General features: G+C 49.9%; 3 protein-coding genes across 8 annotated transcripts in view; 2 read left to right on the top strand and 1 right to left on the bottom strand.

The window, feature by feature from the left end:
* The first annotated feature begins 17,815 nt into the window (after positions 1-17,815).
* ARHGEF15 (Rho guanine nucleotide exchange factor 15) lies at positions 17,816-33,466 on the top strand. 2 transcript variants are annotated; one of them, XM_058676198.1, is made up of 17 exons: positions 17,816-17,983; positions 18,086-18,462; positions 20,643-21,313; positions 21,583-21,918; positions 22,099-22,156; positions 23,838-23,896; positions 24,016-24,227; positions 24,331-24,491; positions 24,621-24,773; positions 25,427-25,556; positions 28,133-28,207; positions 28,305-28,397; positions 28,481-28,641; positions 28,742-28,894; positions 29,047-29,129; positions 29,215-29,319; positions 31,977-33,466. In XM_058676198.1, exons 3-17 carry the CDS (start codon positions 20,692-20,694, stop codon positions 32,126-32,128), a joined length of 2,553 nt encoding a protein of 850 aa, XP_058532181.1. In that variant the 5' UTR covers positions 17,816-17,983; positions 18,086-18,462; positions 20,643-20,691; the 3' UTR covers positions 32,129-33,466. The 2 variants fall into 2 exon arrangements, with proteins under 2 accessions (XP_058532181.1, XP_058532180.1); XM_058676197.1 differs by having other exon boundaries at positions 17,817-17,983; positions 18,086-18,244.
* Positions 33,467-34,969: 1,503 nt separating this feature from the next.
* Positions 34,970-47,097, top strand: ODF4 (outer dense fiber of sperm tails 4). 3 transcript variants are annotated; one of them, XM_058675920.1, is made up of 4 exons: positions 34,970-35,262; positions 45,872-46,045; positions 46,379-46,513; positions 46,717-47,097. In XM_058675920.1, exons 1-4 carry the CDS (start codon positions 35,157-35,159, stop codon positions 46,881-46,883), a joined length of 582 nt encoding a protein of 193 aa, XP_058531903.1. In that variant the 5' UTR covers positions 34,970-35,156; the 3' UTR covers positions 46,884-47,097. The 3 variants fall into 3 exon arrangements, with proteins under 3 accessions (XP_058531903.1, XP_058531902.1, XP_058531901.1); XM_058675919.1 differs by having other exon boundaries at positions 45,872-46,068; positions 46,717-47,096; XM_058675918.1 differs by lacking the exon at positions 34,970-35,262 and adding an exon at positions 41,148-41,820 and having other exon boundaries at positions 46,717-47,072.
* Positions 47,098-67,058: 19,961 nt separating this feature from the next.
* Positions 67,059-68,669, bottom strand: part of RPL26 (ribosomal protein L26) — a 2,730-nt gene continuing 1,119 nt past the window's right edge. For 2 of the 3 annotated variants that reach the window (XM_004594758.3, XM_058675460.1), the window contains 2 exons: positions 68,305-68,445; positions 67,059-67,230 (listed from right to left, as the gene is read on the bottom strand). In XM_004594758.3, the coding sequence (XP_004594815.1) occupies positions 67,102-67,230; positions 68,305-68,445 (270 nt within the window). In that variant the 3' untranslated portion in view covers positions 67,059-67,101. Of the gene's footprint in view, positions 67,231-68,124; positions 68,243-68,275; positions 68,446-68,669 lie in introns of those variants that run through there. The other variant, XM_058675459.1, reaches the window with a different exon arrangement.

Here is a 68,669-nt window from a genome sequence, read left to right as displayed (position 1 = left end):
AACAGGGAGAGAAAGAGCAGTTTAGGAGATTTTGGCGAGTCAGTTAGGTCAGGGTGCACGACCACCCCACCCCGAAGGCCAAGGGATGTGAGCAGAAGCCGCCGGGAGGTGACAGGTGGGATGCTTGGGGATGGCAGGCCAAACCTCGGGGGCCCAGGAGTAGAGCGAGGGGATAGAGTAAGGCGGCGCTGGGAGGTGGGGCAGCCAGACAAGAAAACAAGCCCAAGAAAAAAAAGGGGGGGGGGCGGACTCGGGAGAAGCTCCGGCGGCGACCCCGGCACAGAGTGAGAGGGCTGCCGGATCGGGGAAGGCGGCTGCAGGAGCCGGGAGCACCTTCACCCGGGGTAGCCTGCGGAGGCCGGGCCGCCACACTCCAGCCCCCGGCGCGCCACGCCAATGGGCGCCTTGCAGGGCCGCGGCTCAGAGCCGCGCCCAATCGGCGGCCAGCCGGCCCCGCGGCCAATGGGAGGTGCTCCCGGCGACCGGCCCCCCGGGTCCGCCCGCGGCTGTTGCGTTTAACTCCTCCCGCCCCGGGTGGGCGTCCCTGGAGCGGGACTGAGGGGCTGGGGCCCAGGGATCCGTCCGCTGGTCCTGCAGGCGGCGGAGCCTGGAAGGGGTTGTTTGAAGCTGCTGCCCTTTCCAGCGGGGGTGGGCTCGGATGCCCCTGGAGAGTCGGGGGACCCCCTCCCGGAAGCTGCGGCCCCACCGCGCGGGAGGTAGCGCGCACCTGCCAGGCCGAGCTTATCTCCTGAGGGCTGAGTTAAAAAGGTGTGTAGGTTCGGGCACCGCCGCCGGGGTGTGTCTGGCCGCGGGCAGGGGCGCGAAGAAGGAAGCAGGTGAGGCTTTAGGAGGACGTGGTCCGAGCTTGGTCAGGGTCCTTGAGCCCTTTTCATCTTCCCCAGCAGCTTGGAGGAGAGAGAAGCCAGGGAGGGCCAAGAAGCGAGGGATCTTGCTCCTTCTGTAGCGAGGCCTGGGTTTTTCACACAGTTAAAATTCTGGACTCTTGGTCCTTGCTCAGGAATGTAGTAATGTTTAATCACGGAAGGACGTTTGAGAAGAGACTGGGGAAGCTGTGGACAGAGCTGGAGGGGGTGAAGGCTGGAGAGGCGGCACTGGAGGTATCAGCTCCTGGACTTGGCTTACCCTTTGCATCTCCCTTGCTCACCAGCTGGAGGACCTCGGGCGAGTGGTTAAACATCTCAGAACCACCTGGCCATGTGACCTTAGCAATATCTCTTGCACACATCTCTGTGAGAAGGGGTGTTTGGCTCTGACAAGGTGCTCCGTATCCAGTTCTCGTGAGAGCTGGGCCTGGTACATCCTGCTCCCACCATCCGGAAAGCTCTGGCAGCCTTGCCCCACCCTGAGAATCACCTCTTGGCCCAGGGATCTTTCTCCTGGAGCCCCCACACACAGCCACTCCCACCTCACTTTTTTGTCTCAAACATTTGCTCGCTTTTGGTTAACTGTGTGTATCCCTTCCCGCAGTCCCTTCCCTGGGAGATTCTGGGGCGCCAGGTCTGAGTCTTGAACCTGAGGTGAAACGGGACAGGAGTGTGCTTACAGCCAGTGCTTGTTTTACCAGTTAATGACAGATACCCGCGAGAAGCTGCTTCTGAAGGAAGGCTTGTTTTGACTGATGGTTTGGAGGTTTCCAATCCAAGATTCAGTGACCCCACTGTCTGGAAACCCATGAGGGCAGAACCCCATGCAAAGGAAGCACCACATGGTGAGGAGGGAACAGAGAGAGGGGATGCTGTCTCCCTGTGCTTACACTCCTTATACAGGGTCCGTGATTCGCTGAGAGGGTCACTCTAACCACTCACTTCAATCCAATTCAATTCCAAAAGCTCCACCCTCGCACACCATTCATAGACAAACCCTCCACTCCAAGGGTAGATGCAGACCTCAAGGCGGAGCTGGGAAGCCAGCTGCTCTTCAAACTAGACCAGTTGCTACGACGGTTCTTAGAGCCCGTACATCCAATTTCCCCTACTATTGATCTTCATGACTGTGATATGTTGTTGTAATTAATGAGCCCATATTGATGTATTATTAACCAAAGTTCACGCTTCAGAGGTTGGCTTTATTTTTGCTTAAAGTTCTTCTGTTCCCGGGTCTCACATCACACTTGATTGCCTTTCTTCTTCAGGCTCCTCTGGACAGTTATGATAAACTTGACAGTTTTGTGAAGTGGTTTTGTAAATGCACAAGTTATTCTTACTTTATTTTTTAAAAATGTGTTTTGTTCTTACTAGGTTATTCTGTAAAGCTGCAGTCTTTCTTGTACCTGGACTGGGTCATGGGTTTGGGGCAGGAAGACCACCAGGGTAGACTGCCATTTTTGTTGCGTGTTATCAAAAGCATGGTACGTGGCACACCATCCAAGGACTGGTCACTGTTGGGGTTTGCCTTGATTGCCCACCGGTGGTCGTGTTGGTTTGCCTTTTTTTTTTTCTGTTGTAAAGTTACTCTTCCTTCTCCCTGTTTTCATACCATGGACTTCAGAAGGAAGTCCCTCTGCACAGCCCACCATGAAGGAAGAGTTATGCATCCTTGCTCTACATAAATTATGTGAAATTCTCTTATATAGGATGTTTGTCTCCCTTTCCCACTCATTTATCATTCACTCAGCCATTTACCTAAAACACTATGGACTTACGGATATTTGTTTTTAAAATTTAGGTTGTAATTCAATATACTGGCATGGCCATTGTGGTACAGCGGGCTAAAATGCTGTAGGGTGTGTGTTGGGGGAAGAGAAGCACATTTATCCCACACTGGAGTGTTTGCTTCCAGTTCTGGCTATTTTGCTTCTGACCCAGCTTCCTGCTAACGCGCAGCCTGGAAAGCGGCCGATGATGGCTCAAGGACCCCAGTCCCAGCCAGCCACGCGGGAGACCAGATAGAGCTGCAGGCTTCCGGCTTCAGTCTGACCCTGCCCTGGCATCTGGGAAGTGAACCAGCAGATAGAAAATATCTCTCTTGCTTGCTTGCTGTCTTGCTGTCACTCTCATTTTCACTCTCACTTTGACTCAAATAAATAAAACCAATATTTAAAAATAACTTCTTGCTCAAACAGTCATAACTTTGACCTTTGGGGGAGCTCTTTCAGCTGGCTCCTGTCTCTCATTGACAAAGTCTCATCCAAGGTATTTTTATTAGTTTATTTGTGTGTATCTGCTACCCTCATCCTATGATCAGCGATTTCTTTTTATTGGAGAGTGGTTTTGCCAATCAGAATGTGGGCACTAGGTGCCAGAGTCCAGCTCCAGCTGAGTTCAGAACTCGAGAAGGGTGCGTGGATGAGGCGTAAAGAGGAAGGAAATGGACCACCATGATTTCATGATCATAATGGACAATGCGGGAAAGCTGTCCGCTTTATTTATACAGAAACAAACTCTGGCTCAGACTTTTAACCTCATGGTCAAGTGGGTTTTCTAAGGATAATTCTGCCATTTGCTTAACCTAAAAACTCTAGAAGTTCCTGCTACAATTCTTATTCTACAACTTAATCTTGTATCACGAAGAAAAGGAAAACCTAAAGATCAAGGAAAGAATGAAACCCTAAATACAGGTCCCTTGATTAGCATAAGGCCAATGGGGACAGTCAAGACAGTATGAATAATAAAAGGCCCTTGACATTAACCTCCAAGCTCACATTGAGTAAAAGAGCCAACTCCACAGTAGCAAACAATGACTGAATGGATTAGAGTTCTTCGGCAGGGTGGTCCGGTGTCCATGCAAAGGAAGGTGGAGCTGCATTCAGGTGGTTGTAGAGACATCCTGGACCCTGCCATACAGCGGGAAGTTCCTTGAGGCCCTGCCTGCAGTGGAACAATACTCTTCACACCTTCGTGTCCCCCACATGCACTGCATGGACCCCAACAACTAGGTGTGCCTGTTATGACCAAGGTGTCCTTGCTTCTTGCCACTTGTTCCAGGGAGGGCAAGGAACGACGTGTGTGTGTGTAATTACTCATGTGCATATGCGAGGTCCTGTGTGTAACCACATGTATGCTGCATGTATTCTTGTTGATGCTGGTCTCTAAGCCATCACAACATGGATCATTCCAACCACTCTATAAATGAGCACTCCAAGAGCGAGGAAGGGGCTCTCATCATTTACCAATGTCCTCATCGCTCAGTCTCAGTCTACGTATGTAGGAGTAACACAATTGTTAACTCATCCCCTTGTGAGAAACCGCATGAAGCTTATCTACCTGGACTATATTTGCCTATGGTCTTTTTTTTTCTTTAAATATTTATTTATTTATTTTCATTAGAAATGCAGATTTTCAGAGAAGGAGAGACAGGGAGAAAAATTCTCCATCCATCCACTGGCTCACTCCCCAAACAGCCACAATGACTAGAACTGAGCTGATCCAAAACCAGGAGCCAGGAGCTTCTTCTGGGTCTCCCGTGTGGGTGCAGGGTTCCAAGGCTTTGGGCTGTCCTCGACTGCTTTCCTAGGCCACAAACAGGGAAGTGGAGCAGTCAGGACACGAACTGGTGCCCATATGAGATCCTGGAGCTTGAAGGGGGAGGATTAGCCAATTGAGTCACTGTGCTGGGCCCTGCCTGTGGCCTTAGAGACCTACTCAGTTTTAAATTTACTTAGGTTGGGCATGGCAGCGTGGCCTAGCAGCTAAAGTCCTCACCTTGAACGCGCAGGGATCCCATATGGGCGCTGGTTCTAATCCCGGCACCTCCACTTCCCATCCAACTCCCTGCTTGTGGCCTGGGAAAGCAGTCGAGGACGGCCACAAGACCAGCCCCTTTATTATTTTTTATTCACAGTTTTCGAAAGATTTTATGGATTTTTATTGGGATGTCAGATTTTATTTTAAGATTTATTTTATTTTTATTGGAAAATCAGATACACAGAGAAGGAGAGACAGAGAGGAAGATATTTGTTCTGTTGGTTCACTCCCAAAGTGAACGCAATAGCCAGAGCTGGACCGATTCAAAGCTAGGAGCCAGGAACTTCTTTCAAGTCTCCCACATGGGTACAGGGTCTGTAAGGCCCCCCAACAGGGAAAAACCTTACCAATTGTCTCGAGAGAGTGAGTTTCCCCAATGACCACCGAAGACGAGACTTGATGCAAAAGCAAGAGGCTTTATTCGATTACCAGCGCGCTGGGGCCGAGGCCAGTTCCTCACGCAGGAGGCTACGCATCGACCCTGAGTCATGGTATAGCATCCTTTTTTTTTTTTTTTAATTTTATTTTAAATTCATTAATTACATTGTTATTATGTGACACAGTTTTATAGGTACTGGGATTCTCCCCACCCCTCCCCAAGGTATAGCATCCTTTTTAAAGGCTAAACCAAGTCTAAAATCATAAAACCATAAAACCATAACCATGAACAAGGAAGGGGAACCATAAACATAAACAGGGAGGGGGAACCCTAAACATAAACAGAGAGGGGAACCCTAAACAAACCCTAAACATAAACAGGGAGGGGGAACCATAAACATAAACAGGGAGTGGGAATCATTAACATAAGCAGGGAGGGGGCCATGCAGTTAGGGGCGGATGCTAGTTGCAGGTGCCCCTTATCTCTCAGGCCCCCAGGTTCTATCATGAAATATTTCACTGCCTTTCACTGTCCTTCCAATCCCAAATGTTCCCTTTCAGGTCCCAAGGCTTTGGACCATCCTGACTGTTTTCCCAGGCCACAAGCAGGGATATCAGATTTACAGAGAGGAAACACAAAGAGAAAGATCTTCCATTCGCTGTTTCACTCCCCAAGTGACTGCGACATCCAGTGCTGAGCCTATCTGAAGCCAGCAGCCAGGAGCTTGTTCCAGGTCTCCCATGTGGGTGCAGGGTCCCAAGGCTTTAGGTGGTCCTCCACTACTTTCCTAGGCCATAAACAGAGAGCTGGAAGGGAAGTGGACCATCTGGGACACGAATTGGTGTCCATATGGGATCCTGGCACATGCAAGGCAAGGACTCTAGACACTAGGCTATCAGGGTCCCACATTTTTCAAAAATTTCAGAAATGGGGGTTTGGAGGTATGGGAGAAGAAACAAACACACAAAGCTTCCATCTGTGGCTCATTCCTCAAAAACTTGTAATGACTGAGCTGGGCCCAGTGCCAGAACTCCATATGGCCTCCTATGAGTGGCAGGGACCCACCATGGCCTCTCAGGGACTGCATTACCAGGAGTCAAACATGGATCCAGGACTTGAAGATCAACTCTAGCTGAGTTCGGTGCTCCAGAAGGATGTGTGGAGTCAGCGAGAAGGGAGACAAGAACCACTATGATTTGGTACTCACGATGGACAACTCAGAAAGGCTGCCATCTTTAGTTATAAAGAAATTATCACAAGTCTTTGCACAAACATTTAATTGTTACATTTTTTGCCTCATGAGGCAAAAAATTTTATGATTATTTCGAAGCAAGTCATTATTCAAACAGACCTGCAATCACTAGACAATGGCCAGGAACTCTGCAATCAACAGCACATATTAACAAAATATTTCTATAACATTTTACTTTTATACAAATCTATTTTGCTTTATAAAAGAAAATAAACGTAAAAGTGCAGGCATTGAAAAATTATTAAATCTTTTAATCAATCACACAATAATGTAAGCAAACTTCTTATAGTACTGGTTTAATCATTGTTTGCCTAGTATTCTCACCCTCTTGCCCAGAGGCAGTGGGAGAGACTGAAACAGCCCCTTCACTTTAAATTTTTAAATAAATAAATAAATAAATAAAAGACAAACAGCCCAGTTTCTCCAAGATCAAAAAGCTTTCATAACAATGGTATTACCCACTTTCCTGTAGTCCTTGACCCTTTGTACCCTAATCAACTAAGTAAGATTATTTAAAAAAAACTTTCATTAAGACTGCTTTTCTCATTTATTTAGACCATTTTTCTTTCTCTTAATATAAATGCCAGTGCAAGGCAAAAATAAATTAACCCTATCCGCCTTAAAGGAAACCACACATAGTCAAATGGCCACATCCATCCATGTACTGTAAGAGTCCAGAGAGCCTGGTATGATAGCCTAGCAGCTAAAGTCCTTGCCTTGAACACACCAGGATCCCATAGAGCCATGAGTCGTAATCCCATTGTCCCTTCCCATCCAGCTCTCTGCTTGTGGCCTGGGAAAGCAGTCGAGGATGGCCCAAAGCCTTGGTACCCTGCACCCACATGAGAGACCTGGAAGAGGTTCCTGGCTCCTGGCTTTGGATTGGCTCAGCTCCAGCCGTTGCAGCCACTTGGGAGTGAATCATCAGACTTCCTCTCTGTCTCTCCTCCTCTCTGACTTCCCAATAAAAATAAATGAATCTTAAGAAAAAAAAAAAAAGATCCCAGGGATGCATGGTGAGTTCCTTGTGCCTCCACCTGCTCCTAAGATATCATCAAGCCATTTCCCAAACGCACGTTGTGTATATAAACTCTGGGACAAAAGATGGGCACACAATCAGGCATTCAGAAACAGGGTGTGCTTAATTGTACTACTGTGTGCTTTTAGGAGTGTCTCATTGTGTTACGTTGCTAAAGACCTTTCCACATGCGCAGATAAACAGCATCCCCAAGAGGATTCCAGGAACTTTCAAAGGGATGGCTGAGAATCCATACAATGGGGCAAAGCAGCAATGAAGTGATTGGAGGGACATCCACCTGACCTTGCCACTTGGCTGGAAACTCCTTGAAGCCTTACTAACAGGGAAGCTGTTCTCTTTACACTGTTGTACCCTTTGCCTCAACTGTACAGCTCCCAGCACATTACTCTGATGCAGAATGGAGATTTCTCAACAATGTTGTCTTCCTTGGTAGGCCAAACATTCACCCCAAAGAAACACAAGAGCCTATTTGAAAGAACTTCCAAGGGTCAAAGATGAAATTGAGCAACAAAATAAATACTCATAGTTTGGGGCTATAAAATAACGATCCCTAAGTCCACACTGAATGACTGAACAGATTAAACATAGAGGGGAAAGGACAACTAAATATCGAAGAGTACTTTATCAGAGTTCCAGTGAAACATGAGTGATGTAGAAATTATCTTTTTGGCGGGGATGCAGGTGTGTTTTTTGTGAGGTTTATTTAAAATATGAAGAAATCAGGCCCAGCACAATGACCCAATTGGCTAATCCTCCCCTTTCAAGTGCCGGTATCCCATATGGGTCTTGCTGCTTCACTTCCCATCCAGCTCCCTGCTTGTGGCCTAGGAAGGCAGTCGAGGACGGCCCAAAACCTTGTGACCCTGCATCTGCATGGAGACCCAGGAGAAACTCCTGGCTCCTGGTTTTGGATCAGCTCAGTTCCAGTCAGTGTGGCTGTTTGGGGAGTGAACCAATGGACAGAAGAGTTCTCTGTCTCTCCTCCTCTGGAAATCTGTCTTTCCAATAAAAATAAATAAGTCTAAATCAATAAATAAAAAGGGAGGAAATCACAGGTAGATGTTGGCCAAATTCAGAGAGAAAGGATCTGTCATCACACGCAGGCTGCTCCCCATTCCACAAGTCAACAGCCAGGTTTCCAGAATTCAGTTCATGTGCCACACCAATATCTACTAATATTACATAGAGGACCTCACCAAGGAGCGCTACCTCTTCGACTAGGTTCCAGAGAGGACCAAGAGGATAGGGAGTAAAGAAACACATCTGCCTTAAAGTGCAGTGACCTTGATTGGAGAAAACAAGGGCCCCACTTACCTTCTTATCTTGTGAAGAGGCTTCCCGTGGTCCTCACCCAGTTCACAGGAGCAGGCTAACTCGTCATTCCTGTGCACACTGGCATGATCCTCTTCCCTGCACAGGAGTCAGCTCAGGAATAGGTGGCACAACATACCCTGTGAGTTCTGATGCCAAGACACATTCCCCCAGGCACTGGTTGTTAGATCAGAGATCCTGTTATGGTTGACACCAAGTGGATGTGAAAGCCCCAGCTCCTTGGTGACACTCCCTACCCATCAGCACCCCAGCCTCAGGCCTCTGCCCTAGTCCTGTGGTATGTCATGTGACCCTACATTTCACTTTTTTTTTTTAAGTCAGTTAACAAGATAGGCAATTGGTCTTACATGAGAACCAGTACAATCAGTCCTCTCCATTACCTGAACCAGTTCCCAGGTAGCTTAGACTTGTATCTTACTCAGTGTTCAGGTTTATTTCTCCGAAGTAATAGACCTTTTTTTTTTTTAAGTATTTACTTTTACTGTAATGGCAGATTTACAGAGAGAACGTGAAACAGAGAGAAAGATCTTCCATCCACTGATTCACTTCTCAAGTGGTTGGGACAGCCAGAACTGAGCCAATCTGAAGCCATGAACTAGAAGCTTTCTCCCGGTTCACTTGGGTGTAGGATCCCAAGGCTTTGGTTTGTTCTCAATTGCTTTCCCAGGCCACAAGCAGGGAAATGGATGGGAAGTGGAGCAGCAGGGACCAGTGCCATTTTTGCTATGACCCAAATCTTAGCATCTGTTTCTATTGTTCAGTTTCAAAATTAAGGCTCACTGAAAAAAAGATATGTAAGATTGTTTTACTATAATTATTACTGATTAAAGCAGTACTTAATGTATTTAGAGAATTTTACGTTTGTATTGCATCACCTTGACTGTTTGGAAAGTGTGGCAAGTGATTGTCCATCACAAAAATAAAGAAGCCTGGAGCTGGCATGATGGCTCACAGACTAATGCTCCACCCGCATACACCAGCACCCCATATGGACGCTGGTCCTCATCCCAAATGCTCCACTTTGCATCCAGCTTCCTGCCTGTGGCCTGTGAAATGGCCCAGAGCCTTGGCCCTGCACGCAAGTTGGAGACGGAGATGAAGCTCCCGGTCTTGGGTCAGTTCAACTTCAGCCATTGCGCGCCTCTAGGGGAGTGAACCAGCATATAAATCTCTCTGTCTCTCCTTCTCTCTAAATAGAATCTGCCTTTCAAACAAACATAAATCTTAAAAAAAACAAACAAAAAAAAAAAAAGTAAATAAGCCCAGGAAAGTAGATGCTAAACCAAAAAAAAAAAAAAAAGGTAGCATACTGGTTAGACAATAGATGCGGAGATTGATGGAACAAGAATAGAGAGCCAGAAATTGCTTCACACAAATGTAAGATATTTATTGGTTTATCTATTTATTTATTTATTTGAAAAGCAAAGAAAAAATGTGAGTTCACACTCTTTTTATTTCTTTTGTTTGTTTGTTTGTTTTGCTTTTTTTTTTCCAGTTCACAGACTCTTGACAAAGAACTAAAAGCAATTTGTTGTAAAAAAGAAAACATGTCAACAAACAGTGCTGGGACAATTAGAAGGCTACATTATGTACACGTGTGTGTATGTGTGTACATATGCACATATATATATATATGGTCTTACATTGTTTATAAAAATGTGAGACTATAAGAAGAAAACATAGGAGGAAATCTAGATCTCCTTGAATTTGATGATATATGTTCAACACTAAAAGCATGATCTAAGAAAGAAAAAGAATGCTGTGGCAGCCATTTGGCACAGCTAAGACACTGGTTAGAGCTTAGGTGGGGAACACCCCCCTCCCTTGAACTGTAGGAGGTCTTCAAAACCACCTGCAAAGGAAGTGCAGGGCTTGGAATTCAATATGCATGTGTAACAGGTTAATTTTAACATAACGATTTTGTATGGACTGTGAATGCTGATATAAACAGCCTAATGGTCTTTGGCAGAAAAGTTTCTCCACCCTCTCGGAGAATGGACACTGCAGTACAGCACATTAAGCCACCACTAGGGCTGCTTGCATTCCATATCAAAATGCCTGTTTGCAGTGCACTTCTTCTTTTTTTAAAGATTTATTATTATTGGAAAGCCGGATATACAGAGAGGAGGAGAAACAAAGAGGAAGATCTTCCGTCCGATGGTTCACTCCCCAAGTGAGCCGCAATGGGCCGGTGCGCGCCAATCTGATGCCGGGAACCAGGAACCTCTTCCGGGTCTCCCACGTGGGTGCAGGGTCCCAAAGCTTTGGGCCGTCCTGGACTGTTTTCCCAGGCCACAAGCAGGGAGCTGGATGGGAAGTGGAGCTGCCGGGATTAGAACCTGGAGGTGCCGGGATTAGAACCAGCGCCCATATGGGATCCCGGGGCGTTCAAGGTGAGGACTTTAGCTGCTAGGCCACGGCGCCAGGCCCTGCAGTGCATTTCTGATCCAGCCTCCTACTAGCATACCTGGAAGGCAGCAGAGGATGGTCCAAGTCCTTGGGTCCCTGTCACCCACGTGGGAGTCTGGATGGAGTTTCTGGCCCCTGACTTTACCCTGACCAAGCCTCCTCCATTGAAGAGCTCTCTCTCTCTCTGCCTTTTAAATAAGCTATTAAATTATTAAAGATGCAATGAAAACTAAATGCACATTTCTTGTCAAAAGAAAAGTAATCTGAAAAGTCTACATACTGAATGATTCCAACCATATGGTATTCAATAAAAGGCAAACTACAAAGACAGTAAGAGTGGTACCTGGGTAGGACTGAATAACTGGGCCCGACAGCATGGCCTAGCGGCTAAAGTCCTCGCCTTGAAAACCCCGGGATCCCATATGGGAACTGGATGGGAAACAGGCTGCTGGCGTTAGAACCGGTGCCCATATAGGATCCTGGTGTGTGCAAGACAATGACTTTAGCCACTAGCCTACCGCACCAGGCCCCCAAATAAAATTTGTAAGTATGCTTTTGATCTTTGAGAATTTTCCATTAGTGTTTTTATGTGTCTTTTAAAAAAGAGGTTTATTTGTTTTATTGGAAAGTCAGATTTACAGAGAGAAAGAGATAAAGAAATATCTTCTGTCTGTTAATTCACTCCCTCAGTGGCTGAAACTGCCAGAGCTAAGCCAATCTGAAGCCAGGAGCCAGGAGCTTCTTCTGGATCTCCCACGAAGGTAGCAGAGTCCCAGGGCTTTGGTCTGTCTTCCACTGCTTTACCAGGCTACAAACAGGGAGCTGGATGGGAAATGGAGCAGCCGTGATACGAAGCAGCACTCATATGAGATCCTGGCGCATGTAAGGCAAGGACTTTAGCCATTTGCTAACATGCCGGGCCCAAGAATAACTGTTTCAAAAGAAAAAAAAAAATGTCATAAAGTGAAATGCTTCATGATGTCTTCTCAGAAAAGAATTCAAGTATTGCAGAACCCTACACAACTTGGAGGATGAGTGGATGCTGAGCTAGCACAGGTCACAGCACTAAGGACCCTCTGGCGGGTGTAAGGAATGACGCTCTGGATGGAGGCAGGGTTCCAGGCGGAGGTGGGAGAAGGAGGAGGCCTGGGAGAGCAGGCATCGCATTCAGCTCTTGGGATTGCCTGGAGACTTTCTTCAAACCGTTAAGGCTGGCGAGCCAGCCAGACAATCCTCCAGGATGGGGGCGACCGGGGGTGGGGGGAGGGGAGGACAGTCATCTCGGCTTCTGCATAAAGGTTACTAGCAGAGTTCAAAGTGTTTGCTCCCACTCCTGCCAAGAAATCCGGTTCTCCTGGCTCTGTGGTGGAATTTGGTCCTGAAGCAGCTGCGTGCGCCCCTGCTGTAGCTGCCCTGGCTGAATCAACGCCTTTCGGGACACTTGTGCCTGCTGAGGCCCCAAGCAACCCCAAACTCCTCCTGCCTTGTTCCTCTTCTCCCTGGCTATTGCAGGGGGCCCTCAGCGCCCCCCCCCCCATCTCCCATCACGCTGGCTTGATTCTTGATCTGGTGTGACTGTCTTGAGACATAAAGGGCCATAAAAGGTCCCTGGCATTTGCCTATGAAGCCATAATGTTGGTGCCCGTGATCCAACTATTCACTCACGTAACAGAACTCTCCACATAGACTCCCTACATGGGTCTTGTTCTTAGGCCATCTCACCAGGAGTTACCAGTAGTGGCAACAATCTGCACCACCAGTTTAGTGTCCCCAGAGGAGAAGACCAATTGTTGGTCATCTGCTGCTGCACGTGTGCCATTCATGATAGGAAGGACTGCCAGACAAATCCTTGAAAATGCATGGAGTCCATTTTCTGGTCTCTTGAGCTGCCCTGCGTGGATGAGGCTTTGGGCTTGCTTGTGTTCCATGCTGTTTCCTGAAACAGTCTCTGCAGCCAGTGAAGAGAGGGGAATACGTTCACTGGCTGCTCCTGGCTTGTGCAGACCCCGTCAAGGGCCCTGTGGGTTTAGAGTGATGAGCAATATCCCAGACCTGCCATGCTGGCCTAGAAGCTAAATTCTTGCCTTGCAACCACTAAGATCCCATATGGGTACCAGTTTGTCTCCTGGCTGTTCCACTTCTCTTCCAGCTCCCTGTTTGTGGATCTGGGAGAGCAGTGCAGCATGTCCCAAGACCTTGGGACTCTGCACGTTTGCCAGGATACCTGGAAGAAGCTCCTGGCTTCTGGCTTCAGGTTAGCTTAGCTCCAGCCATTGTGGTCACTTGGGGAGTGAATCGGTGGACAGATCTTTGCCTCAACTTATCTCTGTGGATCTGCCTTTCCCATAAAAATAAATAAGTTTTAAAAAAAAGATTCTGGGGCCTGGCATGGTAGCCTAGCGACTAAAGTCCTCGCCTTGCACGCACCAGTATCCCATATGGGCACCAGATCTAATCTAGGTGGCCCCGTTTCCCATCCAGCTTCCTGCTTGTGGCCTGGGAAAGCAGTCAAGGACACACCAAAGCCTTGGGATGCTGCACCCACGTGGGAGACCTAGAAGAGGTTCCAAGCTCCTGGCTTTGGATTAGCTCAGCTCTAGTTGTTACAGCTGCTTGGGGAGTGAATCATTGGACAGAAGATATTCCTCTCTGTCTCTCCTCCTTTTTGTATATCTGCCTTTCTAATAAAAATAAATAAATCTTTAAGAAATGAAGGAAGAGATTGCTTCTCGGCGTTTTGGCTAAGATCAAATGTAGAAAAGAAGAAAGAATGATGTGGATACAAAGAGAGAGACATGGGCCCACTCTATCCTTCCAGAGAAGAATTTTCCAGCAAAGTCAAAAGCAATCACACGGCAATGTCTTCGGTCAACTCTGTTAATGCCACTGCCAGTTGACATAGAAGGTTGCCAAGTGTTTCTTAGCTTGGACAAGGATGTTCATTGCAGTGTTAATTGTAGCAGTAAAAGCTGTGAGCTTCCCAAGTGTCCTGCCTGGCTAAAAGCCTTTGAGCAGTGAAGAAATCCCAGCTCCAGCTGCTGTGGCACAGAAGGGAACAGAGTGGGGCTGGGACTCTCAAGTTCCGGAGGGCTCACAGGGTGCCATTGGGCTGCCTGCATCTTTCAGCTCTGCTTCCCTCAGGCTGGTGGCTCTCATCCACCTCCCTGCTACCTCCCTACCAGTTTTGTTCATGCCTGAGGGTTAGGGAAGTCAGGGTCCAGATGGTTCCAAGCTTAGAGGAGAGGTTCAGAAACTTCTGCTTCCCCATGGGGTTGTCATGATGTATCTATTCTTTAGCCAACCTCCATTAATGAAAGGAAGAGGGTAGATTTAAGCTGGGTCAGGGGTCAGGGACAGGCTGTTCCACTAGAACCTCCCAGGGAGGCTCTCAGAAGACCAGGACTGCTATCGGCAGACAGTCCATTCGAGCTGATGAAGAGCATGATCCGGGAGAGAGTACAGGCATATTACAAAATGAGAAACTGGCTGTAAAGCAAGGAAAGAAAGCAGCATCAGACTTGATGACTACAACAACTCTTTGGGAATATACTGGAAACTGGAAACCTTTTGTTATGTGGGGATGGTGGAAACATGGTTAGGGACAGCCAAACCCTTCAACTTCTTTATCAAAATGTTTATAAAAGAAATTAAATATGTTCACACAAAAGTTGGATTCTTTTTTGGGATGAGATGGGGACACACATAGATGGTGATTTTTTTTTTTTTTCCAGAGAGAGGCAGAAACAGAGAGATAATTTTCCAACTCCTGGTTACTCACCAAACAGCCACAACAGCCAAGACTGGGGAAGGCCGAAGTTAGGAGCTTCATTTCGGTCTTCCGCATGTGTCGGGGTCCTGGGACCCAGGCCATCTTCCACTGCCTTCCCAGGTGCACCAACAGGGAGCAGGATTGGGAGTGGAGCAGCTGGGACTTGAACCAGCACCCATTTGGAATGCTAGAATTGCAAGAGGTGTCTTAACTCACTATGCCACAACAATAGCCCCAGAAAGTGATTTTGATAGGTCTGAGAAGGCACAGTTTTCATCTTTGCAGTTGTTTTGAGTAGTGGACCCAATGGAACCTCCTCTTGATCAGAAATGTTAGAATTATCCTCAGGGAACTCCAGTTACAGAAAACACACTCTCTTGCCCTTGAGGGTGGGACATCTTGCCCCAACAGGTGAAAAGCTTCCAGATAGGTCTGTCTGTTGGGAGCTTAAGAGGAGAGGAGGCACAGCATATTAAGCTGTCACTTGTAACACTGGCATTCTATATCAGCACAGGTTTGAGTCCTGGTTGCTCTGCTACCTCTCTTACTTCCTGCTAATGCATCTAAGGAGGCAGTGGAAGATGGTGCATGCACTTGACTCTTGGCTTTGATCTGAACCAGCCCACATTGTTCAGCCTAGGCCTGGCCAAAGCCAGGAGCTGAGAACTTGTTCTGAGTCTCTCACATGAGTGGCAGGGACTCTTATACTTGAGCTGCCACCTGCTGCCTCCCAGGTACACAGGCAGCAGCTGAAATGAGAAGCAGAGCTGGGACTTAACCCTAGGCACTTCAGCATGGGTGTGGGCATCCCAAGTGGTGGTGTCTTAACAGCTGCACCAAACTCCGGCCCCTAGCTATCTTTATAAATATTATTTTAATAATAAGCTGTGGAAGTTTTTTTTTTTAAAACAATTCTTTAATTTTTATTTAAAAGGCAGATTTACAGGCCCGGCCGCGTGGCCTAGCGGCTTAAGTCCTCACCTTGAATGCCCCAGGATCCCATATGGGCGCCGGTTCTAATCCCTGCAGCTCCACTTCCCTTCCAGCTCCCTGCTTGTGGCCTGGGAAAGCAGTTGAGGACGGCCCAATGCATTGGGACACTGCACCGGCGTGGGAGACCCGGAAGAGGTTCCAGGTTCCCGGCTTCGGATCGGTGCAGCACCTGCCGTTGCGGCTCACTTGGGGAGTGAATCATTGGACGGAAGATCTTCCTCTCTGTCTCTCCTCCTCTCTGTATATCTGACTTTGTAATAAACTGAATAAATCTTTTAAAAAAAAAAAAAGGCAGATTTACAGAGAGAGATCTTCCATCTGCTGGTTCACTCCCCAGATGGCCACAATGGCTAGAGATGGGTTGGTGTGAAGCCAGGAGTCAGGAGCCTCTTTCGGGTCTCCCATGTGGGTACAGGGGCCCAAGCACTTGAACCATGCTCTGTTGTCTTCTCAGGCCATAAACAGGGGGCTGGATCAGAAGTGAAGTAGCCAGTATTCGAACCAGTGTCTATATGGTATGCTAGCATCACTGGTGGCGGCTTTACCTGCACAAGGCCGACCCCTTTAAATGTTATTTTTGATAAGCAGCAAAATTCATATACTCTCATTTCGGTAGAAACAAAGCAGGATTTGCTTTGCTACACAGGTGTAGCTGAAGCTCCTTGTTAGGGTCTTGAGGCTCTGGGAGCGGACACCCACCAAGATCTGGATGTGAGTCCTGGAAGAATGTGTCTTGGCCCTCACATGTATGTGAGATCAACAGTATCATGGAACCGGTCTGTAGGGAGGGGACATAAGAGGAATCATGAACCCACAGCAGAGGATGGAGGGCAGAACAAACTGGTCAACTACCCCAACCGAACGTTGACAGTAAATATCTGGGCAAGCCAAGTCTCTGGGTTGGATTGGTGGACTGTGTCAGCCAATGGACGTTGGAAGCACTTCCTCATCTTTGGATCAGCAAGAGAGACAGTATTTCAAAACTGCCAAAATCACTTGAGCAAGAACCCTAGGAGCATTCTCCACATGGAGGATACTGGAATGACATCAGGTGGCTGTCCCCATCTCCAGGGACTGAGGCTGGGTGTGGCTTCTACCCTTATCTCCCCTCTTCCCCCAGACTCAGGAACAAGAATAAGAAAATTTGGAAACAATGGTCTCACCCACTTTCCCCTAATCCTCGACCCTTCCCACCCTAATCAACAATGTAAACATCATCAAAAACAAAATTTAAGTGTAAAAAAGAGAAGTCATGGGCTGTAAGGCCTGAGAACAGATGCAAGGCTGTGGCTTCAAGGGGAAACCCTCATTGAGAAGCTGAATCTGAGGCACTCTAGTTTGGGGAGGGCGTACAGGCTTCTGAATAGGGGGTACAGCCAGTGCAAAGGCCCTGAAGCCAGAGAGAAGGACAGGAGGAGTGTGGATTGCCCAGGCCTGTGTTGATTGGAACATATTCTCAGGTCAGCTTCCTGGGTCTTGTCAGGAGTGTGTGTGAACATCTTATACGGGCAGAGGCCTCTGGGGTTCATGGCCAGCTCTCCCATCTGCCTCCCAACACACTACTTCTTCCCACGATGGGGTGTGACTCCATCTCCCTACTCTGCTGAGTATAGGACACACCCCCTGCCCTGGGGGACTCAGCTCCTCAACCACAGAAAAATAATTAGAGGGTGGGAGGGACCCTCCTGGCCACCTACCCCCAGGAGCAGGGACTGCTGACCAGTCAACATGAAAGCCAGCTCCATGGGACAGGGAGCCAGGTGCTGGCACCCAGCAAAGTGAGGGCTGAGAGACTAGCAGGGGTCCTGGCAAGTGTCAGACCCCCTGAAGGAGGCCAAGCTCTGGTTGCCCTGTGCCTGTCTCCCCCACACTGCCATCTCTTGTAAACACACACACACACACACACACACACACGCACTCCTGACACAATGGCCGGGTGGGGCGGAGGAACTGGCTTCCTCCGTAGAGATCTCAATCTGGGTCCTCTGTCCCGCCCCAAAAGGCCAGAACAGACACACTCGGAATCTTCGGCCCTGCCCGAGCTCCTTGCTCCCGAGGGGGCAGGCGGGACAGGCTGAAGACTGCAAGAACTTCCAAACAGATAAAGGTAAGCTCTTGGACAGCTACAGTGGGGCCAGGGAGGGGAGCCTGGCGGGGGGGAGTGTGCCCAGAGTATGACACAGCTTCTTGGCTCACACCCCAACGACAGGTTGTAAACTGAAGGAGAGATGGGTGATCGTGCCAATCATGGTCGAAATGGCCAGACACACCATGTGCGGACGCACACAGCATCCCCTAGCCAAGACAGAAGCACCTGAATTCCCAGGCCGCATGCAGCTCCATGCCACAGCCAACCTACCGTCACCCTGTGAGCCCCCTGCTTATATTGGCACCCACAGCGAGAACTGTACCCCAGGGTCTAGCTTTGCCCCACGCCCTGGGCGCTGGCCCCCAGTGTGCGCATGTGGAGAGCAGCGTGGGGAGGGGGAAGTGGGAGGGGTGGGTGTCCGGTCTGGAGGCGGATTCCTGTTTCCTGCCCTCCTCACTCAGCCCTGGGAGGTGACTGAGCGTGGAGGGGACTTCGGGGTGAGTACTTGGGGCCTGAGGACCTGGGTCCCTTCAAGAGGCTGGAGTGTGGGGGGTGAGGGAGGAAGTAGATCCAGGTACCTGGATATGGGGGTGTGGTGGGGCGTGGGGGGGGGGTGCTGGCTCCCTGGGAGTCGGGGCAGTTGTTGAGAAGGAGTTAGGCCAGTTGGCCAAGCTACTTAGCGGGCCACCTCTCTGAATGGCTTCCTGCCAGAGTGCAGGGGACCTGCAGCTACCCGGATCCCAGTCCCGCACCCTGAACCCACAGCTTTTTCCGGGACCCTGTCTGTGGCTCTGTCTCTCTTGCCCACTCCTGGAGGGCATCTGAGGCTGCCCTGCCCACAGGTCCTGACCCTCCTGCCTTCAGGAGAGGACAGCCTCCTGCCTGCGGGAGGTAGGGAAGCTTGGATCCTCTAGTCCCGGCCTTCTATATGGCTTTCTCCCAGCTCGGCTTTCTGTTCACCTTCCCAGACCTTCACTGGGGTCTCTCTCTGTCTCTTGATAGGTGACCAGGCCCTGGAACTGGGCAGGGATAAGAGGATTAAGGGCAAGAGAGACTGTGTCTGGGAGCCTCCTGGTCTCCCGGGGTCAGAGGCTCCAGGAATCTTCACGGCAGGAAAAGGAGACTAAAAATAATCCGGAAAGGGAGAGTCCGGAGAGAGGAACTGGGAAATGGGGGGCGGAGGACGCGGTGGAGCAGGGAAACAGTGAGGCATCCCTCGCAGCCCTGCCGGGGGGCGCGGGCTTGCGCGCACACACACTTCCCTGCCCTGCGACAGCACACACACAAACACACTGCCTCCTGTCTTGCACACTGCAGGACTTCAAAAAATTCGTGGACAATGGAATAAAAAAGATACATTAGTTTTGGAGCAAAAATATAATAGAAAGCCATGCGAATTTTTTATGCTATTCAGTCACCTGGGTTTTTTTTTTTTTTTTTTAAGATTTTTTTATTTGTATTGGAAAGGCAGATTTAGAATGAAGGAGAAATAGAGACATCTTCCATCTGCTGCTTTACTCCCCAGATGGCCACAACAGCTGGAGCTGGGCTGGTCTGAAGCCAGGAGTTTCTTCTGGGTCTCTCACATAGGTGTAGGGAGCTGGGTGGAAAGTGGAGCAGCCTGAACACGAATCAGCACCTATAGGGGATTCCTGTGCAAGGCGAGGCGAGGACTTTAGCCACTAGCTTTTGAAGAATGCTTGTATGCATGGCTTTCAAAACAATTTTTTTTTTTTTGTAGCAAGATACGCTTTTCTTTTAATTTTGTATTCCATAAACTTTTTTTTTTTTAATGAAATGCCTTGTACTATCTCTCTGTTTTAAATTTTTATTTACTTGAGGAGCAGAGAACATGACAGTTACTATCTGCTGGTTCAGGCATGCAATGACCCAGATTGGGCCAGACCCAACCCAAGAGCTGCAACTTCAATCCAGCTCTCCCACGAGGGTGATAGGAATCAAGTCATCTGAGCCCTCACTGCTGCCTTGCGCGCATTGGCAGGAAGCTGGAGTCAGAGCCAGGAGTCCAACCCAGGCACTCTGATGGGGGGGCATGAGTATTGTTCACGTGATCAAGGCAGATTCATGCAATGTAAATATCCTTACAGGTGATTTAACTGCCAGGTCAAAAGTCACCAATTACCTTCTATGCTTTCTTTTTTGTTGTTAAGATTTGTCTTTTTTTTATTTGAAAGGCAGAATGCCAGAGAGAGAGAGTTAGTTTCTCCATCCACTGATACACTCCCCAGCTAGTCACTATGAAGCCAGAAGCCTGAAATTCCTTCTGGGTTTCCTACGTAGGTGGCAGGGGCCCAAGCATCTTTCACTGCTTTCCCAGGCACATTGGCAAGGAGCTGGATTGAAAGTGGAACAGCTGGGACTTGAACCTGCTGCTCATTGGCAGGCCACACCCTACATGCTGCCCACCCCACACACCTGCTGCATACCTACCCTAAACACCAAAGGATTATGTGCTCACAACACACCATTCATGAACTCTGGTGCAGTACTGACTGTGGCACACACACACATACCACTGATACATCAGGCAGACATGCAACAGAATGAGGAGGAAGAGTGGGGTGGAGAAGGGAACAGGAAGGTGGAGCCAGCACCAGACTTCCCTGCTGGGGATGACACTAATGGGGGTCGGTGTCTTTTTCCCTCTCCTCCTCAGGGGATGACTCCAGCAGAGCACCCCAACCCTTTGAAGAGCTCAGAGGACAATGTCGGCCCAGTCCCTTCCTACAGCGACACCTCCTACCCAGAAGCCCCCTCGAATCATCCGCCCCCGGCCCCCTTCTCGTGCCCGGACTGCCCATTCCCCAGGACCTCCTCCCCAGAATGGCTCCTCTCCACAAACACCCCCTCCAAGAACCTCCAAAGATGCCCCAGGTCTCATGTGCACCCCCCTCTTCTGGGAACCCCCAGCCGCATCCCTCAAGCCTCCCGCCCTCCTGCCCCCCTCTGCTTCTAGAAGCAGCCTTGACTCCCAGACTTCCCCAGATTCACCTTCCCGCACCCCCAGCCCTGTATCCAGGCGCTCCATTTCCCCGGAACCTGCTCCCCGCTCCCCTGTCCCCCCACCCAAGCCCTCTACATTGCCCCGCACGCCTTTGCTCCCACTCCTCCCTACAGCTGAGGGCTTGGCCCAGGACAGCCCAGCCTCGTCGGTGCCTGGCACCGTGCGGAGACTGGCTGGCAGGTTTGAATGGGGCACTGAAGGCAGGACCCAGACTGTGGATGCTACGGAACGGGATTCCCCAGGAGGAGCTGATGTGAATGGGGAGAGAGAGGCTCCCCAGGGTGCCCCCACTGGAGGTGGGCCCCAGGAGAACGGTGCTGCAGGTAAGCACATGAGCAGGTGGCCTGACTTCCATCCCGTTCCTACTGTAACACTTTGCAACGGGAACCTTCAGGGGCTACTTTATCAAATCTGGATCCCACATCTGGGAAATCCGTTCTGCATTCTTCTGGGGATTGAAGGGAGGAGGTCTAGAGGCTTCTGGTACTGGACATGACCATTTTAGTTCCTGGACCAGGTTAAGACTCCCTGGACAGAGTGGGACCAGGTCCCTGAGGAGTGTTACCACAGGATCCCCCTGTCTCTTTTACAGATACTGCTCTGGCCTGCCCACCTCATTGCCCCTGTATCTGTCATGCCTCCCGGCCAGGCCTAGAACTCCGATGGGTGCCAGTGGGGGCCTCTGGGGATGGCCCCAGAGTCCCCTGCCGGGCCTCCCCTCTGCGGGCCTCTCGCTCCCGCCCCAACCCTCCCGGCATCAGTCATCCCCCTGTGGTTCTCACCTCCTACCGCTCTACTGCGGAGCGCAAGCATCTGGCGCCCCTGAAGCCTCCCAAGCCAGCTCGGGCCAGGCAGGACCAAACCACGGTGCCTGAGGACCCCCCACAGCCAGATATGCACCTGCCTTCTGAAGACGGAATCCAAACAGGTGCGGAATCTCTGGGTGGTGTGAAGAAGAGCAGGGTAGAGACAAACAGCCTGTGGCCCTGGACTCCATTGTGCTGCCACCTGCTGCTCTGGCTCAGATGGGAGTAGAGGGTTTCAGAGCAATGGACTCTGTTGGGACTGTGGTCCAGGTCTCTGATTTCACTCGGGTTTCTGTCTCCAGGGGACAGTCCTGATGGAGTTCTTTCTCACAGCACCCCTCCAGCAGCCGTGGAAGGAAGGTACTGGTTGCCCCAACCCTTTCTCCCCTTTCTTTGCCACTACCTGAGGGCAGGCTAACTTGCAGGCCTAAGTAACTCCCATCTCCACATAAATGGAAGGAAGCAGGACTGAACTGCTAGACATAATCAGCCCTGGTTTCTTCTTTATTGGAAATCTTTTTTTTTTTTTTAAGATTTATTTATTTTTATTGGAAAGTCAGATATACAGAGAGGAGGAGAGACAGAGAGGAAGATCTTCCATGTGATGATTCACTCCCCAAGATGATTCACTCCCCAAGTGAGCCGCAACGGCTGGTGCTGTGCCGATCCGAAGTCGGGAACCAGGAACCTCCTCCAGGTCTCCCATGCCGGTGTAGGGTCCCAAAGCTTTGGGCCGTCCTCGACTGCTTTCCCAGGCCACAAACAGGGAGCTGGATGGGAAGTGGAGCAGCCGGGATTAGAACCGGCGCCCATATGGGATCCCGGTGCGTTCAAGGCAAGGACTTTAGTCGCTAGGCCACACCACCGGGCCCCTTTATTGGAAATTTTGCTTGTTTATTTGAGTTACAGAGAAAGAGGGAGACAGAGATTGTGTCCGCAGGTGTATTCCCTAAATGAGTGCCTTGGTCCTGGGCTGGCACTCCCATATGGCTGCAGGGACTCAAGCACTTGGGCCACCTTCTGCTGCTTTCCCAGGTGCAGGAAGCAGCTGGAACTGGAACAGGTGCCTTGACAGGGGATGCTAGCATCGCAGGTGTTACGACACCACATCATTGTCCATCCACTCCTGGTTTCTAATCCAGTTCTATCCATTCCTGGTTATGTGACCTTGCACAAATTCTCAACCTTCCTGGATCTCAGGATCCTCATCTGTGAAATGGGAATAATCATCCCAAACTCTTCCTGAAGTTGCTGGGCTGTGGTGTTGCTCAGGAGCTGGGCCTGCATATAGCATGTGATCCTCTTCCTCAGCCTCCACTGCAGGTGCCTGCAAATCCATGTGGCACTCACCACTCACCCCTTACCATGTTATCCAGGCTTGGTCATCATCCTCAGAAAGATCTTGAATCTTGATGTATGCAACAATCACACAGGAGGGTGTTTTTGTTGTTGTTGTTTTTAGCTAGGGTGCATGGGGATGCGGTATTTCAGTGAGCAGGGGAGACACAGCGTCAGGTGGTAGTGAGGTGTGGGAGTTTGAGTTTGCCTGATTCTACCCTGAGCTCTAGCTTCCTGCTGGAAACAAGTGAGGACTCTAGAAGTTGGGTTCCTGACATCTCTGTGGGAGACCTGGATTGAGTTCCCAGCTCTCAGCTTCAGCTCAGACCCAGTCCTTGCCATCTTTGGTCTGTCTTTTTGATTCTCAAATAAATACATAATTTTAAAAAGTTCATTATTTTTTTTAAAGAGTTTAAGCTCAATCGTATAGAGTTTCACTGGGTCACAAACCGCTGAACTGAGACTTGTAAGTCTCTGGTGCATGGTAGTTGAGACAACAGGACTGGATGGGGCCTGCTTCATTGGGGGCCTCCCCCAGAAGAGGCACATCTAAGAATCTGGGGTTTGACTTGGGGAGCTGTCAGGGTCCCTCCACGCAATCTGCAGAAGGTTGTATAGGCCCTTCCCATGTCATGTGACTGGCACTCTCTGGAGTGTGCCCCACCAGTGGTCCTTGGGGACTTCCTCTCCTCTTTCTCCACAGGGATGAGGAGGGGCTGGAGGGGCTGAAGGAACAGAACTGGGAGCTGCCCCTGCAGGACGGTGAGGGCCTCTGGATGGTGGTGGTCCCTGCTAATGCCCATCAAGCAATGGGGGAAGTGTTCCAGGGCCCTGAACTTGACTGAAGGGCTCTGTGTGCACCATACCCTCTACCCCGCTAGAACCTCTCTACCAGACCTACCGAGCAGCTGTGCTGTCAGAAGAGTTGTGGGGAGTTGGTGAGGATGGGGGTTCCCCACCCACCAACCCTGGAGAAACAGCTACCTTGGCCCGCCCCCCTGGGCCCCGGAACACCCTGTGGCAGGAGCTTCCAGCTGTGCAAGCCAGTGGCCTCCTGGACACATTGAGCCCCCAGGAGAGGCGCATGCAGGAGGTGGGCATGGCGGAGGGAGGAGCTGGGCAGGGCCAGCACAGGGACAGGGAGCAAGTGGTCCATGTCAGAGGCCAGCAATGTGCTGGACTCTCTGGCTTCCTAGAGCCTGTTTGAGGTGGTCACGTCCGAGGCCTCCTACCTGCGCTCCCTGCGGCTGCTGACAGACACCTTCGTGCTGAGCCAGGCACTCCGAGACACGCTCACCCCCCGGGACCACCATACCCTCTTCTCCAATGTGCAGCGCGTCCAGGGCGTCAGCGAGCGGTCAGTGAGGTCTCCCCTAGCCTCCTCTGTGGCCCGGCTAGGGCCTTCCCTCCCAACCACCACCTTAGGGAGGCTCTAGCTCTCTCCCCCTCCGTACCCCCCTTCATAGCTGCCTGCTCACTCCTGCAGGTTCCTGGGAACGTTGCTGTCCCGGGTGCGCTCCTCTCCCCACATCAGTGACCTGTGTGACGTGGTGCATACCCATGCTGTGGGGCCTTTCTCTGTCTATGTGGATTATGTGCGGAACCAGCAGTACCAGGAGGAGACCTACAGCCGCCTCATGTGAGTGCCTTTGTCCCCCGGAGACCTCCAGGGGCTGACTTGGAGAGCACCTGACCCTTCAGACACCAACTTTTCTGCTATCGGTGTGCACACTTAGGATGATGTCTTGTTTGTAAATTGGGCACAGAGATCAACAGCGATCATTAGTAACAGAACAGTGATGATGGTATACCACTAAAACAAAAACAAACAAACAAAAAAGTGCTGGCTGCTTCGATTATTAAGTAAGATTAAGGTACTTGGACACAAACCCTGTGAGACCTGCCCCCCCCCCCCCCCCACCGCTAATCTGATAACCAAGCTGGCTACCCAGGGACTAACAGAGGATAGTGTATACAGCGTGGACACGCTGGACTAAGGATAACTTACATCCGTTGGAATACGGCCGGGTGGTGTCAGATTTCCTCAGCTGCTCGTGACATTGTGCAGCTTAAAACTTACCATGTGTTTGTACAATGTTCTATTGAATCTATTGATTCTACCATTGAAACTGTGGAAAGCAAAACCACAGAGAAGGGGCAGCTACTTGTAGCCCAGATGCGCAGAAGGAGATCTTGGAAGCAGGGATGGGGCTGAGAGCAGAGCTGGCTTGGTGATCCAGGCAGGGCAGAGCATGGCATCGGCGCAGCTCACTGTCAGGCCTGTCTCTGCAGGGACACGAACGTGCGCTTCTCAGCAGAGCTTCGGCGGCTGCAGAGCCTCCCCAAGTGTGAGCGGCTCCCACTGCCATCCTTCCTGCTGCTGCCCTTCCAGCGAATCACACGGCTCCGGATGCTACTGCAGGTACCCAACCCCATCCCACTCTTTCCCCACACTCTCACCTTGGGAGCCCTTTCTGCCTGCCAGCTCTGCACAGCTCCTCCCCCAAACGTCCTCTGGTCCTGTGTGATCTTGACTTAGCTCTGAGGTGTGTGGCAGGGTGGTGGGTAGTCCTAAAGACTCCCCTTCCCACGTTTGCATCAGGCTCCCCCCCACCATTAAGAGTGCCGTCACCTCCAAGGTGACATCCCAAATTGAAGGTCTATAAAACTGAAATTTCTTTCTTTCTTTCTTTTTTTTTTTTAAGATTTATTTATTTTTATTGGAAAGGGAGGTATACAGAGAGGAGAGACAGAGAAGAAGATGGTTCACTCCCCAAGCAGCTGCAACGGCTGGAGCTGAGCCAATCCTAAGCTAGGAGTCAGGAGCTTCTTCTGGGTCTTCCACACAGCTGCAGGATCCCAAGACTTTGGGCTGTCCTCGACTGCTTTCCCAGGCCACAGGCAGGGAGCTGGCTGGGAAGTGGGGCCGCTGGGATTAGAACCATATGGGATCCTGGCACATTCAAGGAGAGGACTTTAACCGCTATGCTATCGCGCCAGGCCCTATAGAACTGAAATTTCATGGTCCAGGAGGAAAAAAAAAGTCCAAGAAGCTTCCTAGAGAGATGGCACTGCAAGAAAAACAAATGTTTGAGAAAGATTCTTCTGCGATTGCACAGTAGTGTCTCCTCCCTAACTGGGTCACCAACTGTGGGGACCTTAATGTTCCCAAACTAGATTATCAGCTTCTTATTCGGTTTTATCTGTTCTCAGTACAGACAGCACAGGAAGCACACCGCCAATCCTAATAGGTCAGCAGCTACTGAGCATGCAGAGCCAGGCACAGTTCCAAGTGATGGATACCTGGCTAGCTTCACTGACAGCTGTGTGGAGGGGGCATCTATTGTCCACCTTACTTTATGGATGACTAAACTGAGGCAAGGTCTGAATGACACTTCAGGTCCTACAGAAATAGCTGATGGAGATAAAATTTAAACCTAAGCATTAAAAAAAAAAAAAAAAGCAAATGGTTCATATGAAGGGTAAAGCGATAGAGGATGAGAGACAGCTTCCATCTGCACTTAGGGCCCGGCGCAGTGGCCTAGTGGCTAAAGTCCTCACCTTGCACGTGCCGGGATCCCATATGGGTGCTGGTTTGTATCCTGGAAGCCCCACTTCCATCCAGCTCCCTGCTTGTGGCCTAGGAAAGCAGTCGAGGATGGCCCAAAGCCTTGGGAGACCTGGAGGAAGCTCCTGGCTCCTGCCTTAAAATCGGCTCAGCTCCGGCCATTGTGGCCTCTTGGGGAGTGAATTATCAGATGGAAGATCTTCTTCACTGTCTCTCCTCCTCTCTGTATATCTGACATTGTAATAAAAGTAAATCAATCTGTAAAAAAGCAAAAAAGATTTATTTTTATTAGAAAGTCAGATACACAGAGAGGAAGAGAAACAGAGAGGAAGATCTTCCCTCAAATGATTCACTCCCCAAGTGAGCGCAATGGCAGGTGCTGTACCAATCCGAAGCCGGGAGCCAGGAACCTCCTCCAGGTCTCCCGCGTGGGTACAGGGTCCCAAGGCTTTGGGCCATCCTTGACTGCTTTCCCAGGCTACAAGCAGGGAGCTGGATAGGAAGCGGAGCTGCCGAGATTAGAACTGGCGCTTATATGGGATCCTGGTGCATTTAAGGTGAGGACTTTAGCCGCTAGACCACCGCGCCAGGCCCAAAATAAATTGATCTTAAAAAAAAAAAAAAAGAAAGGAAGCAGCAGCTTAGCCTCCTGCAACACAACGCTTGCCTCAAAATCCAGGCGCTGTTAACTCTTCCAGCGTAGTTTTTGCACACCTTTGTGACCAATAATCATTTGTATCATTAATAATCATTAGATTTACTGTGTGTCAACAACTAAGCCGAGTACCACCTCCTTGAACCCTATGATGCTATTGCTGTGCTGGCGTCCTGGGGATGGGAGATGTTACTCTCCTTTTCCAGATGGGAAAAACTGAGGCTTTCAGAAGCACCAGGATTTACTCAGGTCAGGTGGATGGTGAATGCTGAGCTGTCTCTGCCTTATGGATGCTGGTCGCCCAAACCCATAAACCTCAGACTGAACTTTTTTTTTTTTTTAAAGATTTATTCAGTTTATTACAAAGTCAGATATACAGAGAGGAGGAGAGACAGAGAGGAAGATCTTCCGTCCAATGATTCACTCCCCAAGTGAGCCGCAACGGCCGGTGCTGCGCCGATCCGAAGCCGGGAACCTGGAACCTCTTCCGGATCTCCCACACGGGTGCAGGATCCCAAGGCTTTGGGCCATCCTCGACTGCTTCCCCAGGCCACAAGCAGGGAGCTGGATGGGAAGTGGAGCTGCCGGGATTAGAACTGGTGCCTGTGTGGGATCCTGGGCGTGCAAGGCGAGGACTTTAGCCGCTAGGCCACGGCGCCAGGCCCAGACTGAACTTTCTTACCAAGTCAGGCATCACCCTTCAAACAGGGACCCCCTCTGAATTCCAGGGCCACAGAGACAGGGGTCTCCATCACGCTTCCTCTTTTGTCCCCAGAATATTTTGCGCCAGACAGAGGAGGGGTCCAGCCGCCAGGAAAATGCACAGAAAGCCCTGAGTGCAGTCAGCAAGGTGGGCAAGAGCGAGGTGGCAAGGGACCTGGGTTGGGACGTGGAATGGGCTGGGGGATGCTGGTGCCAGGGTGGGTGACTCTGTGTCCTTTGCTCAGATCATTGAGCGCTGCAGCGCGGAGGTGGGCCGCATGAAGCAGACAGAGGAGCTCATTCGGCTCACCCAGAGGCTGCGCTTCCACAAAGTCAAGGTCAGTCCTCATCCACGCCTCCCCCACCAGTGGCTGCCTCACAGGGTAAGCCAGCCAGCCATCATATGTGCTTCCCCCTACAGGCTTTGCCCCTGGTCTCCTGGTCGCGACGCCTGGAGTTGCAGGGCGAGCTGACAGAGCTGGGGTGCCGCCGGGGGGGCGTACTCTTCACCTCGCGCCCCCGCATCACCTCCCTCTGCCTGCTGCTCTTCAGTGACCTGCTGCTCATCACTCGGCCCAAGAGGTGGGTCCCAGAGTGGGAGCCAGCCCAGGATGGGGTAGAGAGAGGGGACAGTAATGGTACAATTCCCAGCTCTCCTCTGAACATCCTCTTCCCTGGGCAGCGGTCAACGGCTACAGGTGCTGGACTATGCCCACCGCTCCCTGGTCCAAGCTCAGCAGGTTCCAGACCCATCTGGACCCCCTACCTTCCGCCTCTCCCTTCTCAGTAACCACCAGGGCCGCCCTACGCACCGGCTACTCCAGGCTTCATCCCTGTGAGTAGCGACTCCCTCAAAACACTCCTGGCCCCTAGACTTGACCTCTTGGTCCCTGGACTTGACCTTTTGGCCCCTATCTTCCCCTGTCCTCCCAATTTCTTTCTTCCATGGGCCAACTGTGCCCCTTCCTGTGTCCACTCCCAACGCAGGTCAGACATGCAGCGCTGGCTGGGAGCCTTCCCGACCCCCGGCCCCCTTCCCTGCTCCCCAGACACCATCTATGAGGACTGTGGTGAGTATTCCCCTGGGGGGAAGTGAGGGGAGGAGAGCAGGAGGTGCCATGGGCTGTCACTGTAATGTCACTCCTCCCCAACCAGAGTGCTCACAGGAACTGTGCTCAGAGCCAGCTACACCTACTAAGGTTGAGGGACAGAGACTGGAGTCCAAGGCTGCCCCCAAGCCCCTGCAGAAGATCCCAGAAGGTGAGAGAGATGCCGGTATGCTCGCTCAGTGACTATCTATGAAGTAATGTGCCTCTGGCTGTGGTAGGTGCCGTGAACCTGACACACATAGGCTAGCAGGGGAGGTAGACAATAAAGAGTGAGCTCCCAAAGTGAATGGACATCTGTGGGGTGAGCGGGCCTTGGAGAAGGCAAAAGTGGGCAGAGGGGGCAAGAGTTCCGGGGTTGGGCAGCCACCATTCTGTTTTTTTAAAAACAAAGCTAAAATTTTTTTCTTTTATTTAAGATTTATTCATTTTATTACAAAGTCAGATATACAGAGAGGAGGAGAGACAGAGAGGAAGATCTTCCATCAAATGATTCACTCCCCAAGTGAGCCGCAACGGCCGGTGCCGCACCGATCCAAAGCCGGGAACCAGGAACCTCTTCCGGGTCTCCCACGCGGGTGCAGGGTCCCAAGGCTTTGGGCCGTCCTCGACTGCTTTCCCAGGCCACAGGCAGGGAGCTAGATGGGAAGTGGAGTTGCCGAGATTAGAACTGGTGTCCACATGGGATCCTGGGGCATTCAAGGCGAGGACTTAAGCCGCTAGGCCACGCCACCAGGCCCAAAGCTAAAAAGTTTAAAAGATATATTTATTTTGACTGGAAAGGCAGATCTACAGAGAGAAGGAGAGGCAGAGAGAAAGAACTTCCATCCACTGGTTCACTCCCCTAGTGGATGAAATGGCTAGAGCTGAGCCAATCCAAAGCCAGGAGCTCCCATGTGGGGACAGGGTCCCAAGAACATAGGTCATCCTCTGCTGCTTTCCCAGGCCACAAGCAGGGAGCTGGATGGGAAGTGGAGCAGCTGGGACACAAACTGGTACCCATATGAGATCCTAGAGCTTGCAAGGGAAATAGTAACCAATTGAGCCATTGAGCCAGGCCCAGAATTAATTTACTTTTAAAACAATATTTATTGGGCCCAGCACAGTAGCCTAGTGTCTAAAATCCTCACCTTGTATGCTCTGGGATCCCATTTGGGCACTGATTTGTGTCCCGGTGACCCTACTTCCCATCCAGCTCCCTGCTTGCGGTCTGGGAAAGCGGTTGAGGATGGCCCAAAGCCTGGGGACCCTGCACCCATGTGGGAGACCCAGAGGAAGCTCCTCTCCTGGTGCTTTGTGGCTACTTGGGGAATGAATTGGCAAACAGAAGATCTGTCTCTCTCTCCTCCTCTCTGTATATCTAACTTTCACAATAAAAATAAATATAAAATCTTAAAAATAAAATAAAACATGGCCTGGCATGGTAGCCTAGTAGCTATGGTCCTCGCCTTTCACATGCCAGAATCCCATATGGGCGCTGGTTCTAATCCTGGTTGCCCTGCTTTCCATCTGGGAACCTGCCTTCCCTGCTTGTGACCTGGGAAGGCAGTTGAGGACGGCCCAAAGCCTTGAGACCTTGCACCTGTGTGGGAGACCTGGTGCAGACTCCTGCCTCTTGGCTCCTAGGTTTGGATGAGCTCAGCTCCGGCCATTGTGGCCACTTGGGGAGTGAATCAACAAATGAATCTTCCTGTCTGTCTCTCTTTCTCTCTGTGTAACTCACTTTCCAATAAAAATAAATAAAACCTTAAAATAAAATATTTATTTATTTCAAAGGTAGAGTTCGAAAGAGAGAAAAATCAGTATGCTGGTTCGCTCCCTAACTAGCTGCAACAACTGGAGCAGGGCCAATCCAAAGCAGGGAGCCAGGAGCTCAAGCCATGGCCATCTTCTGTTGCTTTCCAGATGCATGAGCAAGGAGTTGGATTGGACAGAAATGGAGCTGCCGGGACTTGAACTGGTGCCCCTATTGGATGCTAGCGCTGCAAGGGATGGCTTTGTGTGCTGCATCACAGTGCCAGCCCAGAATTAATTGATTTGAATGATAAAATGAGAGGGAAAAAAAAACATATTCCCTCATCCGCTGATTCCTTCCCAAGTATCCACAAAAGTCAGAGCTAAGCTACGTCAGAGCAGAGCAGAGCTGGGATGGAGGAACTCAGTCTAGGTCTCCCAGTACATGGGTGTCAGGAACTCAATCACTTAAACCATCATAGTTGCCTCCTTGGGTCTGCATTAGCAGGAAGCTGGAGTCAGAAGCAAGAGTTGGGTAACGAACCCCAGGCGCTAGACTGTGGGGCAGATACCCTCCTGAGTTACAGTGTTGCATAGGGAAGCTGAGGTGGACCTCCTAGAGAAGGGACACATGAGCCTGAGGGAGGTACATCATGTGACATTGAGCAAAAGGGTCCCAGCTAAAGGCAGTGGAAAGATGCCAGGGCACAAGGGATGACTGGACATTTCTAAGGGGGCCAGTGTAAGCCACAAGAGCAAGAAAGGGGAAGACAAGAGCAAGGTCAAAGAGCAAACAGGGATCAGATCATGGGGGACCTTGCAGGTAGGTGCAGGTGCGAACTCCACCTCCGACCTCCACAGCCATTGCTGGTGCTTGGCAGGGCCACCCAGATCCTCTCTGAAGCTGTGGTCTTCTGCACCTGCCATGCCGTTCCCAGAAAACAGTTTGGGCTTCTCCACTAAGTCCTACCCCTACCCTGATCCCCAAGGCCAGAGACCCAGGGTGGGGGCAGCTTCCTTTTCCTCCTCTGACCTCTGCCCCCTCCCCATGTGGGCCCCTTTCTTTGTTTCCTTTAGGTTGGCTGAGAGGACTTCCTGGGGCCTTCCCTGCCCAGTTGGTGTGTGAAGTTACTGGGGAACATGAAAGGCGAAAGCACCTTCGCCAGCACCAGGGGCTTCTGGAGGCCACTGAGCCCTCTCCAAGCACCTCCAGTACTCCCCCACCCTAAGTCAGGCTAGGGGAGGGGCAGAGGCCGGGACAAAATGACAGCACAGCCAGGAGATGACCAAGCCCAAACATTCATTCATTGGATGCACTGTCCTCAGAAACACTACCTCTGGTAGCAGTCAGTAGGGACACAACTGAAGGATGGGGTAGCCAATAAAATCGAACTCCGATTTCATAGACAAACCCCGTCTAAGGCCGATGCAATAAGGAAGAATGGTTTCAACCTGCCGCTTAGGAAAACAGAGACTTACTACCCAGTGGGTACTGAGCTAGCCTGGCTCCCAGCTGATGGGTATCCCTGCTATGCCCCTAGCCCAGGGAGTGAATACTAGGTCAATGCAGTCCAAAAAAAGGCTCTACTGGAGGTAAAGTTCAAGGATACAATAGCTCAGAGGGGCGAGCAAGAATTGCCACCCCCCCACCCAGTCATGCGTGCATGTTTCTATGACAACTACTGGTGCTTGTGTCTGAGTCTGGGAATATTAGATTCCATTCCTGGTGGTCTCCCCTCTCCTCCCAAACCTATTCTTCCTCCAGAGGGAGGCAGAGTGCGTGTGTCAGTGTGGGTGCACGTGTGTGCATATGGGAAACCAGCTACTGAACACAGTGTGTGGTGGTGTCTCCCTGTTGTCCCGCCTTCCACGTCTTCTGTTAACCCTCATATTCCTAATTGTTGTCTCCAAGGAGGACATTGTTCTGGGTGTGGCTTGGCAGTTGGAGGCCAGAGTTAGGGAGGAGAGCCCTGGGTTCCAGGTCTCCTGGTGGCCAGGGCTCTGGGACAGTTGGCAAGAGTGTTGGAGGAATGGCCAAGCAGCCAGCAGAGCCACGCAAAGGACTGAAGCTAGCCAGCAGCTGGAGTCCACTGCCTCTCAGGAGCTCCTCACAGCTCTTTTGCTGATCCTCAAACCCTCCACCCTGAACTGTCATCATCAGCCAACCTCAGCCTCAGGTTTCAGAATTACACTCGAGTCCCAGGTTTGGGTATAGAAATGGGAGCTGTGTTCCAGAGGCCAGTTGGCGAGCCCACCGGACCTTCAGAAACTCTTCTGTGCTGAGAGAACAGAGCCGGTGTTGCTGCCCTGCCACGTCCATGTCTGCCTTCTGATGACAAAGTGCCCTGCACAAGGCCAGGAGGAGGTGACAGCAGACTGTTGCCTGTGAGTGGGGCCTGGAGCATGGGGCATGGCCTTCCCAGAGTCTGGCTGTGACACTTCCCCTCTGGCTCATTCTTGGCATGCAGCCCCAGGACAGAAAGGCAAGGGCATGTGGGCTGTGTGTGACTTTGGAGATTTCACCTGCCACGGAGCCTCAAGTGGAAAATTCTCAATAAATGTTGGTGAACTTACACTGTGTTCCTTAAAGAAGCAGCAGCATACAAATGTGATTTGCAGAGACCACAGGCTGGGCATTGAGAGCATTTGGGGGAGTGAACTGACTACAGGGGAACTGTCTCGCAAAGAAAGACATGGGCCTTGTCCTTGGGAAGCTTTCCTTATGGGAGTGGGAGGGCAGAAACGAACTGTAACAGACCAGCAGCACTGGTGTCTATTATCTTAGAGATCCTTCCGCACTTGGGAGTCCACTGTGCGAGCCTGGAGGGGTCTGCAGTCTGCAGGCTCGCCAAAAGGGCTGAGGGCAGGAAGCATGGATACATGGGACAAGGGAGAACCTGGCAGGGTGAGGACCACAGGTGTGCATGAAACGTGGGAATGCAAGAGGGGTAAGGAAGAAAGACATGGGGGTGATGAGGCGGGCTGTGGCGGATGGCTCATCCGCAATGTTCTCCGTCCTTCTGCACGCACCTCCTCTGTGCCTTGGCCTTGTGCAACCTCCCTAGAGGACCCATCCTGTGCTGCCCCCATGCCCTTCCTGCCATCTGGGACTGCCTTCGGCAACTTCCACAAGGGTGTGGCAGGAGGTGGTAATGAAGGCAGTTGACCCTCGTGGGGAGTCCTGGAGCCTCATTAATCCCACACTGTCACACAGGAGCTTGGCAGGTCTCAGGTGTAGGTGGGTCCCACGCCCAGAGGTGGTGCCTGCGGGGATTATGCGGTAAATGAACCCATTATGCAGCCGCCCTCTCTCTGAGTCACACCACAAATTCCTGCTGTCCTGAGCTGTACCCTAGCTCTCTGGCGTCAAGGCCTCCCTTCTGACGGGTCTCACGGTACACGCTCGTAGGCCGGCTCTACCCTCGCTCCCCAGCGCAACCCCTCAGAGCGGCCATCTCTCCACACCACCGTTGACCAAGCCGGTAAACTGCGGAGTTGCCAAGGCGACACCTCCTCCAGGGGCGTTGGCCACCCACGGCCCCGCCTCCGGCGCTGGCCACGCCTCCCAGGCCGGACCCGCCCCGCGCCAGGCTGCCCGCCGGTTCCCTGAGGGAGAGCGCGCGGAGCGCGCCGCGGCCTGGCGCCCGGCTGTCCGGGCTTCGCACGTCTTCCGGTCGGTCCTCAGCACTCACACCTCCCTACGTGAGGGCGGCCGGCCCCGGGGAAGCATCCGTGACTAGCTAAGACTCCAGCTCCTCCTCTCTGGGCGGCTGTGCGCCCACGCCTTTTCTCAGGCCTGCCTTGCGTCTCCAGGGGCGCGCCCGACACCGGCCATGTAGAAGTCCCGGGTTCTGAATCGAGCTGGTTGGTTAATCCAGTCAGGACTCGCTTCGGACCCAGCTGCAGGGCTGGCGTTTTCCACCGGTCCCCGCTCACACCTCTGCCACTGGGCGTTTGACCACGCCTCGGGACTTCCACCGCCGACCCCCCGACTTCCCGAGCCGCACCCGCTTCTTCCTGTCCCTACTTTTGTCCTTTTTTTTTTTTTTTTTTTTAACATTTATTTATTCTTTGAGACTGTAGAGTTACAGTGGTGGACAATAGACGTAACATCCTCTGGCTCCCCAAAAATGGCCTCAGTGGCCGGGGCTGGGCCAAGCTGAAGCCAGGAACTAGAATTTTCCTCCACGACTCCCACGTGGGTGCAGGGGCCCATGCACTTGGGCTTCTTCAATTGCTTTTGTAAGGTTCGAGTTCATGTTCAGAACCAGAAATCCACACAGAATAAAGTTAAGCTTAAAACAAGCTTTATTGGGAGCGCTTCCGGGCGAGGTTCACTGGTCTGGTACAGACATCGGGCCAGGTAAGTCACACCTCATGAACGTGAGGAATCCTTTTTATCAAGGGCTGGAAAGGTGGGCTGGGGGGGGGACAAAGGAATGCGCCTTATATGGTACTACAGAGTGCTGGAGATTCCTTTTGACCTTGGTGAACTCACCCGTTGCTGAGGAGGGAGCTGCGTTCTTCAGGTGTGGCTGTACCAGCCGCCTCGCTCAGCCTCCTCCTGGACTGCCCTTCACCCACCCCAGCTGGGCCTTGCAGCTTTCCCAGGTGCTTTGGCAGGGAGCTGGATTGGAAGTGGAGCAGCAGGGACTTGAACTCCTGCTCTCATACTGGGTACTGACCTCACAAGGGGAACCTGGGGAGTCATTTACTTTGCAAATGTTAGGTGTGCCAGATAGTCTTCCAAGGTGGCCTGTGGTTCTCAGGGCCTAGTGTTCATGCCTTTCTGTAATGCTTTTGCCTTTGAGGGCTGAAGGTAGCACAGTTGGTTCTGATGAAAGGCTGGGGTAAGCCCCTGGTAACTGCCCAGTGAGTGTGACAGGTGATTCTGACCCTTCTGAGTTGTCGGGTAGGATCCCCACATCCCAGGACAGCCCCTCAATTATGTCCTCATGAGAGAGCGTGAAACAGCAGACCCAGCTAGGCCTACCTGAATTCCTGATTCATAGGAGCAATGAGATCATTTTTTTCTTTTATGAAGATGATTTATGTGAAAGGCAGAGTTGGAGGGTAAGGTGGGGGAGACTCCATCCACTGGCTCCCTCCCCAAATGGGCCCAGCCAGGACTCAGGAACTCCATTCTGGTCTTCCATGTGGGTGGTGGTAGGAGGCCCTGGCACATGGCTTGTCTCCTGCTGCCTTCTCAGGCACATTAGCAGGGAGCTGGATCAGAACCAGAGCAGTAAAGACTTCCACCAGCACTTCAATATGAGATGCTAGTGGTGGTTTAGCCCATTTGTACCATAATAGCAATGCAGGCCCCAGTGTTTGTTGTTGTAAGTTGCTACTAGGGGCTTCAGCTGTTATACAACCATAGTTATCTGATGCAATATGATAGTGCGCTTCCCTTCACTTGTGCCTACAGTCATCACAGCTGTCCTAGAATAAGATGACCTCTAGAAATACTCCTACCATCTGAAAACGAATAGAGGATGAAAAGGGTGGTGTTGGAGTATGAGCAACTCCTGCATTGCCCAGCCAAAGAAGGACGTGGATAGTGGAGAAGAACCAACATTGAGGTCTACAGAGTCTGAAGCTAGCCTGTGGAAAAGGCTGCTGCTCCTTGGATAAAGAAATGGCAAACCAGGGCCCGGCGCGATAGCGTAGCGGTTAAAGTCCTCGCCCTGAATGCAGCGGGATCCATATGGGTGCTGGTTCTAATTCCAGCAGTCCCGCTTCCCATCTGCTCACCCTGTCGTGGCCTGGGAAAGCAGCTGACGATGGCCGAAAGCTTTGGGACCCTGCCCCCGCATGGGAGACTTGGAATTGGATCTGGACTCCTATAAACATAAAATAAAAAAAGAAAGAAAGAAAGAAATGACAAGCCAGAGGCGTCCATTCATGTCAGAACTGACACTCCCCCTACCAGTGTTATCTTACACAGTTTGGCCTTTCTAACTAAAAATACACTATACAAACACATACAGTGTGTGTGCATGTATACCTATATCTGGTTCCAGCTATATAATGATATATATAATCAGGATTCCTGTGTTTGCAGGGAGTGGATCTGAAATGAGATGATAAATAGCCAAGTTCAAGGTTTCATGGGTCTCCACAAATAGGAAGGCTTCTGGTACTAGTTCACATATATAATTCTGATGAGGTCTGGAAGTCTCAAGAGACGTGGGCACCTAAAACTGGGCATTAAGCCTGAAAAAAAAAGTAGTATTTTAGAGCTGCATCTCTGATGTATTGTATCTCTGGTGTGTTAAGCTGCTGCCTGCAATCCCATATGAGCACTGGTTCAAGTCCTAGTTGCTCCACTTCCAATCCAGCTCCCTGCTAATGCACCTGGGAAAGCAGCAGAGGATGGCAAAGTGCTTGGTCCCTTACAACCAATTGGGAGATCCAGATGCAGATCCTGGCTCCTGGCCTAGCCCTGGCTGTTGTGATCATTTGGGGAGTGAACCAATATGGAAGATCTCTCTTTGACTCCATCCCGCTCAGCTGTGCCTTTCAAATTCATAAAGATAAGTCTTTTTTTAAGTAGGAAGAAATAAAAAGAAGGGAAGAAAATGTATAAAGGGAGAACATTTTCAGATGGTCGGAGTATTTCTAGAAGTCCTCTAGCATGGGAGATTGGGCGGCGGTACAGAGCATTCCCGCAGGGGAACTATGGGAGATGACACAGTGCAGCCCCAAACAAGCCATGACCTGGGCTGTAAAACCAAGCTTTCCTGGAACAGCCAGGCCTATTCAATTACCCATACTCTGTGTCAGCCCTCAAATTGAGTCTTAGTGAGAGACCCTGTCTGGCTTGCAAAGCCAAAAGCAGGAGCTACCTGGGGACGTTAGAGAAAATGTTTGCCCTCTGCTACTGCTGCACGGGAGTCATCGAGTCCCACTGCAGGGGCACAGATGCTGTTTCTCCACCAACGCCTCGTCTGTCCTTAGCAAGACGGCTGCCACGCGCCCTTCAGCTCTCTTCTTTCACCTTGGAGTTGACTTTTTCAGGGCTGTTGGTTGGGTCACCTGAGGACTGATAAGAGTTCTGTTGACCTGTGGAGCTATGATGAAGTCTTCCTTGCTTTGTTAGGTTGTTGATTCTAAGGGTTGAGAAGCAATGCGGTGTGTTTACCTTACACCCTGTGATTATGTAAATATCTGTCATTGAGAGCTACTAACTACTAAGATTATATTTCCTGTCTTGAACTATTTTTAATTATTGTTGGAAAAACAACATTTGATGCGTTTCTAGGATTATATGAAATCTAATGTAATGAATAACCGGGTACTTTTCACTCAACCCAGAAACTGGACGGTTATCAAAAGGAAGGTACTTCCCAAGGCTTGAAGAAAATGGAATTAAATGATAAGTTTATGCTAATGCAAATGAAACATTTCAAAATCCATGTATATGAGGGGGTCTTTAAAAAGATTATGGGAAGGCCTGACACAGTGGCCTAGCAGCTAAAGTCCTCGCCTTGAACGTGCTGGGATCCCATATGGGTGCTGGTTCTAACCCCAGCAGCCCTGCATCCCATCCAGCTCTCTGCCTGTGGCCTGGGAATGCAGTTGAAGATGGCCCAAAGCCTTGGGACCCTGCACCCGTGTGGGTGACACGGAGGAAGATCCAGGCTTCTGGCTTTGGATCGGTGCAGCTCCAGCCGTGTGGCCACTTGGGGAGTGAACCATCGGACGGAAGATCTTCCTCTCTGTCTCTCCTCCTCTCTCTATATATCTGCCTTTCCAATCAAAATAAATAAATCTTTTAAAAAACAAGATTATCGGAAGAGTGCAGTATGAAAAGCTGTGCATGGACCAGTGTTGTGCTGCATCAAGTTAAGTCCTGGCATCCCACATGAATGCCTGTTCTAGTTCCAGAGGCACCCCTTCTGATCCAGTGCTCTGTTCATGTTGCTGGGAAAGCAGTGGAGGATGACCTTAGTACTTAGTATCTGCCACCCTTCTGAGTTCCAGGCTCCTAGCTTTAGCCTGGCCTAGCCCCAGCTGTCACAGCCATTTTGGGGGGTAACCCAGTGGATAGAAGATATCTGTCCTTTTCTCTCTCTGTAACTCTGCCTTTCAAATAAATAACTTTTTTTAAAAAAATTATTTATTTCCATTAGAAAGGCAGATCTACAGAGAGAAGAGACATAGAGAGAAAGATCTCTGTCTACTGGTTCATTCCCTAAGTGGCTGCAGTGGTCACTCAGTTGATCTGAAACCAGGAGCTAGGAGCTTCTTCTGAGTCACCGATGTGGGTAGAGGGTCCCAAGGCTTTGGGCCGTCCTCTTCTGCATTTCCAGGCCACAAGCAGGGAGCTGGGTGGGAAGTGGAGCAGTTGGGACACATGCTAATGCCTATATGGGATCCTAGTGCATGTAAGGTGAAGATTTAGTCACTGAGTCATTGTGCTAAGGCCCTCCCAAGCAGTTTCTTAACCATTGCACCAAACGCCCATCCCACTCATTCTGCTTTTGAAGAAAATACCGTACAGTCACAAACATGTGTGCTTACTGCATGCTTTGATTGATTGTGGTTGTGGATGAGCCCTGTGAAAATGGTATATTTAAAGTGTCATCTTCCGGGAGCTGCATTTCTCAGGAAACATGTCATTTCATTTCCAAGATTCTTCTAGGTTTGGTGTGTTGCTGTGGGAACTGCGAGTTATTATTAGAAACACTTGTGAACTGCAGGAAAAACCAGAAAAGGAGTCAAGGAAGGAAATTCAATCCTAGGATTGCTGACTTTCCTTGGATGGCATTGTCAAGAGGCCCGACCAGCCCCTTTCAGTTACTGTCCCCTCCTCCTTCCATCTTCCTGACATGGCACCCCGGCTGTGACTCATTGTTTTAAGGATGGCACTTGCACCTGGCAGGGCCAGAGAGTATGTGAACTTGGCTCTAAGAGGTCTCCATGCTGGTGCTGGCAGGCGGAACACAGACAGCTAGGGGTATGTGGGCCATGTGCGCTGTGAGCCAGTAAGTCTGCTGTGTGCAGAGGAGTAAGACCTCTGGAAGGGGCAGAGAGCAGAGTTGGAGAAGAGCCTTTGCATCCCTGCTTTCCAATCCAACCATTCCTGAAGTTGGGCTGTGCATATGACCTTGAGATTCAAGGTGACCTCTCTTTTGGCCGTTTGCTTGGTTTTGTCCCATTCCTTGATGCCATTAAGAGGTGAGGATGTCCTGCATGTTTGAGCTCCTTTTTTTGGTTAGTGAAAGGCCACAAAAATATAAAGATAATTTAAATGATGACTTACATTCATCATTTACACAATATAAATGATGACTTACCCATCACTAGCATTTCCCCGTGGTATAGATGAGTTGACTGAGGCATGAAGAAGTTATTAAGAGGGAGATCCAAGTCTGTGTGTCTGCGTGTCGGGCACCAAGGCCTGCATCCTTACCCACGACAAAAGCACTTCCGGTGGCCTTCCATTCATATCTTGTTTGAAGGACTCTCTTCTCCCGGAAACTGAGCCACTAGAGCTCAGACTCAATTTTCTGTCACTGAAAAGGGAGGTTAGAATAATCTCGGGTTGTGTGACATTTCCAGACTCCACCTCATCCTCCCTGTTCTTGTCCTGAAAGAGAAGGAAGTGAAGAAAGAGGAAGAAAGAGAGTAAGGAAAGAAGGAAGGAAGGAAAGAAGCTGGCGCCATGGCCCATATTGGCACCAGTTCTAATCCCAGCTACGCCACTTCCCATCCAGCTCCCTGCTTGTGGCCTGGGAAAGCATTAGAGGACAGCCCAAAGCCTTGGGACCCTGCACCCGCGTGGGAGACCCAGAAGAAGCTCCTAGCTCTGGGCTTCAGATGAACTGAGCTCTGGCCATTGCAGCCACCTGGAGTGTGAACCAGTGGACAGAAGATCTTTCTCTCTGTATCTCCTTCTCTGTGTAAATCTGTCTTTCCAATAAAAATAAATATATCTTAAAAAAAAAAAGGAAGAAAGGAAGAACAGAACAGGGCTGGGTGACGACCACCAGAAAAGAGATTAATGACATCTTTGGGAGACCTTCATGAGGAGGGAGGATCTTATGCTCCTCCCCCTAGGCTAATTGGTCAATGAACATCAGGCTGTTAGGGTTCAGACAGAGGAAGAGAAAGGGGGAATCTCAGAGATGACTGCTCTTAGGCAAAGAGAGGTAGCAGCTGGCAGCAGGCATCAGGTACGCAGTTCTGTGCTGGACCACAAGACTGGGAACTGAAGCCAGGGCCCCTCCCCCATCGCACAGCTCCCCAGGATGTTCCATGGCAGTTAAGGACCTTGCCCAGATGGATGGGGTGGGGGCCTTCTATGGATCAGGAACTCAGGGGCCTCATAAAAGGCCCCCTGTTCTTTCTGGGGCCCCAAGTCCTATGGTGGCAGCTTCGCCTGATGCAAGCGTTCAGAGGATGGGCCACTCCCCCACGGCGAGGGAAGGGGAAACTAGGGCAGAGGAGGCAAGATGGAGGGTTCCAGACAGGGAGAGGGAACTCAGGCAGTCAGGAGAAGGAAGAGAACATTATCCGAGATCTGGGAAGGCAGAGTGGGGTGGGAATCGGGATGTGATGGAGGCGAGCCTGGGAAAAAAAGCCGGTGTGCAGACTGAGGCCCCTTTGACCAGAAGTAATGTTCAGTTGGCCCAACCAATCCGCCGGAACTCTCGGCTGCCCTTTCAATGGAGAATCACACACAGCTCCCGCTGGATGGCCCAGGTCTTGGCCTCAGAGCTCAGCCTTGTGGCTTTCCTCTTGCTCCTAGCCATCATCTTCTTCAAGAGATGGCTGAGCCCTTCCGGGAGCCGCTTCCACCAGCGCTGGCCCACAAATGTCAGCCATAGAATCCACACTTCAATCCACATCATGTCCAGGGGGCTTCTGCAGGCCTGCAAGCCCTGGAGCTGTTCCACCTCAGACCATGAGAAAGGTGAGCACCCCCCTCCCATCTCTTCTCCACCCGTCTTAGCCTCAGGCTGCACCCCTGCCCTGGTGTCCTGGTCCCTTCCTGATGTCATCTTTTTGGTCATGCAGGCCAAAGAACAATGATCCAAGGATCTATTTTTCATTCTCTAAATTTAGACAAATCCATTGGGCTGACCCCATGGAAAATGTCACAGCTTTGTATAAGCCCCAAGGTCAAATCTGTGGTTATAAAAACATTGCGAGGCCCATAGGCTCTTGACGCATGTAAATTTGTCATTAATCATTTAGTCCACAGGGGAGAGAGGGGATTTCCTTCCTCTAGGCTTGCATAGGCAAAGCTTAAAGAGGGAGTCCCTGGAATATTCTCTCCCAGACCCTGCTCCCAGCCATTTCCTTTCCTCCTGCCTTAGCCCAATCCCTGCTTCTTTGGGCCAACTCTGGGCACCAAGAACTTTCCTTTTTTTCGTGCCTGGCTTCCTTCCTTTCCCTCCTTTAACTTCTTACTCTTGTGACGTATCATCCCCTTCATCCCTCAGGACATGGGCCCCCTTGTCTCAGCTCTTGGAGAAAATCATATTTTTAGGCTCTCATTTCCATTTCTTCACTCTCTTTAACATAATAAAATGTGCCATAACTGTTGCTTTTTTCCGCTATGAAAATAATAAAGCTTTATTACAACACATTTGGAAAAGCAAAAACCACCCTTTATGGCACACTTAAGGCTAGGCATTCAGCTGGCTCCTCAGTCAACCCTGAGAGATGGAGCTAATTTTCCCCGTTTTACCAATGAGAAGATTGGTACTTGGCAAGATTATTAGTACCTCGTTTGGGTCATAGGTATTTAGGTTGAACCAGTGAAACGCCAACATTTGATCATACAAGAGGAGGGAGAGGGAGAGAGAGCTAGTTCATTCGCTGGTGCAGTGGTTCACTCCCTCCCTCCTCACCCCACCCTGCCCCCATGACTGCAACAAAGCTGGGAGCTTCTTCCAGGCCTCCCACATGGGTACAGGAGCCCAAATACTTAGGCCATCTTCCCCTGCTTTCCAAGACTCAGGAAGCTGGATCAGAAGTAGAGCAATTGAGGCTCAAACTGGCTGTCCATATGGGATGCTAGCACTACAAGTGACAGCCCAAGCCACTGTGCCACAGCACCAGCCCGCAAAAGGAGCATTTGATGTACTATGGTAACGACAGTTTGAGAGTCTACCAGGTGTGTCTGTCTCTCAAACACCCCTAAGTAGTTTCCCCTTTGGTGTTACTCAAAGACAACAAGGCCTGTTTTCAGTTGAACAAAAAATTTTTTTATAGATTTATTATTATTGTTATTGTTTGAAAAGCAGAGACACAGAAGGAGGGAGACAGAGAAGTGGGGTTCACTCCCCAAATGGCTCCATCAGCTGGAGCTGAACTGATCCAAGATCAAGAGCCAGGAGCTTCTTTCAGGTCTTCCACGTGGGTGCAGGGATCCAGGGACTTGGGCGGTCCTCTGCTGCTTTCCCAGGCCACAAGCAGGGAACTGGATCAACAGTGGAGCAGCCGGGACTCAAACTGGTGTCCATAGTGGATGCCGGTGCTGTCGTCAGAGGTTTAGTTTACTATGCCACACACTGGCCTCCAGCTGAACGCATTTTGAATGATATTTCTACTCATTCTTCATAAGCAATTTTATATTATTTATTTAGTCTAGGATATTGTCTTTAATAACCTTTTTTTTTTTTTAAAAAAACGAACTTTCTTTTTAAAAATAAACTTTCTAATAAACTTTCTTTTTAAAAATATTTAAGTGGAAGGCAGAAGGCAGGTGACAGAGGAAGAGATAGAGAAATTGTCCATTTATTGGTTCACTTTCTAAGTGGCTTCCATGGATAGAGCTGGACTAGGCAGAAACCCGGAGCCTGGAATTCTGTTGGTCTCCCCATGGATGGCAGGGACCCAAGTACTTGGGCCATCATTCATTGCTTTCCCAGGAATATTATCAGGGATTGGAGATACTGGCATCCCACGTAGCAGTTTAACCTGTTGTGCCATAACACTGGCCTCCTTTCTCTAAACTCTCCTAACCAGATGTTAGCAATTTTATTTTGATCTTTATATTTTGATGGCTTAAAAAAATCACATTTAATTTGCAGTTCCTTGTGTTGAGCTTCTTAGCAGAGCTGCAGTTCAAGTCTTCTCTCTTTGTCTTTTTTTTTTTTTTAAGATTTATTCATTTTATTACAGCCAGATATACAGAGAGGAGGAGAGACAGAGAGGAAGATCTTCCGTCTGATGATTCACTCCCCAAGTGAGCCGCAACGGGCCGATGTGCGCCGATCCGAAGCCCGGAACCTGGAACCTCTTCCAGGTCTCCCACGCGGGTGCAGGGTCCCAAGGCTTTGGGCCGTCCTCGACTGCTTTCCCAGGACACAAGCAGGGAGCTGGATGGGAAGTGGAGCTGCTGGGATTAGAACTGGCGCCCATATGGGATCCTGGGGCTTTGAAGGCGAGGACTTTAGCCGCTAGGCCACGCTGCCGGGCCCTGTTTTTTGTTTTGCTTTGCTTTTTAATTGAAGTATTCCCTTTCACATGGTTTGAATTACCAAAAATCTCTATATCAAATACCTGGGCTTATGTAACAAGGGAAATCAATATTTCAGTGTTATCTGAAATGCGCATTTCTTTGGTTTCAAAGGCTCATGCAAAAGCGCTGGCGCTGTGGCAAAACAGGAAAAGCCCCCCCCCCCCCGCCCCGCAAGGCTGGCATTTTGGCTGCTGCATTTCCAATCCAGCTCCCGGCTACGTGCCTGGGAAGGCAGCGGAGAATGGTCCAAATCCCTGGACCCCTGCACCCTTGTGGGAGACCCAGATGAAGCTCCTGACTTCAGTCTGGTCTAGTTCTAGCTGCTACAGCCATTTGGGGAATTAACTAGTATATGGAAAATCTCTTTATCTCATTGTCTCTCTGTAACTCTGCCCTTCAAATAAATAAAAAATAAATATTAAATAAACACTCATGGCAAATGGCAATTGAAAGTATGAATTTCTGGGCCCAGTGCAATGGCCTAGTGACTAAATCCTTGCCTTGTAACTGCCAGGATCCCATATGGGTGCCTGTTCATGTCCCTGATGCTCCATTTCCCATCCAGCTCCCTGCTTGTAGCCTGGGAAAGCACTGGAGGATGGCACAAAGCCTTGGGACCCTGCACCTGCATGTAAGATCCAGAAGAGGCTCCTGGCTCCTGGCTCCTGGCTTTGCATCAGCTCAGCTTCAACTGTTGTGGCCACTTGGGAAGTGAACCAGCAGACAGAAGATCTCCCTCTCTCTCTTTCTTATACTAAAATAAAAGATTTATTTATTTTATTGGAAAGGCAGATCAGATTTATAGAGAGAAGGAGAGACTCTCCTAGTGGCTTCAACTGTCTGAGCTAAGCCGATCTGAAGCTAGGAGCCAGGAACTTCTTCAAGGTCTCCCACATGAGCGCGGGGTGCTAAGGACTTGGGCTGTTGTCCACTGCTCTCCCAGGCCACAAGCAGGGAAGGGGAGCAGTTGGGACATAAACTAGTGCCCACCTGGGATCCTGGTGTTTCAAGTGGGAGAATTTAGGCACTGACTCATCGCACCCTTGCCTCCCGTGGGCCTGGAGATCTCATATGTGCCCTTCGGATTTCCTACTTGGTCTTTTTTTTTTTTTTTGAGATTTTATTAATTTATTACAAAGTCAGATGTACAGAGAGGAGGAGAGACAGAGAGGAAGATCTTCCGTCCGATGATTCACTCCCCAAGTGAGCCGCAACGGGCCAGTGCGTGCCGATCCAAAGCCGGGAACCTGGAACCTCTTCCGGGTCTCCCACGCGGGTGCAGGGTCCCAAAGCATTGGGCCGTCCTCGACTGCTTTCCCAGGCCACAAGCAGGGAGCTGGATGGGAAGTGGAGCTGCCGGGATTCGAACCGGCGCCCATATGGGATCCCGGGGCTTTGAAGGCGAGGACTTTAGCCGCTAGGCCACGTTGCCGGGCCCCCTACTTGGTCTTTTGTGATTACTTAGCTGGTTGTCATTTTTTTTTTTCTCCAGAGAGTTCCAAGCTGTGGACGAGTCAGCCGCTCTTTGTGGCGGCCAGAATCATCTTCACCATGGCCGTGGGGGTGGGCTTCCTCCTCACCATCTGGTTGCACCTGCCCTACCTGCCCCGTCTCCACAAAGTGCCCGCCTTTGGCTTGATTGGGATCATCTTGAGCTTCTGCGAAGGTGCCCACCAGCTCTGAAAAAAGGTCCTTAGTCCGACCCAGGTCTTCCTGGGCACTTCCCCCTCTTCTCTTGGTGGTGGCGTGGGAGTTTCGTGGGCAGTGCCAGGTCAGAAGTGAGAGTGGAGTTCCACCACTTCCAGGTCAGCACTGGGATGGGGCGGGGAGGCTGGAGCTGTTGCTTCCCATGAGCCTCTGGGGCCGTGGACTCTGAAAGTCACGGTTTGTGATTTGTGTCTGGCTTGTGGTTTGTGGGTGTAGTTGTGCAGGTGGGAAAAAAAGAAAGTCCCCTGTGTTTCCAGGATGAGAATGAGACCTTTCTGCTTTCTGTCACCAGTTGCCTTCCTTTTCTTCACCCTGCTGTTGTTCCCCATCAACCTCTGGCTCTTCGAGTTGGACAAGAATTTATCCATCCCTGTTGGCTGCAGCTATCTCCTGGGCTGGCTGGTGTTCGTTCTGTACATCACCTGTGGTGAGTGGCCAGGAGGACTCTGGGAGAAGGATGGGATGTGGGTGGGTTGGGCAGGTGTGGGTGTGGGGGTGTGTGTGTGTGTGTGGGTTGGAGGGGAGGGCTGGCAAGCCTCAAGGTAGGTTCTTCGGAATGGTCTTCCCTTTGGCCTTATTCAGTCTCCCTGTCACTCTGGCCTCTCCTGTCTCCCTTCTGCCCCTTCCCAGCGGTACTTTGTTACTTCAACCATAAGAGTTTCTGGAGAGTGATTCGGATCCACCCTACTGCCACCATGTCCTGCGGCAACGATCCCAACTCCATAGAGGAATCCCTGAGTGACTCGAACATCTCAAACACCATTAACAACCACAAGAAATTCCTGAATTCTCAGTAGAGGAATACACATTTGGCATCAAACTGCATCCTCTTAGCCTCACTTCCTCTTCCTCCCATCCAACCTGGGCCTTGTGGAGATGGGCCCCCCTGGCATGGGCTTCGGAAGGAGTGAGAAGAGGAGGACTGGGCCAGCTTTGCCCTCCTCTTCCTTGTCCTGTCCTTGCCCACAGCCTGGGTGCTGTGGAATAAATTGTTCATCTCTTCTTGCTCTTGTGTGGCCGTGCTGGAGATGAACTGAGCGGCAGCAGGAGGGACACGAAGGGAGAATGAACAAGCCCATCTCCCAGTTCTTCCTGTCTAGGAGCTTCTGGCATCCTCTTGGCCTCCAAATGTTCCCACTCTTCATTGCAACAAACCTGGCCCCACGCAAACATCTTTTTTGAGAGCTAATCCTCTTGATTCTTGGTTACCTTCCACTACCCACCCCCTAACCATTGCTGGTTGGGAGTGTTAACAGCATGTATATGGCTGGTGAGGAGAGAGACCAACTAAGAACTTACTATCTTGTTCAGAGCAAAAGGACCAGAAATGAAATGGCCCCCGGGGAAGCAGTGGATTAAAATAGGGAAGTGTAATAGGGGATGTGGCTCTACTGCACAGGTGGTCAGCCCAGGGTTGTGTCCCAGGTAGGAGTCCCACTCTCTGTGTCCAGCTCAGGGCCATGCCTTGGATACCAACTACACTGTCACCACCAGCCCCTTCCAACACTCCCGCCAAGCTCCCTCTCCCCTCCTAAGGGCTTCAAGCCTTCCCTATGCCATCCACACCAAACAGCCCGGGAAAATAGTGTGTGTGTGAGTTATCAATGCAACTTCACAAAGCCCTGCAGTAGCCAGCGTGGACAGTGCTGGCAATGCAGGACACGAGATGGACAGTTGGGCCAGAGTGGCCAGCCTCCTGGGGAGCACTCAGGACTCAGCTTTGCCACGCATACCCCTTCAGATGGTGCCGTTAACCCCAGCAGCTACAGGAATGCGGGAACAAATTGTGAGTGGATTAAATGATGTTTTTTTGGGCCCGGTATGGTAGTCTAGCGGCTAAAGTCCTTACCTTGCACACGCCGGGATCCCATATGGGCAGCGGTTTGTGTCCCAGCAACCCTTCTTCCCATGCAACTCCCTGCTGGTGGCCTGGGAAAGCAGTTGAGGATGACCCAAAGCCTTCGTACCCTGCACCCACATGGGAGACCCAGAAGAAGTTTTGGGCTCCTGGCTTTGGATTGGCTCACCTCCGACCATTGCAGCAACTTGGGGAGTGAAACAGTGAATGGAAGATCTTTCTGTTTCTGCTCCTCTCTGCAAAATCTGCCTTTCCAATAAGAATAAATAAATCTTTAAAAAATATTGTTTTCTTTTCATAGGGTTTGACTTCATATGTAACTTCTTTCTTTCTGCTATATCTTCTTCCTTTCCAAAGATTTATTATTTATGGGAAAGACAGAGTTATACACACACACACACCCTAAAGCAAGAGTGAGAGAGAAAATATTCCTTCCATAGGTTAATTTCCCAAATGGCCACAATGGCTGGGGACAGATCAGGTGAAAGACAGGGACCTGGAACTCCGTTCAGGTCTCCCATGTAAGGTGCAGGAGCCCCAGCATTTGGGCCATCATCTGCTGCCTTCCCAGGCACCTTAACAGGAAGCTGTATGTGAATTGGGACAGTGGGACTGATACCAGCCAGCACCCATGTGGAATGCTGGCATTGCAGTTGGCACCTCAGCCTGCGTCAGAATGTTGACGCCTGACTGATTTCTGTTTTATTTGAGCCCCTTTAAGATTCCTAGCTTGGAACCGTTGAATTTATCTGGACAATAAGATGCTGGACTCTATGCTTGGTATATGTTTGCAAAGAAAGAATCTTGACTGAATTTGAATTGTAATACTGCAACAAGGTGGAGGAACCCACCATGGGGTGAGGGTACGGGGAGGGGTTGGGGGAATCCCCAGAGCCTATGAAACTGTCACATAACGCAACGTAATTAATAATAATAAAAAAATTCCTATTCTTGGACCTGATGCAGTAGGCTAGTTGCTAACATCCTTGCTCATTACTGGGATTCCGTATGGGCACCGGTTCTAATCCCGGCAGCTCCACTTCCCATCCAGCTCCCTGCTTGTGGCCTGGGAAGGCAGTCGAGGACATCCCAAAGCCTTGGGACCCTGCAACCTGCATGGGAGACCTGGAAGAGGTTCCTGGCTTCTGGCTTTGGATCAGCACAGCTCTGGCTTTTGTGACCACTTGGGGAGTAAATCAATGAACAGAACATCTTCCTCTCTGTCTCTCCTCCTCTCTGTATATCTGACTTTCCAATGAAAATAAATAAATCTTAAAAAAAGGTTCTTATTATGTCTGCTCAGCAATTGCAAAATTCCTAAACTAGTTTCAAATAAATATTGGAAAGAAAAGCTAATGTTGAAGCTTGAAAATTAGCTGAATCTAGTTGTAGTGCAGCTAGTTAAGCTGCTGCTTTGGGTGTCCACATCCCGTATCTGAGTGTTACCCCAGTTAGCTTGCTGCCCACTGCTAATACACCTGGGAGGCAGTAGCTGATGGCCCAAGTACTTGGGCCCCTGTCGTACACACAGTCTCCCACACTCATGTGGGAGACCATCTTTTGCTTTTCCCAGGCCAGTAGCAGGAATCTGGACTGGAAGTACAGCAGCTGGGATAGAAACTGGCATCCAGATGGGATGCCGAGCATTGCAAGTGCCAGTTTTACCTGTTAACACCACAATATCCGCCCCTACATTTTTCTTTATTCTTTCAGCTGTTGAAGGGTACTTAGAATGATTCCTTTTGTTGGCTGTTGTGGATAATGGTGCAATGAACACAGGCATGCAGACATCTCTTTGACATACTGACTCTATTTTCTTTGGATAGATATGTACAGTAGTGGGATTGCTGGAACCGAATGTTTTTTTGCTATTGTTGTTGATCATGGTCTCTCATGGGGCTCCAGCTGTTAGCTGCACTCTGCTGAAGGTCTGACTGGGGCTGGAAGACCTGGTGCAGGACTTGGTATGACGTTTTGTGTTGTATCCTGTTGTTGGCAGGAAGTCCCTGGTGGTGGCTACAAGGGCTTGTTCACGGGCTGCTTGAGCGTTCAGGGCTGACTTGCCCCCAGAGTGAGCTTTCTGAGAGAACAGTGTGAAGGAAGTGCCTGTGTCTTTTGTGACCTCACTTTGGAGGAAGCACACTCACATTCACCATATCCTGCCTGGTAGGAGTACGTCATTAAGTCCATCCCACACTGAAGGGGAGGGGATTAAGCTTCACTTATTCAATAGTTTATCTATGTATTTTATTTTATTTGGAAGTCAGAGACAGACAGGAGAGCTCCCATTTGCTGGCTCTCTCTGTCCCTGTGGATATATTATTTTTTTTTTTAAAGATTTATTCATTTTTATTGGAAAGCTGGATATACAGAGAGGAGGAGAGACAGAGAGGAAGATCTTCCATCCGATGATTCACTCCCCAAGTGAGCTGCAACGGCCGGTGCTGCGCCGATCCGAAGCCAGGAACCAGGAACCTCTTCCAGGTCTCCCACGTGGGTGCAGGGTGCCAAATCTTTGGGCCGTCCTCGACTGCTTTCCCAGGCCACAAGCAGGGAGCTGGATGGGAAGTGGAGCTGCCAGGACTAGAACCGGCGCCCATATGGGATCCCAGGGTGTTCAAGGCAAGGACTTTAGCCACTAGGCCATGCCGCCAGGCCCCTGTGGATATATTCTAAGACCCTTGCATTCTGCCCTCAGGGTCACGATGTATGTAGGTTTTTGTTGTGTGCAAAATGTGCTCTCTTAAAACCTCATAAGTCCCATCCTGATATAACATCCATCAGGATTAAGGTTCTGAGAGCAGGTGTTTAGCACTGCCATTAAGACACTGCTCAGGGTGTTCTGCATCCCTAATTGATGTACCTGGTTTTGAAGGCATCACAGCTCTGCTTCTGATTCCAGCTTCCTGCTAATGCATTTCCTGGAAGGCGATGGTGATAGCTTGAGTTGTTGGGTTCCTGCCGCCCATGTAGGACACTTGGATTGAGTTCTGGATTCCTGACCCAGTCCCAGCTGTTTTGGGCATTTGAGGAGTGAACCAGTAGATGGAAGATCTCTTTCTACCTTTCAAGCAAAGTAAATAAGCTCAAAGTCTCAAATCCTGCCATTTGTTAGAAGGTGAATTGTGTACCACTTCGTATCCTCTCCTGGGCTACATGCATATATGATACAAGGAATGTGTGCATACAGAGGAAAGACCATGCAAAGCTGCAGAGAGGGTGTTCGTCTGCAGGCCAAGGAGAGAGACCTCAGGGAAAAAAATGGTCTTTGATGAATAAAGTACTTCCTTCCTTTTATGGCTGAGTATCAGACCACATTTTGTTTATCCATCATAAATGTGTATACATTTGGATTGTTTCCACTTTTGGGTCATTCTAGGTAATGCTACCAATCACACTTATGTGTAAGTTTTCAGACACACACAAATATGGTTTCTGTTCTCTAAAGTATATATCCTGAGATGGAGTTGTTGGGCTGCATGGTGCCTCTATGATTAACTTCTTGAGAAATTGCAAAAATAGTTTTTCATAACAAGCAGATATGTAATAGCAGCTAGTTGCCTGGAAAGTTTGGAGTAAGGGCAAGACATGGCTTCAGCTATTTCACCTTATCATTGATTTGCTGGCTCACCTAGGTAGCTTGGCAATTCCTTCAGCAATAGCCAGATCTTCCCTCAACTTTTTCAATACTTGTGCAAAAAGCTCATGTTCAAATCCATTATGGGGGCCTGGTGTGATAGCATAGAGGTTAAAGACCTCGCCTTGCATGCACCAGGATCCCATATAGTTGCCAGTTCTAATCCCGGCAGCCCTGCTTCCCATCCAGCTCCTTGTTTGTGGCCTGGGAAAACAGTCAAGGAGGCCCAGAGCCTTGGGACCCTGCACCCAGGTGGGAGACCTGGAAGAAGCTCCTGGCTCCTAGCTTCGGATTGGCTCAGCTCCAGCTGTTGTGTTCACTTGGGGAGTGAACCATCGGATGGAAGATCTTCCTCTCTGTCTCTCCTCCTCTCTGTATATCTCACTTTCCAATAACAATAAATAAATCTTAAAAAAAAACAAAAAACAAAATCCATTATGGAAGGCACACACTTGTATTGGAGGGACAGCTGGCTTCCTGGATGGCAGGGGAGGGACACTTTGTTATTGATCCAATGGGCTTTACTGGCGGAGGTTGGGAAGGGAGTCAGTCTTGTTTCCTGTGGATGATAAAGTTACAGCTTGCAGGGCCCAGCGCAGTGGCCTAGTGGCTAAAGTCCTCGCCTTGAAAGCCCCGGGATCCCATATGGGCGCCAGTTCTAATCCCGGCAGCTCCACTTCCCATCCAGCTCCCTGCTTGTGTCCTGGGAAAGCAGTCGAGGACGGCCCAATACATTGGGACACTGCACCCGTGTAGGAGACCTGGAAGAGGTTCCTGGTTCTGGCTTCGGATCGGTGCAGAACCAGCCGTTGCACTCACTTGGGGAGTGAATCATCGGATGGAAGATCTTCCTCTCTGTCTCTCCTCTCTGTATATCTGACTTTGCAATAAAATAAAAATAAATCTTCAAAAAAAACAAAGTTACAGCTTGTAACTCTGTCTCCCCCAACAATATGCAGCTGAGGATAAATGGTACCCCACTGCCACTGGGTGGAGTAAGATCCAGGATCGCCATGTCATCGCTGCTATTTTTGTGTGGGGCTCCTTAGTACCGGGGAAGGGGGTGAAGTCCAGCAGGAGGTGGAGGAAGGTTGGGCTTGGGTGGGAGGATAAACATCTTGTTAACAACAGGTTAGAGACTTCCCACTCAGCTTGTGCCATCAAGCTGGGAAAGGGCATCTGTTTTCTACAGGTTTTCTGTCTTGCTAGATTATCTCTTCCCTGGTTCTTTGGTTAAAGAGAGCAGGCTCATCCCGGGATGTGTGTGTGTGTGGCGGGGAGCGGTCTGCTTCCATTGGCATTTTTTTTTTTAAAGATTTATTCATTTTATTACAGCCAGATATACACAGAGGAGAAGAGACAGAGAGGAAGATCTTCCATCCGATGTTTCACTCCCCAAGTGAGCCGCAACGGGCCAGTGCGCGCCGATCCGAAGCCCGGAACCTGGAACCTTTTCTGGGTCTCCCACGCGGGTGCAGGGTCCCAATGCTTTGGGCCGTCCTCAACTGCTTTCCCAGGCCACAAGCAGGGAGCTGGATGGGAAGTGGAGCTGCCGGGATTAGAACCAGCGCCCATATGGGATCCCGGGGCTTTGAAGGCGAGGCCACGCTAGGCCACGCTGCCGGGCCCTCCATTGGCATTTTGAAGTTGCCATGGCTTTTGTTGTTTCTGTTTTTCTAGTATCTATTCTAGGAATAAAGGGCAAAGAGAAAACCCAGGGAACTCACTGCCTTGTTCTTCAGATCTCAAGATCCCTAGTGGTCAAATCCTTTTTGCTGCCTCTCACGGCCCTCTTACGTATATGTGACGACCAGGGCCTTAGCCAGACGGTCACCTGCCACATGATGACACTGGCTCAACAATGAACCACGCATGACTGTGGCTCCACAAGGTTATAATGGAGCTGGAAAATTCCTGTGGCTCAGAGCTACACAGGGCATTAATTGTGTGTTTGTGGTGATGCTGGGATAAACAAACCAACTGTGCTATTATTGGATGAATACTGCCGGAGGCCAGCTCCAGCCGAGTTTGGAGCTAGAGAAGGGTGTGTGGAGTCAGCGAAAATAAAAGAAACGGACACTGTCACTCCGTGCACTCTTGTAACAGCTCAAGAAGAAGCTGTCCTTTTTATTTACTCGGACACATCACACGCCTCTGCACATTTGCTTAATTGTTCTATTTTTACTTCATGACTAAGTGACTATGCACAAATGTTTGATTATTTTATTTTTTATTTCATGGTCAACCAGTTGCTCTCTCTTAAAGATAATTCTGTAAGTTACCATAATCATTTTCTTCAAAGCAAGCCATTATTCATTCTTCAGTAGTAGCTATTAGGTGACAGCCAGGACTTCAAGGCCAAGGCACATGTGATGACCTACTAATCAGTAATACATTCCTACTACATTTTTATTTACACAACTTGCCCATCATTTAATGGCGGAAATATGTTACAAGGAAAAAACTCAGAAATCCAAGACAAAAGTTTCAAATATTAAATCCCCCTACAATTACAGGCTCTATATCCCCATAAACAAACAATAATAAAAAGCATATCTCTATGATATTAATAAAATACCGTATAACTCCTCTAGTTAAAAAAATTTTAAAAGCAGGGCCCAGCGCAGTGGCCTAGCGGCTAAAGTCCTCGCCTTGAATGCCCCGGGATCCCATATAGGCACCAGGTTCTAATCCCGGCAGCTCCACTTCCCATCCAGCTCCCTGCTTGTGGCCTGGGAAAGCAGTTGAGGACGGCCCAAGGCATTGGGATCCTGCACCCGCGTGGAAGACCTGGAAGAGGTTCCTGGTTCCTGGCTTCGAATCGACACAGCACCAGCTGTTGCGGTCACTTGGGGAGTGAATCATTGGACGGAAGATCTTTCTCTCTGTCTCTCCTCTCTCTATATACCTGACTTTGCAATAAAAATAAAAAATAGATCTTTTAAAAAAAGATAATTTTCTATAAGCTATAGCTCATGTTAGGCTGGCAGTAGCCTCATTCATCTTGTGTCTGCCTCATCTCCTGAATGCAGCATTTTCTGCTGCACATCATTTCCTCTCACATTTTTTTGCCTATCACAGTCCTCGGAGCAATAGGCTGGGTCCTGTGTATCTAGGTGTGCCGGGCAGCCACAGGCCCACTCAGCTGCACTGTCGCGGCTGTGCAGGTATGTGCTGGGATGCTGTGTCACGTAATGATGCGCTTCTCAGAACATGTCCCTGTCACGAGCAACATGTGCTTGTACTTGTCAGGGAGAAGTCTTTCCAGTCCATCTTTTTTTTTTTTGAAGTTTATTTTTATTGCAAAGTCAAACATACAGAGAGGAGAGACAGAGAGGAAGATCTTCCGTCTGATGGTTCACTCCCCAGATGACTGCAATGGCTGGTACAGCGCTGATCCGAAGCCAAAATCTTTCACCAGGTCTCCCACACGGGTACAGAGTCCCAAGGCTTTGGGCCGTCCTCGACTACTTTCCCAGGCCACAGGCAGGGAGCTGGATGGGAAGCAGAACCGCTGGGGTTACAACTGGTGCTCATATGGGATCCCAGCATCCTTCAAGGTGAGGACTTTAGCCACTAGGCCACCACGCCGGGCCCTCTATTCCATCTTGACATGATGATTTTCCTTCCTCCTTCCTTCCTTCCTTCCTTCCTTCCTTCCTTCCTTCCTTCCTTCCTTCCAATGGAAGCTTAGAGGCCAGTGTTACGCCATAGTGGGTTTAGCCTCTGCCCACAATGCTGAAGTCCCAATGTGGGCAATATTTTGAAGATCAGAGTCCTGGGTGTTCCCTGCTAATGCCCGTGGTGAAGATACCCTCATGTGCTTGGGTCCCTGGTTACTCATTACAGATGGAGTTCTAGGCTCCTGGCTTCTGACTCTTGCTGCCAGTTAGGGAGTGAACCAGTGGACGGAGTTCTCTGTCTCTCCCTCTGTAACTCTGGCTTTCAAATACTTCTTTTTTAAAAATGATTTATTCGTTTTTGTTAGAAAAGCAGATCAATTTTACAGAGAGAAGGAAAGAAAAAGATCTTCTGATTGCTGGTTCACTTCCCAAGTGGCTGCAACAGTCAGTACTGACCTAATCCGAAATCCGGAGCCAGGCTCTTCCCCTGGGTCACCCACATGTGTACAGGGTCTGAAAGCTCTGGGCCCTCCCCTACTGCTTTCCCAGGCCACAAGCAGGGAGCTGGATGGAAAGTGGAGCAGTCGGAGCATGAACTGGAAACCTATATAGGATCCCGGCACTTGAAGGTGTAAAATTAGTCTATTGAGCCATCTCATCGTCTCCCCAACCCATATTTATTCTTTTTTTCAAGTTTAGATTTTCTTTTAAAAATTATATGTATACATATATATATTAATCTGTCTATAAATCCATTGTAAGTACTGATTCTACCTTGTCCTACACATTTTGATATGCTGAGTTTACAGTCAGGTGGGCGATGGCCAGCCCATGGGTTGTATAAGACCTGAAAAATCATCTGGTCTGGCAGTGCCAAGGCAGTTACAGAGGAGACTCAGAATGCAACACACACAGAGCAGGGGGATGGTTAAGTTGGTAAGTTTGTTGTTTGTTCTGTGAATGACATTCTAAACATCCAGATGGCTCTAAGAAGGTAAAAAGGTTCCTCACCCCTGCATAATCAATCAGTTTGAAAAAACTTATTTCTATTTTATGGTTGATTCTAATTTTAAAAAAAGATTTATTTATATTTATTGGAAAGGCAGATATACAAAAAGGAGGAGAGATAGAGAGAAAGATCTTCCATCCATTGATTCACTCCCCAAGTGAGCCGCAACATCCGGTGTCATGCCGATCCAAAGCCTGAAGCAGGAGATTCCTCCAGGTCTCCCACGCCGCTGCAGGGTCCCAAGGCTTTGGGCTGTTCTCAACTGCTTTCCCAGGCCACACGCAGGGAGCTGGACTAGACGGGACGTGGAGCAGCAAGGACACAAATCGGTGCCCATATGGGATCCCAGCGCATTCAAGGTAAGGACTTTAGCCACTAGGCTACCGTGCCGGGCCCTGATTCTAATTTTTAATTAACATGTAATATCTGTATCTTTTTATGGGGTACATTGGAATATTTCAACACATGTATACAGCAGACATTGATTAAATGTGGTAATACGGATTTCCATTTTCTTATTTAGCTTGAAGCCATAATCTATTTAGGAGAATGCTGTAGGAAATCAATGCTATTGATCTCTAATTTAATACTGTTGCCATAAAAAATATTGGCATATTAATTCTTCTGAACTTATTATAATGACATTTGTCTTATGGCCCACCATATGGTCAGTCTGGATGAATTTGTATTAATTCTTTGGAAGTTAATAAGACTTGCCTTATGCCCCATCATATAGAGTATGTATTTTAAAATATTATATTTGAAAGGCAGAGAGAGAACTTCCATCCATTGGCTTACAGTTTGAAAGCAAACACTCAGTGATGAAGCCAGGTACCCAGCATTCAGTCCGGAACGCCCGTGGATACTTGAGACCCAGGCACCTGAGACACCTGCTGCCTCTTGGGCTCTGCACTAGCAGCACAGTCAGAAGTGCAGCCAGGACTTGACCTCAGGCACTCCTGTATGGGATGCAAGCATTCCAAGGGACATCTGACCCGCTAGACCCATCTTCTGTTCCCCAAGTAGTTTGTCTTGGTGTATGTTTCCATGTAAATTTAGAAGAATGAGCCTATTACAAAAAGTTCATGAAAGAAAAAAATGGAACCGACGAATTAAATTTATTTTGGCACAGAATGAGTTTTTAAATCCATGCACAGGGCCTGGCGTGATAGTGTAGTGGTTAAAGTCCTCGCCTTGCACGCCTTTCCAATAAAAATAAATAAATCTTAAAAAAAAAATACTCCTTACCAAAAAAAAAAAAAAATCCATGCACAGCTGATTTCCCAAAGGCCCACAACGGATTTATGGTGGTCCATCGGAAGCCTGGAGTCAGGAACTGCATTTGGGTTTCCTGATGAAGGAAACCTCAGGTACTGAAGGCTTCCTGTGCGGCCTCCTAGGATGTACATTCGTCGGCAGTGGGATCGGAGGCAGGGGTAGAGAGCTTAGTTCCAGGCACCCTTAGTATAGGGCACAGGCATCCCAAGCTGCTGCCACGACACCTGCTGCACTTCTCATTTCTATTTAGCGTTACTCATCTTTCCAGGATTACTTGTTCTTGTCAGTTGTTACGGATATTAAAGTCTATAAGGACGACTGTAAATTTATCTTTTCCCTTCAGTTCTGAACATTTAAAACATATTTATTTTTATTTGAAAGGCAGAATTTTACAGAGAGTAAAGGAGAGACAGAGAGAAAGATCTTCCATCTGCTGATTCACTCTCCAGGTGGCCACAGTAGCTGGAGCTGGGCTGATCCATGGCAGATTTTTTTTTTTTTTTTAAGATTTTTATTTTTATTACAAAGTCAGATATACAGAGAGGAGGAGAGACAAGAGGAAGCTCTTCCGTCCGATGATTCACTCCCCAAGTGAGCCGCAACGGGCCGGTGCGCGCTGATCTGATGCCGGGAACCTGGAACCTCTTCTGAGTCTCCCACACGGGTGCAGGGTTCCAAGGCTTTGGGCCGTCCTCAACTGCTTTCCCAGGCCACAAGCAGGGAGCTGGATGGGAAGTGGAGCTGCCGGGATTCGAACCGGCGCCCATATGGGATCCTGGGGCTTTCAAGGCGAGTACTTTAGCCGCTAGGCCACGCCGCCGGGCCCCCATGATAGATGTTTTTAAGCCAGAGCCCTCCCCAGGACCAAGATTGGGTCTGGGACCTTGATCTTGGATTTCTCAGCTCCAGAACAGATACACTCTGTTGGTTAAGCCTCCCCCCAGCTGCCTGACGCGCAGTGAAGTTTTGACCTGGTTGTGACAAGCTACTGCGACTTTAGAGTTACTTATTACTTCTTCATAACCCAGATGGTCTTCACTTTTGATCAGATCTGAATAACTAAGGAAACAAAGGGCCCGGCAAGGTAGCCTAGTGGCTAAGGTTCTCTCCTTGCACGTGCCAGGACCCTTTTTGAGTGCCAGTTCGTGTCCCAGCTGCCCCAATTCCCTTCTAGCCCACTGTTTGTGGCCTGGAACTTGGAAAGTCAAATACACAGAGAGGATGGGAGACACAGAAGAAGATCGACTGTCTGATGATTCACTCCCCAAACGGCCACAAAGGCTGGAGCTGTGCTAATCCAAAGCCAGGAGCCAGGAGCCAGGAGCCTCTTCGGGTCTCCCACGCAGGTACAGGGTCCAAAGGCTTTGAGCCGTCTTCAACTGCTTTCCTAGGCCACAAGCAGGGAGCTGGATGGAAATGGGTCTGCCAGGATTAGAACCGGTACCCATATGGGATCCCGCAAGATGAGGACTTTAGCCGCTGAGCTACTGTACTGGGCCCTGTCTCTGTGATCTTGTACCTGAAAGAACACTCTGTTTTCTAACTTGATTCACTCCTCAGCATGCTGGTTTTCATAGCACCTGAATAATAGGCTTCTATGTTGAAAACAAAACAAAACAAAACAAAAAAAAGCTTTCTTTCCCAGAACTCTGCTTGCCCCAGGCTAATAGAATTCGTAGTATCTGGCTCTGGCCAGTATTATCCAGCCAACAAACTGAAATGGGATGAGAAAGGCCAAGTACTTTAAGAACCTGTAAATCTGAAATACACACTGGGAGAAAATATTTTCCATAACATATCTGATAATGGACTATTTTCTGAAATATAAGAACTCCTGGAACTCAACAGTCATAACTGAACTGGAAAATATACAAAAGATCAAAACAGATGCCTCATCTAAGATGATCTGTGAGGGCAGATGGCAAATAAACATTCGAATATTTAATGTCATATGTCCTGATAGGTTAAAATAATGACATTTCACTGCACCTATTAGGAAACTTCAAGTCACAGATATCAGGGCCAGCAGCGGTGCCAGCATCATAGCTCAATAGACTAATTCTCCATCTTCAAGTGCTGGCATCCCATATTGGCTCTGGTTCGTGTCCCAGTTGCTCCAGTTCCCATCCATCTTCCAGCTTATGGCCTGGGAGAGCAGTGAAGGATGTCCCACGTCCTTGGCTCCTTGCATGCACAAGGGAGACCCAGAACGGCCTTTTGGGGAATGAATCAGAGGGTGGCGTCTGGACTGAGTCTCTCCATCTGCTTTGGAGCAGAAAGGCAGGACTAGAGACCAGTTGTGTCATGACAGGTGATCCTAGTGGGTCCTACATTGAAGTCAACCTCCTGTATCAGGAAAGAAAGGTAAAGAGGGAGGTGGTTTTTTTTTTTAAGATTTATTTTTATTGGAAAGGTAGATATACAGAGAAAAGGAGAGACGGAGAGAAAGACCTTCCATCTGCTGGTTCACTGCCCAAGTGGGCAAAATGGCTGAAACTGCGTCAATCTGAAGCCAGGAGCTTCTTCTGGGTCTCTCATGTGGGTGGAGGGTCCGAAGGCTTTGGGCCATCCTCTACTGCTTTCCTAAGCCACAAGGCCTGGTAGGGAGCTTGAAGGGAAGTGGAGCAGCTGGGACGTGAACCAACACCTACATGGAATCCCTGCAGATACAAGGTGGGGATTTAGCCACTGAACCTGTGAGGAGATGCCCTTTACATATTTTTTTAAAGATTTATTTATTTTTATTACAGAGTCAGATATACAGAGAGGAAGATCTTCTGTCCGATGATTCACTCCCCAGGTGAGCCGCAATGGCCGGTGCTGCGCCGATCCAAAGCTGGGAACCAGGAACCTCTTCAGGGTCTCCCACGCGAGTGCAGGGTCCCAAGGCTTTGGGGCCGTCCTCGACTGCTTTCCCAGGCCACAAGCAGGGAGCTGGATGGGAAGTGGAGCTGCCGGGATTCAAACCGGCACCCATATGGGATCCCAGGGCTCAAGGCGAGGACTTTAGCTGCTAGGGCACGCTGCCGGGCCCAGGAGATGCCCTTTAAACAACAGCACCCAGTGGCAGGGCGAACGAAAGAAGAGACAGAGGAAGAGAGGGGCGTTTATCTGGTCACTGGATGACCCACCCAAGTCAGGAAAGGGACAGTCAGCGCCCCGCAAAGCACTCACCCAGTCGTGTCGGGAAGTGACAGAAAGTGAAAAAGAGACCCTGGAGGTGCAGGGTCGTTCTTCCCAGCCAGCGAGAAGCCAGTCAACACACAGGATGGAACAGTTTCAGATAGAACAGCCAGACATCACAGAGGAGAGTGGAAACAAAATGTGAACCAGCAGGATGGCATTTTAAATGGAAAAGGGGTGGGGAATCCAGATCTAATCCCACAAATCATAATCCAGTTATATTCCAGAGGCACGGATGTAAGATAATTAAGTTTCCAATTTTAGTATATGTGCTGCTGAAGAGAGCACAGATTAATAGCTTCTAAAGGCATCATCTCACATGGAAATGGAAAGCCAGCTTGCTCAGGAAGCTCATATTTCCTGCTCGCTTTGTTTGCTTGGAAAACACAGGCCATGTGGGATAATTAATTCCATGGTAGGAATGTCAGAACCTGGGTAAACAAAGATTAGCACTGAGATAACAAAAAGAGGAACCAGAGCTAAACAAGAAACCAAGAAGTCCTTCTACATGTGAAAGGATAGTACCCCTGGACACCAGCCAGAAGATCCCAGGGACAAATCTCCTTTCTGAATGAGAGTCTTGGGGAAAGGCTCTCACTCTCTCTCTTTCTGTCTAAGTTAAAAAGCATCTCAGGTTGCAGCTTAATTTCTGTAAAACTTGCAAAGCCGACGGGAGATCTGTAAACCATGCATTTCAAAGCAAATCTTTTACTTTGAAAATTATCCAAGTGGAAAACCACTAAATCTAAAAAAGTTAAATTGCATGAGAGTAAATGACTCACCGGTGCTCGGCCCAGACCTTGGCAAGCAAAGGTTGACTGCTCTTGTCGCATGATTGTCCCATAGGCGTGCCAAATGGTGTGGAAGGAAGGGTGTCGCTCTTGAGAGTTTCTGTTGCACCCCTCCTGCCCGTTCCTTCTCTCATATTTCACTGCTAACTCATCACACTTCTGGTAGCAGAAACTGGGGTGAAAACTCTTCCCCCATCATGTCCTAGGTTAGATATCAGCTCTAGAAACACAGGCTTCTCAGGTTTCTACCTGAGAAACCAATAGCTTGGGGAGCAGTCACCAAGGCATCCAGCTCCGTCCCTCGGGAGGGGACAGATGTGGGCCGTCTCCACGGGGTTCCAGGAGAGGCAGGAAGCACGCTAAGAAAGGTGACACTTGCGTGTCATGCACAGTTGAGCTGAAAAGGGAACCTCAATAGGAGCTGATTCAGTCATCTCTCCTGGTCCATGAGAAGGCCAGCTTCTGGCAATACGTGGACTGTGACAGCGCCGAGACTGGCTAGGCTACTTCCCATCACCCCACACTGAGCCAGTGCAACCGAAATATTCATGTGCCTCGACCTGATTACTAACACACTCCGGAGGCTGCACAGGGACCCCATCGTGTCCTAGCTTAGAGACCAGGCCGAATTCTTCATCCTGGGAGCCACAGGGAGTGGCTGCAAACTCCAAAGCAAGGGAAGTGGTTGCAAGCACTGCCCTTGGACTTGGAGTTGAGTTTGAATTTCAGGCTAGATTCACTTTTTTTTCCCGGGTGTTTGATTCCCTCTCTGTAAATACTATTAGATCATCTGTTTTAAAAACAAAAACAGGCCCAGCAGCGTGGCCTAGTGGCTTAAGTCCTCTCCTTGAACGCCCTGAGATCCCATATGGGCTCCAGTTCTGATCCCGGCAGCTCCACTTCCCATCCAGCTCCCTGCTTGTGGCCTGGGAAAGCAGTCGAGGACGGCCCAAAGTCTTGGGCCCCTGCACCCGCGTGGGAGACCTGGAAGAGGTTCCTGGTTCCCGGCTTTGGATTGGCACTGGCCGTTGTGGTCAGTTGGGGAGTGAATCATCGGACAGAAGATCTTCCCCTCTGTCTCTCCTCCTCTCTGTATATCTGACTTTGTAATAAAAATAAATAATTAAAAAACAAACAAATGAAACTCACTTCTCTACCTCAAATCCACTTTGTAGCGTGATAAGGATTTTTTTTCTTTTTAAAAGATTTATTTATTTTAATTCGAAAGGCAGATCTACAGAGAGAAGGAGAGACAGATAGAAAGATCTTCCATCCGCTTGTTCACTTCCCATGTAGCTGCAATGGCTGGAACTGAGCCAATCCGAAGCCAGGAGCCAGGAGCTTCTTCTGGGTCTCCCACACAGAGGTGTATTAGTCCCTAGAGATCATTTTTATGAAGTGTAGCAACAATCTGTAAAGCCTTGAAAGATGTTGATTCCTCTGTTGAAGTAACGCTCGGAAGAGACAAGTTTTTAGAAACAAAACAAAAAATGAGTTGATATCAGTTACAAACATACAAGCAATGCTCCATCTGGCATAAGAGAAGCTAAACTAATACTCCCGACTAGGATCTTAATTTAAACCTTGTCCCACTAGATTATGCAACCTAGTTTGATAATGTGGAGTAGCAGTGTAAGGAACAGAGGCCGCGAAAACTGACTCCTGACCCCAACATCGTGGACTCTGCGCCTAAATGCCTGTTTACCCAGCACTACCGTAAATCCCATAGGTCTAGGCCCCCTTAAGGGCCACTCGCATAAGTAAGCTGAGTCTGAGCTGAGCTGACCCGAAGCCAGGAGCCAAGACTTCTGGCTCTTCTGGATCTTGCACACAGGTGCAACCAGAGAGCTGAAAGGGAGGTGGAGCAGCTGGAACACGATCCGGTGCCCACATGGGATTTTGGTGAATGCAAAGGCGGATTAACCACTAGGCTACTACACCAGACCCAACATATATATATATTTTTATAGGTTTATCTGTTTTTTAGGTTTATTTGTTTCATAGGTTTATTTCTTTTTTTAGGCTTATTTGTTTCTAGTGGGAAGTCAGACATACAGAGAGGAGAGACAGAGAGGAAGATCTTCAGTCTGTTGACTCACTTCTCAATCAGTTGCTCCTGCGCCAACCTGAAGCTAGGAGCCTGGAGCCTCTTCTGGGTCTCCCATGCAGGTGCAGGGTCCAAAGGCTTTGGGCCGTCCTCAACTGCTTTCCCAGGCCACAAGCAGGGAGCTGGATGGGAAGCAGGGCTGCTGGGATTAGAACCAGTGCCCATATGAGATCCTGATGTGTGCAAGTCGAGCACTTTAGCCACTAGGCTATCATACCGGGCCCACCAACAACCATATTCTTATGTGAGAGCTTTAGTTGTTAAAGTGGTTAATAGTAATTTTAAAATGTGAGGGCTAGCGCGGTGGCCTAGTGGCTAAAATCCTTGCCTTGAACACGCCAGGACCCATATGGGCACCGGTTCTAATCCCAGCGGCCCCACTTTCCATCCAGCTCCCTGCTTGTGGCCTGGGAAAGCAGTTGAAGACGGCCCAAAGCCTTGGGACCCTGTACCCGCATGGGAGACCTGGAAGAGCTCCTGACTCCTGGCTTTGCATCCGCGCAGCACTGGCCGTTTCAGTCACTTGAGGAGTGAACCATTGGACGGATCTTCCTCTCTGTCTCTCCTCCTCTTTGTATATCTGACTTCCTTAAACAAGAAATGTGGAAAAAATGGTTTTGCAAGCTGCAGGCTACCTCTGGTGCACCAGTTGGTGATGACTATTGCAGATGTTAGGACAGGGCCGAGTAGAGCCAGACCGGGCCCAGGACTCCACATCCCGCACGGAACCCGGAGGAAGAGTGACACAGAAGGTGCTGGAAACCTGGGCTATCTGTAGCCGCCCCGTAAGAAAGCCAGCACTTGTTGTGTCAACTCACCCCTCACCCACATGGGGTGACGATGGGACTCCTGTTTGGCCACACAGGTGGAAGGTTATCTTGGGAGAGGGGCTGGTGACATCAAGTCAGGCCTCCCACGCCTTTGCAGGCTGCGTTACGAAGGACAATGTGTTGGAAGGAGAATGGAAAGTGATGTACTGGCCAAGAACAGAGCAAGATTTTGGCCTCCTCAAGCAAGGAAGAAAATGATGTCACATCCTGCCTAAAATAATACACAGCTTCCCTGGATACCTTGCGTTGCTACTTTTTATTTGAATCTGAAAGGCAGAGGCGGATCTTCCATCTGCTGCTTCGTTCCTCCAAGGCCTGCAACAGCTGGGGCGGGCAGTGGGGAGGTGGCATCAGGGGCCGGCAGCCCTCTCCCCATTCCTGTGCCCCCCTCTAAGTCACTTTCTCATCTAACTCATGGAATCCTCCAAAGTGCTGGGCACTTTGCTCTGAGCCCGGGCACCTGCCCTTTGTCTGGGTCTGTCCTTGTTACTTGTCTCTCCTCCATCTGGAGCAGTGACCTCCGGTCAAATTTTGTGTCTTACTCCAGTGACTTCAGTGGTTCCTGCAGTCTTTGGCCACCTCTGGGAACGGAGTGGTCCGTGTCAGGATCATAACATGATTTCTTTTTTCACTTTAAAGATTTACTTATTTTTATTGGAAAAGGAGATATACAGAGAGGAGAGAGAAAGAGCATCCGTCGCTGATACATTCCCCAAGTGACCACGATGGCTGGGGGCTGAGCCAATGCAAAGCTAGGATGCCGGAGCCAATGCAAAGCTAGGATGCCGGAGCCTCTTCCGGGTCTCCCACACGGGTGCAGGGTCCCAACGCTTTGGGCAGTCCTCCACTGCTTTCCCAGGCCACAAGCAGGGAGCTGGATGGCAAATGGGGCAGTCAGGATTAGCATTGACACCCATATGGGATCCCAGCATGTGCAAGGCAAGAACTTTTAGCTACTGGGCCACTGCACCAGGCCCCTAAAATGAAAGAAATGGGGCTGTAACCAACCAGCCTCCCTCTGGAAGTATACAGTAACCTCAACTGGTCCCCGATCCCTGGTTCTGAACCCATCCCTGCAGCACTTGGGTTTGCCATGTTGTCTACTGGCTCAGAGGCATACAACGCAGAAAGCTGACTGGGGTCCACAACTCATAGTTCCCTAGGGTCTGACCAATGCAGAGCTGAGCATAGCAGAGGCTTAAAGGACTCCTGTTGGGGCCCAGCGCAGCACATTGGCTTAGTTGGCTAATCCTCAACCTTAGTTAAGTGCCAGGATCCCACATGGGTGCAAGTTCATGTCCTGGCTGCTCTACTTCCCATCCAGCTCCCTGCCTGTGGTCTGGGAAAGCAGTAGAGGACTGCCCAAGACCACTGGATTCCTGCACCCATAGGAGACCTGAAAGAAGCTGGATGGAAATCTCTCCTCTGTAAATCTGCCTTTCCAAACACGTGGCCAGCAGTTAGTGGTAGGAGTCAGGTGGCACTGTGGCTCCACTGAGTCTACAATGGGACTGAATATGTGAATCTATCCTTTACAATGGCTAGTGTAGCTGCTGCGGCTTCATTTTTCTTATCCTGAAAATGGGGAATTAGACCAGTGTCCATCACAACAGGGTGTCACAGAGACCCAAGGATAAAGCAGACAGGGCACTTCAGCATCCCACACTATTGAGGAACTGCTGCTATGTTCCTGGTCCCACGCACCATTGGTTGGCAGCACCCACCTGGGTGGCGGTGGTGCCTGGCTCAGGGGTGAGCCATCTTGGAGAGGTGATGAAATAAAGGGATTATGTGGGCGCCAGGTTCGGAGCCAACCCCTTCCACTGGCCCGAGGTAGTTAGTATGGATTCTGGAGGTAGTGCCCAGACTGGACTGCACTGTGGACACCAACAGGGACTTCCATCCTGCAAGTCCTGACAGATCCCTCATTCCCCTCCTTGCTGCCTCCCAGGTGATCTTCCAGCATCCCAGCCACTGCCCTCAGTGAGAGGCCAGGGGCAGTTCAGAGAACCCAAGGTGTCCTCCACTAGAGAGCTATCAGAGGTTAGTCCCAGAGCAAGGCTCCCCATGTGGTGGCAATGCCAACTTTTTTTTAAAAAAAGATTTATTCATTTTATTACAGCCAGATATACACAGAGGAGGACAGAGAGGAAGATCCTCCGTCCGATGATTCACTCCCCAAGTGAGCCGCAACGGGCCGATGTGTTGATCCGAAGCTGGGAACCTGGAACCTCCTCCGGGTCTCCCACGCAGGTGCAGTGTCCCAATGCACTGGGCCGTCCTCAACTGCTTTCCCAGGCCACAAGCAGGGAGCTGGATGGGAAGTGGAGCTGCTGGGATTAGAACCAGCGCCCAAATGGGATCCCGGGGCTCCCAAGGCGAGGACTTTAGCCGCCAGGCCACGCTGCTGGGCCCACAATGCCAAATTCTTAAAACCAAAAATCCCAAAATACCTCACACCTCTACCTTTGAAGAATCAATGCTCTAATGGAAAAGACCAATTCCACCCAAACAGTATTTTTCATTAATGGAATTAAGCCAAACCTAGCAGCACCAGCTGAACTTCCCTTCCAGACCCCAAGACCAAGGAGAGGTCAAAGATGGATGCCCCAGACACCCCGGAGGGACCCAAAGCACAGACAGAAAACTAAAGCTCTTCATTTTCGCAGTTTTTAATCAAAGTTATGTATATGGCCACGTTACTCCTGCATCTTCTCGATCGTTTCTTCCTTGTATTTGCCCTTCTCCTTTCCGACTTGCCGGGACTTGGCTTTTCGCTCAAGGATCTTCTTCCGGTCTTTGTCCAGTTTTAGCCTAGTGATAACCACCTGCAGGGAAACAAAACATAAAAGATCACCGTTCAAGCTCATTTCAAAGCTCTGGGCAATGTGGAAAGGCTAGGTGGCCTCTCTCAGGAAGTCTTATCACTGCCTCTCCTTTGGCTTTCCCTGGTTCTGCCGCAAGTTTTACCAGCTATTCCGCTCTGCCCCCTCATCCAGATTTACAAGCTAACCAAGCCATACACAAGATCTCAAGGCACTTTTACCATGGTCAATGAAGCCCCCAAGCCTATACGGAAGTTACAGCACAGATCTCACTGCAACAAATCTATACCTAAAGAACCAGAGAAAGGCGAGGAGAGGCGAAGAGGCGTTGGAAATAGAAAATGCAAGCCCCAACCCCCGCTGCCCATGGCTTATATTTTAGTCCTAGGAGAAAGTGCATGACATTTTGCTTTGACAGGGTAAGGGGAACAGGCAGTCGCCCCAGGGGGAGGTGAGGATGCCTAGTGTCTCACTCTGGGGTGCCCAGGTTCGCTTCCCAGCTCTGACTTCTGCTGCGACCTGCCAATACACACCCTGGGAGGTGGTGGCATCGGCTCAAATTACTGGGTTCTGCCACCCTCACGGGAGAGCTGAATCGTGTCAGAGCTGCCTACCTACAGTCCCAAGACTGCAATGAGAAGTGAGTACTGAGCCAACCCAGACGGTAGACTGGGTCACTGCTGACAGCTGATCTAATGATGGAGGGCAGCAAGGACTGGAGCCCAGTCACTACGCCTTCAGCCGCACAAGGTCAACACCAGAGGTCAAGGCTGAGTACAGAAACTCACTTTCATTTTATATTTCTATCTACGTCCTAACTCTAGGATCTGTGAGATATCAGACCGCCAATCCATCAGCTTTCTGATAGTTTTGAAGCTACCTGAAGTACACACCATCTTAATACAAGGACAGCTAGACCACCCTGCTTCCAGAGACCTGTCTGGTGCTACCAGAACTTCCAAAGCCAGAGCTGGCCTTCCCCACACGGCTTCCAGCACATGTACGACCAGGGACTCTTGCCACGAGGCGGCTCTGAACAAGCAGCGACTCCTCCCGCGGTGTGCCCAGCCCACGCACCTTGCTGGGGTGGATGCCCACATGGACGGTGGTGCCGTTGGCCTTCTCGCGCTGCACCCGCTCGATGTAGATGACGTACTTCTTCCTGTACACCTGGACCACCTTGCCGATCTGCTGCCCTTTGTAGTGTCCTCGCACGACCTGAGGAGAGTCAGTCAGGAGGACGCAGGTCAGCCACGACAGCCCTTCAGGCAAGGCAACCCTCCCTCTCCCAGGGGCCTGTACAGTGATGGACAAGGTATCACTGCCTCACACAGCCCGTGGTGGGAGGCTTCTCAGAGGAAGGCATCACTTCCTAAAAGGATGGGGGAGAAGCAGGCCAGGTCTCTGAATTCACAATTTGCTCCAAGTGCTGGATTTGATGC

Source organism: Ochotona princeps, chromosome 17, assembly GCF_030435755.1.
Source record: "Ochotona princeps isolate mOchPri1 chromosome 17, mOchPri1.hap1, whole genome shotgun sequence".
NCBI classification, from domain to species: Eukaryota; Metazoa; Chordata; class Mammalia; order Lagomorpha; family Ochotonidae; genus Ochotona; species Ochotona princeps.
Note: the sequence above shows the minus strand (reverse complement) of the source record. Positions and strands in the feature narration are given on the sequence as shown.

What these genes read in the sequence shown, in the direction of transcription:
- ARHGEF15 (XM_058676198.1), top strand. Translation starts at nt 20,692, where the DNA reads ATGTCGGCCCAGTCCCTTCCTACAGCGACACCTCCTACCCAGAAGCCC. An exon ending in TGCGCTTCCACAAAGTCAAG is followed by an intron (nt 28,398 to 28,480) that starts GTCAGTCCTCAT and finishes TTCCCCCTACAG; the next exon opens with GCTTTGCCCCTGGTCTCCTG. An exon ending in CTCATCACTCGGCCCAAGAG is followed by an intron (nt 28,642 to 28,741) that starts GTGGGTCCCAGA and finishes TTCCCTGGGCAG; the next exon opens with CGGTCAACGGCTACAGGTGC.
- ODF4 (XM_058675918.1), top strand. Translation starts at nt 41,163, where the DNA reads ATGGCAGTTAAGGACCTTGCCCAGATGGATGGGGTGGGGGCCTTCTAT. An exon ending in CATCTTGAGCTTCTGCGAAG is followed by an intron (nt 46,046 to 46,378) that starts GTGCCCACCAGC and finishes TTCTGTCACCAG; the next exon opens with TTGCCTTCCTTTTCTTCACC. An exon ending in CGTTCTGTACATCACCTGTG is followed by an intron (nt 46,514 to 46,716) that starts GTGAGTGGCCAG and finishes GCCCCTTCCCAG; the next exon opens with CGGTACTTTGTTACTTCAAC.